Genomic DNA, 72,089 nt, shown 5'->3' with positions numbered 1-72,089 from the left:
TTTAATTTTTTCTCGCCCTGTCTCTCTCTAACACACACGTAGCATAGCCGGCTTTGCTTAGAGTAAAACATTAGCGCCTAGATCTCATAGACTATAAAAGCTAGAGCAACCAAATTTGGTATCCACACTCCTAATATATCGGACCGAGACGAGTTTGTTTCAAAATTTCGCCACACCCCCTTCCGCCCCCGCAAAGGACGAAAATCTGGGGATGTTCAAAAATCTCAGAGAATATTAACGCTAGAGTAACCAAATTTAGTATCCGCACTCCTATTAGATCTCACTATAAAACGTATATCTCAGAATTTCGCCTCACCCCCTTCCGCCCCACAAAGGACGAAAATGAAGGACGAAATGAAGTCCTCAATCGACATACCAGCCTTTCCCGTAAACCGCAGTTTCCAATTAGACATTATCTGGCTAACACGATCTGCCCGAAGGGATGAAGCGGAGGAACCTGTGGAAACTCCTGAGCCAACATTACGGGCTTGCCCCAAATTCGAGGGTGACGAACTATTTCCCGATTGATTAATCCCCGGCACTGGTACCTGTTCACTAGTGGACAGCCGAAAAAGTTGCTCGATCGTTTGCTGTTCTAGTTCTGCTACCGGTTGCATCCGAGCTGTATTTATGTTCGGGGAGGGTACAGATGCCGTACTTTGAAGTCCATCGGAAATGGCTCGAACTAGCCGGTTAGTTTGATCAGCCATGCTGGTCGCCAAAATTCGGGTTTGCTCTACCATAGCTACTCTAATCGCGTCCACTATGGACTGCTGTATAGTTTTCGCCATAGTGGCCTGATTCTGTTGAGCGTCGACGGAGATTAGAGACCTGTTGGCATTCTCTGAGTTAGCCATCTCAAGAGGGCTTAACGCTTTAACTCTTTTGCTTTGACTTCTAGTCTGAAGGGACTGAGTAACAGATGGCATTCGTGCTCTAGACGTAGTCGGACCAATGGGACTAAGATTCTCATCTGAGGCCGATGTGATGTTCAGGTCTTGCTGACAAGTGGGACACTTCCGTTTGTTACCACTTTTAGCGGTGAAGCACACTCTGTTGAAGGTGTGCCCACAACTGGCCGACAATAGTTGTACCTGGTAAACGATTACTTCGGAGCAAATTTGGCAATGTTTCCCCGTATCTTCTGAGAGGGCTAAATTCTCCGCACTACGAGACACCACCATTTCGGTTTGGGCACCACCAAGTATGAATATATTAGATATATATAGCAAATGCAAAAAAAATAATACAAAAAAAGTCACAGTCAATAGATATAGATATATGTAGATATCAAAACAGTTTAGGAGCCCAATCGTTTTTTGGGTAGGAATAGAGTAAAGCGGATTGCATTGTTTTCGGGTAGGGAAGGGAGAGGAATGGGTAATCTACTTATAACTGAAATCTGCCTCACAAGTTAGGTCCGTGGCAGGATAAATAATCCCTCATCCAGCGAAATCTAAAAGGTCAGATCAGAAGTATTGGGGCTGAGAAAGGTGCTGGATTAGTTCCACTAATCATCAGGTAGTATGGGAGTCCGATGTCACCTAGGCTTACCGAGGCTTGCAACCTCAGTAATCTTCTCAGGGGTTCCTCGGGACAGCCAAAACCCAGTTAATTAGGGGCAATCTTCGTAGAATTTCATCCTAAACGATTTGGAATGCGCTCTCCTTTCCAGCAGTAGTGTTCTCGCTTAGCTCCTATAACAATCTTCGACTAGTTGATAGGCTTAGCTCGACCCACGGAGTTATACCCAATATCAGTTATAACACTTCCAGTGTATCGGACCTACTGCACGCCAATATACCCTGCACGATACTAGGCCCTGTAGGCCATGATGAGCTTACACGGATCCACAGTATCCACTGGATAAGTTGCAAAAAAAAAAACGGTCTAGCAAGGATAAAAATCAGGTGTTACTTTTGACCAAGTTATTTCTTTAAATGGGGCAAGCCGGATCTGGCCCCACGTTGGGCGCCAAAATAAGATAAATGTAGCATATCACATGCAACGATTGTTGTGTGTGGCGGTGCCACTCGAGCTGGTCGGTGGTGTATCGGGCAGGACTGGTGCACGCGCTGGCTCCGGCTGTATGATCGGTAGTATGGGGGGGGGGGGGGGGGGGTTCCTATACTGGTCCTTTCCTATACGTGCTCGCGTCGATGCCTTATCTTATTATTTTTGTTCGCGTGCAATACCCTGCGTATGACCGTATGACTAGTGTTAGGGGTTGGGGAAGGAGGATGAGGAGGCTTGGGGAATTAGAAGGGACAAAGGAATTAAGGGGACAGGGAAGTGGGCTTCCGCGTTGCATATCCGAACCGACGGGTAGCTGTGCTGGTGTTGGATGCAACAGCCATGGCCCTCCCAACCTTGATCATCCTAATTCCGAAGAAAATATGGCTTATGGATGATCGCTTTTCTCGCCGGGGGTCATACCTCACTCTCCCTCATCGATCCCTGCATGGCTCCTAAACAAAAATCTTCTAACAAATCATTTCCAAATCATTAACAATATTTATTTTTAACGATAGTGCCTAAAGCTAAATACATGGGTAGAAAGAAAATGATATATAGTTATGGGTTGAGTATAAGCTAGGGCAATAAGAGAATTAAAACTATAGGAATAATAATTTTAAATAATAGGAATAAAATATATGATCTCAAAAACAGATGGTAAGGTACTGGGAATAATTTCATGAATATTTAACTAGGAACTTTTGTAATTTAAGATTTCTTCATTTTCGTTATTTTCGTATTAATGCAAAAGTAAGGGTAACTAATCACCGTCGCATAGGTGTGAAGCACCTGCTGCCGCTGATCTGCGCTAAAGCTGAAAGCTTCCAAAGCTCTTGAGCTTTTCGTGGGCTTAAGGCCTCGTTACAACAAAAAAAAGCTCCAACATAATTTAGGGAAAAATCAAAGAATACGGGCGACCGGGCTCATGAATGGGTTTTTTTATACCCGATACTCAAAATGAGTATTGGGGTATATTAGATTTGTGGTAAAAGTGGATGTGTGTAACGTCCAGAAGGAATCGTTTCCGACCCCATAAAGTATATATATTCTTGATCAGCATCAATAGCCGAGTCGATTGAGCCCTGTCTGTCTGTCCGTCTGTCCGTCTGTCCGTCCGTCCGTCTGTCCGTCCCCTTCAGCGCCTAGTGCTCAAAGACTATAAGAGCTAGAGCAACGATGTTTTGGATCCAGACTTCTGTGATATGTCACTGCTACAAAAATATTTCAAAACTTCGCCCCGCCCTATTCCGCCCCCACAAAGGACGAAAATCCGTGGCATCCACATTTTTAAAGATACGATAAAACTAAAAACGCAGAATCGTAGAAGATGGCTATATGTTTTAGAATGTAAGATCTCAACCAGATCGTATAATTATTATAGCCAGAATCAAGAAAACAATTTCATTCTTTCTCGCTCTGTCCCTCTCTAACACACAGGTTTCATGGTCGGTTTTGCCAATTGCAAAATATGAGTTCAAGGATCTCAGAACCTATAAGAGCCAGAGCAACCAAATTTGGTATCCACACTCCTGTGATATCGGACCTTGACCGTTTCGTGTCCAAATTTCGCCACACCCCCTTCCGCCACCGCAAAGGACGAAAAACTGGGGCATCCACAAATCTCAGAGACTATTAAGGCTAGAGTAACCAAATTTGGTATCCGCACTTCTGTTAGATCTCACTATAAAACGTATATCTCAGAATTTCGCCCCCCCCCCTTCCGCCTCCACAAAGGACGAAAATCTGTTGCATCCACAATGTGCGCTTGTTAGGCCGTTGACCCCTTTGTGCCCGTGAAACGAAACCAGCTGCTTGGAGCTTTTTCCGTGCACCCACACCTCGGTCAAGGTCCGATATCACAGGAGTGTGGATACCAAATTTGGTTGCTCTAGCTCTTATGGGTTCTGAGATCCTTGAACTCATATTTTGCAATTGGCCAAACCGACCATGAAACCTGTGTGTTAGAGAGAGACAGAGCGAGAAAGAATGAAATTGTTTTCTTGATTCTGGCTATAATAATTATACGATCTGGTTCAGATTTTGCACTCTAGAACATATAGTCATCATCTACGATTCTGGTCCTCTTTTTGGTTTTCTCGTATCTTTAAAATTGTGGATGCCACAGATTTTCGTCCTTTGTGGGGGCGGAAGTGGGCGGGGCGAAGTTTTGAAATATTCTTGTAGCAGTGACATATCACAGAAGTCTGGATATCAATAATGTCGTTGGACTCCCTTTCCTTTGTGACACACTTTATTCCCAAATTCCAGAGTGATACGAGTACTTTTTTTTTTTTACCAGTGTTATAGTATTATATACATATGTGAGCTCCAAGAGAAGGGGGAATAAAATTCCACTCCAGACTCCGTATACTCTGTTATTTCGACTGGTTTCCGTAGATGAAGCAAATGTTTAAGAGTTTAAGGGAAATTTGTGTTTTCCGAAGCTTTTCGCAATAAGTATAGATTACCTTGACTACATCAATATTTCTGAAAGTAGTGCTCTTAATTGCTAGGGTCAGATGCGACTGAGAGAGGAGTTGCTCACTTTTGAAATCGTTTGCTGTTAAGTTTTCTGTTAATTATTGTGATATTACGCCATTCTGTCAACCGATGTCTTAATAAGACTTTGGGTCGAGCTTCAGCTTGGACAAACAATGAAGTTGTTTGTCAATTGCTTGGGCAAATACTCGTACTCAGGTGGAAAAACAAATACCAGAATGGGGAAGAGGTTAAGATGGGAGACAAGAAAATATCAAATAAAGGGCCAATTAAGGAAGGTGATTGTGCGATTCTGTTTATCTTATCAACGACAAATTTTGACCCCAGGGGCGTCATTTACAATCCTCAATTTGTTTGCATACTAAAACAACATTAGCCGAAGAGCTACCTACAAAAGAGAAGACGATGTTTCCTGATTCCCAATTCGTAGGCTATTGATAAGCAAACCTGTGTGTTAGAGAGAGACAGAGCGAGAAAGAATGAAATTGTTTTCTTGATTCTGGCTATAATAATTATACGATCTGGTTCAGATTTTGCACTCTAGAACATATAGTCATCATCTACGATTCTGGTCCTCTTTTTGGTTTTCTCGTATCTTTAAAATTGTGGATGCCACAGATTTTCGTCCTTTGTGGGGGCGGAAGTGGGCGGGGCGAAGTTTTGAAATATTCTTGTAGCAGTGACATATCACAGAAGTCTGGATCCAAACCATCGTTGCCCTAGCTCCTTTAGTCTTTGAGCATTAGGCGCTGAAGGGGACGGACAGACGGACGGACGGACAGACAGACAGGGCTCAATCGACTCGGCTATTGATGCTGATCAAGAATATATACTTTATGGGGTCGGAAACGATTCCTTCTGGACGTTACACACATCCACTTTTACCAGAAATCTAATATACCCCAATACTCATTTTGAGTATCGGGTATAATAATGCCATAAATTGGATAAACAATCCAAGCACAGTTTGCCAAAGAGCTTTCGATCTTTCGATCTGATCACTTCACGTATTCGGGAAGGGTATGGTAAAATATCATGTAAGAATGTTATAGCAGTGTAAGACAGTACGTATATAGTATAAATTATTGACAGACGATCGGAGAAACGCGGCTGATCCTGTGCAGCTGGACATATACATATTCAGTTTATCGCGTTAAAAACTTTACATTAATCACGTCTGTCCCTCTTCTACTTACTCTTTCCGAAGTGTTGTCATTTGCTGATTTCACTTTTGCAGCTGCACCAACACAAAGAACATTAGTAGAGGATTCGGTGTGCAGCTCAGATCCAATTTTGTTGGGCAATTTCCTAGGCTCCAGCTCTCTCAGTCTCCAAATTCCAGATGTTCCCACAGACAGAAAGAAGAACAGGGCTGAAAGGTTTATAAATATAAATTCACTCAAAGAAAAAATGAGTAGTCGAAACAGTTTTCGAATCGCGAATGAAGATAATCTCATTATTATTTTTCTTTTAAAACTAGTAATAATGTCGTTGGACTCCCTTTCCTTTGTGACACACTTTATTCCCAAATTCCAGAGTGATACGAGTACTTTTTTTTTTTTTTACCAGTGTTATAGTATATACATATGTGAGCTCCAAGAGAAGGGGGAATAAAATTCCACTCCAGACTCCGTATACTCTGTGATTTCGACTGGTTTCTGTAGATGAAGCAAATGTTTAAGAGTTTAAGGGAAATTTGTGTTTTCCGAAGCTTTTCGCAATAAGTATAGATTACCTTGACTACATCAATATTTCTGAAAGTAGTGCTCTTAATTGCTAGGGTCAGATGCGACTGAGAGAGGAGTTGCTCACTTTTGATATCGTTTGCTGTTAAGTTTTCTGTTAATTATTGTGATATTACGCCATTCTGTCAACCGATGTCTTAGTAAGACTTTGGGTCGAGCTTCAGCTTGAACAAACAATGAAGTTGTTTGTCAATTGCTTGGGCAAATACTCGTACTCAGGTGGAAAAACAAATACCAGAATGGGGAAGAGGTTAAGATGGGAGACAAGAAAATATCAAATAAAGGGCCAATTAAGGAAGGTGATTGTGCGATTCTGTTTATCTTATCAACGACAAATTTTGACCCCAGGGGCGTCATTTACAATCCTCAATTTGTTTGCATACTAAAGCAACATTAGCCGAAGAGCTACCTACAAAAGAGAAGACGATGTTTCCTGATTCCCAATTCGTAGGCTATTGATAAACAATCAGTGGGGGAATATTCAAATTAGCCAGGTCTCATGTGTGATTAGCCGATGTCTCACACATTTCAAGCATCAAAGCAGACAGCAGACAGAACGGAACAGAACAGAACAGAACACAACAGAGCGGAGAAGACGTTGAGCTGACGGCTGGAGGGATCAGATCCCACAGAAGAAGCCGCCTTGAAATTTACGAAAAGAGCCGCCTATAAATCGCAAGATTTCAGCACTGCCCAGGGCTTTATCTAAAGCTCCATTCGGAACAGTATTCGAAGCATAAAGCGTAACCAATTGATTGATAATTGACATTGATGTGTCGATTATTTTATGATTATTCTTTATGATCGTTAAATTTTGATATACCAAAAGGCGAGCGAGATCGAACACCAAACTTGATTCAAATTTGTAGATCACTTTGAACAATCAAGCCACTCCCTGAGTACTTCTCAGGCCTTATCTTACCTTGTCTTCAGTTGGATTGTTATAATTTAATAACTACACGGGAGGGCAAATTAAGTCTGTAGTTCGGGTACCACAAAAACCACTTAAAGACGCTTTCTTTAATTGCCCCCAAAACGAAGATTTGGTTTTTGTTTTTCGAGAAACCTGTGGGGTAGCTTTCGGCTGCGGATGTGGCTGTGACTGTGGCTCTGACTGTGGCTCTGCCTCCAGCTGCTGGCCAGCTCCATGGACAGACAGTCATTTGTGTGAAAATCATCGTAGCATGAAGCGTTGTCAAATACCGTTTGTTGCGGGGGTCGGTCCACTCTCATGCTTTTGTTTCGGCCATTTCAAGGTCTGTACAGAAACCGTCTGTTGGGTCAGACCTCCCTCCATTGACCAGAGCAGAGCTCTAACAATGCGGGTTCTGGCATCATTTTCATAGAAACGGCATTAGAAGTTACTCATACGCAGCGTGATTAACGAAAGCCCACATAGACATAGCTCATCCTCCCCATTCTCACTTGACTCTTTGCAGACAGCAGAATGAGCTCTAACAACTGCGGTTTCATCGATCCGCAGGGCCAGTTGAGCGCAGCCCTCGCTAATCGGGACATACGGGAATTCCACACTGCCCTGGACGATCGAATGCCTCTCAGGTGGGCTCCTGCATTCAGCTGCTGCTCGAGTACGGAGCCTCTCCGAATTTGGTGGATCAGGGCGAGTTCACGCCCCTCCACCATGTGCTGAAGAATAGAAAGATTGAGGCAGGCACTAAGCTGGAGCTGATCCGACTTTTCCTGAAACAACCACAGTTGGACATTGACAGCTATCGGAACGGGCAGGTACGCCAGATGCTGAGGGGTCAGTATCCGGAACTGCCGTTGCCGGAGCTGCGCGAGGCCGGAGCAGAGATCGACTGCGAGCGACTCCTCCGCACGCTGCGGGACGGAGACGAGAACCAGTTCGAGCAACAGTTCGCGGAGTACCACCAGAACGTCAGCGGAAACGCAGACAACCAATGCAATGCCAACCAGGAGGAGTATCAGTCCCTGCTGGCGGAGAGTATCAAGCGGGGCAAGCAGCGAGCCTTTGAGGCCATCCTCGAGACGGGCATCAACATTAATCCTTCAAAATTGAGCGACATCAGCCCCGTGGAGTTGGCCGTAATCTGGGGCAACCACAGGGCGCTAGAGAAGCTGTTGAAGCAACCGCAGCTGAGGCTGACATCGAGTTCCAAGCTGCTGAACGCGATTATCAGTCGCCTGGGTGAGCAGCCGCTGGACGACTTCTGTGACCACCAGCGCTGCTTCCAGCTGCTGCTCGAGAGCGATCGTGTGGACATCAATGAGGCGGACAAGGCTGGCCTGGTGCCACTCTCCTATGCGGTCAAGTATCGCAACACAAAGGTGGCACAGGAGCTTTTACGGCAGGGAGCGAACATCGGGGCGAGAAGCGCGTTCGGAGATCTTCCCATACAGGAGATGGACCCGAAAGTGCTGGAGGAGCACTTCGATTCCTGCATCACCACCAACGGGGAGAAGCCCGTTGACCAGAGTTTCGAGATCATCATCAACTACAAGAATCTGATGAGACGCCAGCGAGAGCCCGGGCAGTCGGACAAGCGGAGCATTGGCCATCCTCACCAATTGGAGGACGAGATGACTCCAATCGCATACATCGCCGATTCCAAGGAGCTGCGTTACCTGCTGCAGTACCCGCTAATCTCGAGTTTCCTCTTCCTCAAGTGGCACCGCCTCTCGGTGATCTTCTATCTGAACTTTCTACTTTACTCTCTCTTTACTGCCTCCATTATCACGCATACGCTCCTTAAGTTCCACGAAAGCGACCACACGGGCCTGACTGCCCTCTTCGGCCTGTTCTCTTGGATAGGGATTGTGTATCTCATGATCCGAGAGGTCATACAACTTGCCATGTCGCCGCTGCTGTACTTCAGGTCCATCACGAACCTGATGGAGGTGGCTCTCATTGTCTTGTCGATCCTAACCTGCATGGAAGCCAGCTACGACAAGGAGACGCAGCGCATACTTGCCGTCTTCACCATTCTGCTGGTGTCCGTGGAGTTCTGCCTGCTTGTTGGCTCCCTGCCAGTACTCTCAATTTCGACGCACATGCTCATGCTGCGCGCCGTCTCCAGCAGCTTTATCAAGAGCTTTGCTCTCTACTCGATCTTTGTGCTTACGTTTAGTCTGTGCTTCTACATACTGTTTGGCAAGCCCCAGGTGGATTCCTCCTCTACGAAGGACAGCACGCCAGAGCCAGCAAAGGAGGGAGAAGATGATGGTCACTTCAACACATTCTCCGTGCCCATCGAGGCGCTCATCAAGACGATTGTGATGCTCACGGGAGAATTTGATGCCGGTGACATAAAGTTTGACAGCGTCTACACTTACCTGATCTTCCTGCTCTTTGTGTTCTTCATGACCATTGTGCTGTTCAATCTCCTGAATGGTCTGTCAGCGATACTCAGGTGGGTTTATATTTCCTTTTCTTCCTCGGCTTTATCCAACTGTTTTCTCTCCTCTCTTTTCCCACAGGCCATCAAGGCCCAGGCGGAACTGAACGGCGCCATTGTCCGCACCAATCTGCTGACCCGCTACGAGCAAGTTCTCACTGGCCGAGATGGACACGCTCAGACCTCATCGTCCCAGTTGAACAAAGGCAGTCGGTTCGCTCGAGGAAGACCATGAGCTAGTCACCGGTTCAATCGTAATTTTCTTCATGCTTTTCTTGAGTTTCACGCCCTCGTGGCTTTTCCCACACTTGGGACCCCACTAGGCAGAAAAGCGAAAGGAGAGAAAATCTTCACTGATGAATCGCCTGATCGGATCGGATGGGCTGTTATATACTCACAACACATACTCATTGGCCGCATTTGCGAATCGCTGGGCTGTGAACAAGCTTGAATTGAAAGAGTGTCGGCACTTCGGTGTGCCAAAGATACATATCTTTACCCCTTGAATCAGCTCGTGTTGATTTTTCTGCCGTGCATTGCACTTTTGAGCTCAGGTCCTAAACGAGAGTCACACACCACACACATGCACATTATTATCATTATCATCATCATTATGATAAAGACTGTGAGCGAACGAATGCTGATGAAGCCTCATTGTCAATGTCGAAAGTTATGGGATTGGTTAAGGAAACCCAAGGTGGGATATGAAAAGTATTGCGTTCTGCTCTGGCATAGGATCCCAGCTTTAATGTGTAACTTGTCACCTACGCACGTCTGTGTATATAAATCCTGCCAGGATAGCTGTTATTCAGCGAAGGGAAGCACACGCTTTGGGTTTCCGGCCTCTGCTCGTCGGCTATTGGAGTGATGTTCTTGCCCCCCTCCTGCTGGTGGCCTATACGCATTATACCGCGAATGAAGTAGCGTGCCACGACGAAAATGCTTAACCGAGAGACACTGTTTATCCCTGAATAGAATTGTGGATGTGTGCTGGAAAGGTATCTCAACTCCGCCTCTGGTGTTGTCGAGGTCGTGTCGCCCACCCTACCATGGCCATTCCAAACCGTTCGATTTAATGACGGAATGGCCCCTTTGTCCGGGGCGTCCTACATGGGGAATTTGCCAGCGAAAGCAAAGCGCTAGATTAATACATTATAAAGTTTATTCACTTACTGGCTAAAACAATAACATTACCCGCAAATACCATAATATAATCACCCACATTAAAAGAATAGCTAAATGAAATATATGTATAAAATTCCTACAAATACTTGGCTATGTGTCATACAAACGATACACTAAACAAGTCCGAAATGGACAAACTAACTTGCTTGCTGACTCCGTAATGTTACGAAACCAATTCGAGTGGGCACTTCTCCCTCTCACTCACCGACCGGCCCTAGTTCCCTTGTTTCAAGTTGTAATTTATCAATAACAGAATTTAAGTCCACTCATACCTTTTCTCCAGTTTATGGCTCCATCGGCGAAAGCGCTTTCCTCGATGAATACCTAAAGCTGCTGTGGTGGAAGAACACTTAAATGGGCACAAGGTTGGGGGAAATCATATTTGCAGATCGGCGAGAGTCACGAGAAGCCACTACCGGAATCAAATCTAATTCTCTCCTAATTAACTCCGCACAGAAATCATAATTAATTACACATTTACAAACACGAATATAATTACTCCGTCAATCCGTTGCTTCCTCTTTTTTTTTCTTTTCTCTTTCTCCCGACTGTTATCTATGTTTCCTTTCCACCTCCTGGGCGAAAGGGAACAGCACAAATTCTTTCCCCTGCTTCTGCAGGTGAAAGGTACGCGAAAGCAAAGAGAAGGCCAAACGGCCAATCTCCGACGGTGCTAGATTAACACTTTCTCTCCGCCGATCTGCTCGCGACCAAGGGACGGGCCCTCCTTATCTGCCGCGTCGCGCTCGACTACTAAAGTGCCGACGCCAACGCCTCGGGAAGCTAGCCGCTTGGGGGGACCGAGCGTTCCTCAAATGTCTTCTCCCTCTGCTTCCACGCTCGCTTCTCCGATGGCTGAGCGCTTTCCAGACAGTCCCAAAGGTTTAAACGCCACTTTGTTAGGCTTGCGGCTGCTGTTGTTTGCTGGCTGGCTTCCTTGGACGATCGAATCCGCACTGATTTACTCGATATACTAAGCGCCAAGACTACAAATGGGACAACTCTTTATTCTCCTTTAGCCCTTCTCTTCTCTTCCCGCAGCACTTACCCCAACTGGACTCAGCGCTATACGGCTTCTGACGACTGAATAGCCCACTCGCCTTCAACCAAGAATCTCGCAGTCGAATCTTGGATTTAGATATTTAGATTCCCTAGAGTTTTTCTCTTCACTAAATTCTTGGTTTTTCCTTTCCGTCGGACCGATACGCAACCGACTCAATTGACTTTCACGAGGGAATAGCCGATAGGGACGCCAACGTTCTGGCGGTAAATCCTCTAACAGGTCCCAGGATGCATTTTCAACAGAGATAGCCTGACGTTTTGACCTGTTACCGTCTTTTTGGTTTTCCCTTGACCTGTCGTTCGCCTGCCACTCTGAGCACTAGATGGCGCCACAGAAAAACTCAGCATTTCCTGCTACAAGCGCTACAAAAGCACCCCCGAAAGATCAGGCTTGGGGGTCACACTCCCATGAATGATAACAGGACAGCTTGAATCAGTTGGTTTACTGACGAAGATCTTTCGCGTGAAACCGTCCTACGTAACGATCCTGCAAATCCTCTAACTCATAGTAGGCCTGCCCTATCTTCTTTTTGAACCTGGCCTTCAGAAAGGCCGGACCCAACTTCGCGCTGTACCCTGACTGAAAATTGCTCTGCCTGAAATTTCTTCGGAGCACCTCCTGGCCGACATTGTAGGATATGTCTCTCGACCGTAAGTTATACTGCCGTTCATTCTTATCGTTCTGTTTTTTCATGACTTCTAGAGCCTTGCTTCGAACCAAGTCTAATGAATCCTCCCGCGAGAAAACTGCTGACCTGTCGTCCATCACCCGCAATGCTCTCAGAAGCTTGTATGTTGCCCCGGACGTGATGAAATACTGTCCGAACACCATATAATAAGGAGTTGCATTCAGACTTGCATGCACCGCCGAACGCAATGCGCAGCAAATGCTGCTGAGGTGCTCGTCCCAGTCGGATTGTTGCAATCACCGAGCGATTTACACGTTCGGAAGCATTAGCTTGGGGTGCGTACAAGGCCGTGAGAATGTGCGAAACTTTATATTCCCGGAGTAGCTTTTGGAATGCCTCAGACTTAAATTGTGTGCCATTGTCGGATACTATTGTCTCCGGAACCCCGAAAGCATGAAAAAGATCTTGCTGCATGTATTTGACTACCACGTCCGCGGTCAACTTCTTCACTGCCTTAAGAAACACATATTTAGAATAGTGATCGAGGACGATAAAGATGCCTATATGTCCACTTCTTGAACGGGGATATGGCCCCAGGAAATCTACATATAATTTCTGGAAGAAACGTTGTGACTCGGGCGCAATTCCAATCTTCGGTCTCTGGATTGTATTGGGGCCTTGGTAGTCTTGCAGACATCACAAGCCTGGATATACTTCTTCACATCGGCAACCAAACCAGGCCAGTAATAATACCGCCGTATCCTTTCTAGGGTTTTGTGAATGCCTCCATGGGAAGCCAGTGGATTGTCGTGCGCGTTACGCAAAACGTCAACCACTAACTCTTGAGGAATCCAGAGTTTCCAAATCATGTAGCACCTCTCCTGTTGCGTGATCTGACCTACGATACAACAAGTTATCTACAATTTTGAGATCTGGCAACTTATCAATATTGCCCCTAACCCTTTCTCCGATCTCCACGTAATCTTCTGCCTTGAATTCTGGCGATTCCAAATCCACCAACAACCCATGGCTCGCGTCTAGAGTCGCCACTTCCTCCTCATTTACGCGAGAAAGAGCATCCGGAACCACATTAAGCCTGCCGCTACGATGCTCGATTTTAAACGAGAAACTCTGCAGCTTTAATGCCCATCGGGCTAGACGTGAGTGTAAGTCAGTTTGTGACATGAGCCACTTTAAATCAGGACTACGCAAAACTGGTGCTGAGCAAAGCATCTCCTTCAACTTTTCAAAAGCCTCCTGACCCTCTGGAGTCATTGAAAATTTCTGTCTGGGTTTGAGCAAGTTCGTGAGAGGCGCGGCTACCGATGCGAAGTTGCTTATAAACTTCCTGTACCAGCCTACCATACCTAGGAAGCGACGCAGAGACTTTAGGGATTTTGGCAAAGGAAAATCGGACATAGCCGAAATCTTATCCGGATCTGTACGAATCACCCCTTCGCCTACTATATGCCCCAAATACCGCTCTGACTTCATGCAAAACTTGCTTTTCTCCACATTCAGCGTTAACCCTGCCGCTTTTATGTAACTTGCCACTTCACTCAACACCCTCCGATGTGACTCAAAACTGTCCGACACAATCAAAAGGTCGTCCAGGTACACAAAAACTTCATTTCTTAAACTGGCCGGAATTACCTTGTCCATCAGCCTTGTCATGGTCTGCGAAGCATTAGTGAGACCAAAAGGCATTACCTTATACTGGTAGAGAGGTTTCCCCGGAACCGTGAACGCTGTTTTATCGCGTGAGCTCGGCTCTAAGGGAACTTGCCAATAGGCATCCTTAAGATCCAGGCTCGAAATAAACAACGCCTTAGGAAGACGTCCTTGAATCCCATCAATTTGTGGTAACGGATACGCGTCTTTTTTGGTCACCGCGTTAACTTTCCTACTATCTAAACATAGCCTCACCTTTCCTGGCTTCTGCACCAATACTACTGGTGATGACCACGCACTATCGGATTCCTCTATCAACCCTAAGCTGAGCATCAAATCTATCTCCGCATATAACAATTTTTCTACCGCAGGAGATACAGGGAAGTGTCTCTGCTTCACGGCTTTTGCATCACCTACATCAATTGAATGCGAAAGCAGAGCCGACTTTCCTAGACCGGAAACGGAAAACGAAGGAAATAAATTGATAGTCGCTTGCAACTGGTCCATTTCCGCTCGGCTGAGGTTCTGCGGTTCATGAACTATCTCTGCCAGCGACATGCTGGGTGGTAATAAATCGAAACTTGACCAAAAATCGATCCCTAAATACAAGTCCTGGCTGAGCGTTGGAATAATGTGCAGCTCAAGGTTCTTCACTGCACCCTTATACTGCACCGGTGTCCGCAGTCGTCCCACTACCTCTTGCCTCCGTCCATCCGCAGTGGAAGCATTTACAACTCCTCTCTTAAAAGGAATTCGGCTTTGGATTACGCGTTCTGCTAACTTTCCGCCAATAACACTCATAGCTGCTCCGGTGTCCAATAGACCAAGGACCGTTTGATCCAACAGGCGAACTTCCGCATATGGACGCTTGTCCTTCTGCTTGTAACGAATGCAATTAATCGCTTTCGCCGCCTGCCGGAACGCTCTCATCCTTCTTGCACTCCTTGTGAGGGACCTATTACTGGGTTGGTCGTTGGTGAAAAGCGAATGGGATCTGGCATGGACTCGTTGTGGCCAGACTAAAGCTTGGTGTATGTCGGATTCTGATTTCTCAGACGGAAGCTGGGCGGTAGTTTTAAGTATCCCCACTGGGATTTCGCCTCTGCACTCGACTGCTTGCGCTGAACACTGACCGGCTGGCGAGGCTGGGTGTTCACTTTGCCGTTTTTTTGGCATTTGCTACACGACGGCTTATATTTATTAGGTGCTCCGCACCCAAAGCAAAAAATTTTCCTTTTGCTATCGCAATCGTGGTAGCGATGCCCCTCCTTTCGGCAGTTCCAGCAAATCAGTGCCATGGCTGCCACCTCGTCCTCTTCTTCTACATCCGAGAATTCGGAGGCCTCCTCTAATTGGGCTTCCTCTACCAATTCCGCAACCTGTTTCCGGAAAGGAATCAATTTCTGGTACCCATGACTCCGCCTAACTTCGTCGAGAAAACCCTCCCTTCTACGACAGACTTCTCTCAAACGTTCTACGGAGTCGATTTGGACATTCAGGAGCTCATGTCTAATTTCAGGTCGCAAATTGCGCCGCAAAGTTTCCACAATCGCTTTCTCTGACATGGGAGTTTCAAATCATCCATCAGCTGTACCAGGGCGTCGTGGAAGGAATCGAAATTTTCTTTTTCTTTTTGCTTCCTGTCCCTTATCGCTTCTCTGATATCCACATCGGTTCGAGAATCCCTAAACTGCTTTCTTAGGGCTTGGCATAACCGGTCCCATCTCATCGATCCGGAAGTCTTGTGGTAACGCCAATAAAAATCTCTGGCCTTTCCGTCAAAAAGCAGACTGGCGTTACTGCACAGAACTGGAAAATTTCCCTCGAGAGTCTGATGCGTCAAAGCCTCTACCCTATAGAGAAAATTATCAATGCTCAATCCTTCTTGGGTCCCATTGAAACGTAATTTCCAACTATTAAGGATATGGGCGACTTTGTCCGGTCGCTGACTCAGATCTGAGACTGCACTGCTTGGACGGTCGTAGCTCGGAAACTGTGCTGAATACTGACTATTCAGTCCCTGTCGGAATGTTTCCTCCACTTCTCTGTCCCTATTTTGTTGGACGGGTTATCCGCTTCCCCACGTCTATTCCCTTGAGGAATGCTATTGCCAGTCTCTTGGAAATGTGCTGCTATGCTGGACTGAATGATTTGAGCCATTTTGTCCGTGAGCTGGGCTACCACCTCGTTTTGCAGCGTGCTGATGGCCTGTGTAACCAAGCTAGTAACTCTTTCAGCGGTTATGGCTGCTCGTTTTGCTTGGCCTGGGACCTGGTATTATGAGGAGTACTTCTATCGACGCATAGCGTCTTGCATGTGGGACAGGTAGTATGGGTCTTGACATGTGACTCAATACAAGTTTTGTGAAACTCGTTGCTGCACTTTGTTTTCAATGTAGGAGCCGAAGCCAAGTTTTCCCACACAACTGGCATTTTGGCGCCGGAGCCGGTTCAGGCTCGTTATCGGGGTTCTCCATTGTACAAAAAAATAAATCAAACTTAATTCCTAACTGTCCTGACAAAAATATATCCCACAAAAACTACACGACAAAACCTAAACACTTACTTATCAAACGCAGACAAAACCAAAGTTAAAAATGTATTAATAGTAAAACTAAATTAAGTATTCTAGTTAAAAGTCAGATAACTTATGCTAGCAAACCTAAGATGACCTAAGAATTCAAAAATAATAAGTAATTGTACGTGAACTCAAATTGCAAAGAGAACTGATTCCTCGTGTTATAATTCATAGCTTCCTACGTTGCCAACTTAGGGTCAATGGCCCAGCAACCGCCACAGCTGTTCTCAAGTCTCGCTTCCCTTGTACAGCGAGAGAGCTAGCAAATCAACAGCCCTACCAAATAACACACATGGAATGTAAACCACAAGAATAGAACGCAAAGAATATGATACGATAAAATAAAGTCATAAAAATTTTTGCCTTACGCATAGCTAATCCCCATGCGAAACGGACCCTATGCTAATTGAGACCCCAATTCCTAAGCACAAAAGAAAATGAAAAGAATGTGTACGCGCGCAGACGCCTTGCACTTGTCGCTGTCTAATCAAAACCAACAACAACTGCATGCGCGAGCATTGGCCAGCTGCTGCTTTGATTCGCGCCGCTGTCGTCCAAAAATCTCGGCTCGGCACTCTATACTTGAAATGAGCATGCTGCTTCTGATTTCACTCGTGGCCAACGGAATTCTATAATCAAGATTAATCCGAGTATGTCCAACGCGCTAAAACTCATCAGCAGCAATTGCTAAGCCTTCCGCAACGAGATTCCCTCTGCAGTCCTATGCGCCCGAAAGCCCATGTTTAAGCCCCCTGCCTCAGAAAAAGTAGGGTATTATTAAGATCGATGCACTTTTCGAAACGCTCCTCAGACGTGGCCAGAAGACGCTCCAGAAGTCAAAACTTCTACTTCCGTTTTCCGAATCGTCTGACGGACCCTCTACTTGGTGTTGAGAAAAGAAGATATTCTTGAGCAATGACCACTTCCAGAGAAACAATTTTGGTCAATGCCGTCTATGCTGAATCGGGAAGTTTTAAAAACAACAAAAAGGATGTCACAGTGTTGATGGTGTCACACCTGAATAGGTGTGGCCCCACGTTGGGCGCCAATTTTTAGTTATAATACTATATCTATGATTCATAAATGTAACGTGTCACCTACGCGCGTCTGTGTATATAAATCCTGCCAGGCTAGCTGGTATTCAGCGAAGGGAAGCACACGCTTTGGGTTTCCGGCCTCTGCTCGTCGGCTATTGGAGTGATGTTCTTGCCCCCCTCCTGCTGGTGGCCTATACGCATTATACCGCGAATGAAGTAGCGTGTCACGACGAAAATGCTTAACCGGGAGACACTGTTTATCCCTGAATAGAATGGTGGATGTGTGCTGGAAAGGTATCTCACCTCCGCCTCTGGGGTTGTCGAGGTCGTGTCGCGCACCCTACCATGGCCATTCCAAACCGTTCGGTTTAATGACGGAATGGCCCCTTTGTCCGGGGCGTCCTACATGGGGAATTTGCCAGCGAAAGCAAAGCGCTAGATTAATACATTATAAAGTTTATTCACTTACTGGCTAAAACAATAACATTACCCGCAAATACCATAATATAATCACCCACATTAAAAGAATAGCTAAATGAAATATATGTATAAAAGTCCTACAAATACTTGGCTATGTGCCATACAAATGATATACAAAACAAGTCCGAAATGGACAAACTAACTTGCTTGCTGATTCCGTAATGTTACGAAACCAATGCGAGTGGGCTCTTCTCCCTCTCACTCACCGACCGGCCCTAGTTCCCTTGTTTCAAGTTGTAATTTATTAATAACAGAATTTAAGTCCACTCATACCTTTTCTCCAGTTTATGGCTCCATCGGCGAAAGCGCTTTCCTCGATGAATACCTAAGGCTGCTGTGGCGGAAGAACACTTAAATGGGCACAAGGTTGGGGGAAATCATATTTGCTGATCGGCGAGAGTCACGAGAAGCCACTACCGGAATCAAATCTAATTCTCTCCTAATTAACTCCGCACAGAAATCATAATTAGTTACAAACACGAATATAATTACTCCGTCAATCCGTTGCTTCCTCTTTTTTTTCTTTTCTCTTTCTCCCGACTGTTACCTATGTTTCCTTTCCACCTCCTGGGCGAAAGGGAACAGCACAAATTCTTTCCCCTGCTTCTGCAGGTGAAAGGTACGCGAAAGCAAAGAGAAGGCCAAACGGCCAATCTCCGACGGTGCTAGATTAACACTTTCTCTCCGCCGATCTGCTCGCGACCAAGGGACGGGCCCTCCTTATCTGCCGCGTCGCGCTCGACTACTAAAGTGCCGACGCCAACGCCTCGGGAAGCTAGCCGCTTGGGGGGACCGAGCGTTCCTCAAATGTCTTCTCCCTCTGCTTCCACGCTCGCTTCTCCGATGGCTGAGCGCTTTCCAGACAGTCCCAAAGGTTTAAACGCCACTTTGTTAGGCTTGCGGCTGCTGTTGTTTGCTGGCTGGCTTCCTTGGACGATCGAATCCGCACTGATTAACTCGATATACTTAGCGCCAAGACTACAAATGGGACAACTCTTTATTCTCCTTTAGCCCTTCTCTTCTCTTCCCGCAGCACTTACCCCAACTGGACTCAGCGCTATACGGCTTCTGACGACTGAATAGCCCACTCGCCTTCAACCAAGAATCTCGCAGTCGAATCTTGGATTTAGATATTTAGATTCCCTAGAGTTTTTCTCTTCACTAAATTCTTGGTTTTTCCTTTCCGTCGGACCGATACGCAACCGACTCAATTGACTTTCACGAGGGAATAGCCGATAGGGACGCCAACGTTCTGGCGGTAAATCCTCTAACAGGTCCCAGGATGCATTTTCAACAGAGATAGCCTGACGTTTTGACCTGTTACCGTCTTTTTGGTTTTCCCTTGACCTGTCGTTCGCCTGCCACTCTGAGCACTAGATGGCGCCACAGAAAAACTCAGCATTTCCTGCTACAAGCGCTACAAAAGCACCCCGAAAGATCAGGCTTGGGGGTCACACTCCCATGAATGATAACAGGACAGCTTGAATCAGTTGGTTTACTGACGAAGATCTTTCGCGTGAAACCGTCCTACGTAACGATCCTGCAAATCCTCTAACTCATAGTAGGCCTGCCCTATCTTCTTTTTGAACCTGGCCTTCAGAAAGGCCGGACCCAACTTCGCGCTGTACCCTGACTGAAAATTGCTCTGCCTGAAATTTCTTCGGAGCACCTCCTGGCCGACATTGTAGGATATGTCTCTCGACCGTAAGTTATACTGCCGTTCATTCTTATCGTTCTGTTTTTTCATGACTTCTAGAGCCTTGCTTCGAACCAAGTCTAATGAATCCTCCCGCGAGAAAACTGCTGACCTGTCGTCCATCACCCGCAATGCTCTCAGAAGCTTGTATGTTGCCCCGGACGTGATGAAATACTGTCCGAACACCATATAATAAGGAGTTGCATTCAGACTTGCATGCACCGCCGAACGCAATGCGCAGCAAATGCTGCTGAGGTGCTCGTCCCAGTCGGATTGTTGCAATCACCGAGCGACTTACACGTTCGGAAGCATTAGCTTGGGGTGCGTACAAGGCCGTGAGAATGTGCGAAACTTTATATTCCCGGAGTAGCTTTTGGAATGCCTCAGACTTAAATTGTGTGCCATTGTCGGATACTATTGTCTCCGGAACCCCGAAAGCATGAAAAAGATCTTGCTGCATGTATTTGACTACCACGTCCGCGGTCAACTTCTTCACTGCCTTAAGAAACACATATTTAGAATAGTGATCGAGGACGATAAAGATGCCTATATGTCCACTTCTTGAACGGGGATATGGCCCCAGGAAATCTACATATAATTTCTGGAAGAAACGTTGTGACTCGGGCGCAATTCCAATCTTCGGTCTCTGGATTGTATTGGGGCCTTGGTAGTCTTGCAGACATCACAAGCCTGGATATACTTCTTCACATCGGCAACCAAACCAGGCCAGTAATAATACCGCCGTATCCTTTCTAGGGTTTTGTGAATGCCTCCATGGGAAGCCAGTGGATTGTCGTGCGCGTTACGCAAAACGTCAACCACTAACTCTTGAGGAATCCAGAGTTTCCAAATCATGTAGCACCTCTCCTGTTGCGTGATCTGACCTACGATACAACAAGTTATCTACAATTTTGAGATCTGGCAACTTATCAATATTGCCCCTAACCCTTTCTCCGATCTCCACGTAATCTTCTGCCTTGAATTCTGGCGATTCCAAATCCACCAACAACCCATGGCTCGCGTCTAGAGTCGCCACTTCCTCCTCATTTACGCGAGAAAGAGCATCCGGAACCACATTAAGCCTGCCGCTACGATGCTCGATTTTAAACGAGAAACTCTGCAGCTTTAATGCCCATCGGGCTAGACGTGAGTGTAAGTCAGTTTGTGACATGAGCCACTTTAAATCAGGACTACGCAAAACTGGTGCTGAGCAAAGCATCTCCTTCAACTTTTCAAAAGCCTCCTGACCCTCTGGAGTCATTGAAAATTTCTGTCTGGGTTTGAGCAAGTTCGTGAGAGGCGCGGCTACCGATGCGAAGTTGCTTATAAACTTCCTGTACCAGCCTACCATACCTAGGAAGCGACGCAGAGACTTTAGGGATTTTGGCAAAGGAAAATCGGACATAACCGAAATCTTATCCGGATCTGTACGAATCACCCCTTCGCCTACTATATGCCCCAAATACCGCTCTGACTTCATGCAAAACTTGCTTTTCTCCACATTCAGCGTTAACCCTGCCGCTTTTATGTAACTTGCCACTTCACTCAACACCCTCCGATGTGACTCAAAACTGTCCGACACAATCAAAAGGTCGTCCAGGTACGCAAAAACTTCATTTCTTAAACTGGCCGGAATTACCTTGTCCATCAGCCTTGTCATGGTCTGCGAAGCATTAGTGAGACCAAAAGGCATTACCTTATACTGGTAGAGAGGTTTCCCCGGAACCGTGAACGCTGTTTTATCGCGTGAGCTCGGCTCTAAGGGAACTTGCCAATAGGCATCCTTAAGATCCAGGCTCGAAATAAACAACGCCTTAGGAAGACGTCCTTGAATCCCATCAATTTGTGGTAACGGATACGCGTCTTTTTTGGTCACCGCGTTAACTTTCCTACTATCTAAACATAGCCTCACCTTTCCTGGCTTCTGCACCAATACTACTGGTGATGACCACGCACTATCGGATTCCTCTATCAACCCTAAGCTGAGCATCAAATCTATCTCCGCATATAACAATTTTTCTACCGCAGGAGATACAGGGAAGTGTCTCTGCTTCACGGCTTTTGCATCACCTACATCAATTGAATGCGAAAGCAGAGCCGACTTTCCTAGACCGGAAACGGAAAACGAAGGAAATAAATTGATGGTCGCTTGCAACTGGTCCATTTCCGCTCGGCTGAGGTTCTGCGGTTCATGAACTATCTCTGCCAGCGACATGCTGGGTGGTAATAAATCGAAACTTGACCAAAAATCGATCCCTAAATACAAGTCCTGGCTGAGCGTTGGAATAATGTGCAGCTCAAGGTTCTTCACTGCACCCTTATACTGCACCGGTGTCCGCAGTCGTCCCACTACCTCTTGCCTCCGTCCATCCGCAGTGGAAGCATTTACAACTCCTCTCTTAAAAGGAATTCGGCTTTGGATTACGCGTTCTGCTAACTTTCCGCCAATAACACTCATAGCTGCTCCGGTGTCCAATAGACCAAGGACCGTTTGATCCAACAGGCGAACTTCCGCATATGGACGCTTGTCCTTCTGCTTGTAACGAATGCAATTAATCGCTTTCGCCGCCTGCCGGAACGCTCTCATCCTTCTTGCACTCCTTGTGAGGGACCTATTACTGGGTTGGTCGTTGGTGAAAAGCGAATGGGATCTGGCATGGACTCGTTGTGGCCAGACTAAAGCTTGGTGTATGTCGGATTCTGATTTCTCAGACGGAAGCTGGGCGGTAGTTTTAAGTATCCCTACTGGGATTTCGCCTCTGCACTCGACTGCTTGCGCTGAACACTGACTGGCTGGCGAGGCTTGGTGTTCACTTTGCCGTTTTTTTGGCATTTGCTACACGACGGCTTATATTTATTAGGTGCTCCGCACCCAAAGCAAAACATTTTCCTTTTGCTATCGCAATCGTGGTAGCGATGCCCCTCCTTTCGGCAGTTCCAGCAAATCAGTGCCATGGCTGCCACCTCGTCGTCTTCTTCTACATCCGAGAATTCGGAGGCCTCCTCTAATTGGGCTTCCTCTACCAATTCCGCAACCTGTTTCCGGAAAGGAATCAATTTCTGGTACCCATGACTCCGCCCAATGTCGTCGAGAAAACCCTCCCTTCTACGACAGACTTCTCTCAAACGTTCTACGGAGTCGATTTGCGCATTCAGGAGCTCATGTCTAATTTCAGGTCGCAAATTGCGCCGTAAAGTTTCCACAATCGCTTTCTCTGACATGGGAGTTTCAAATCATCCATCAGCTGTACCAGGGCGTCGTGGAAGGAATCGAAATTTTCTTTTTCTTTTTGCTTCCTGTCCCTTATCGCTTCTCTGATATCCACATCGGTTCGAGAATCCCTAAACTGCTTTCTTAGGGCTTGGCATAACCGGTCCCATCTCATCGATCCGGAAGTCTTGTGGTAACGCCAATAAAAATCTCTGGCCTTTCCGTCAAAAAGCAGACTGGCGTTACTGCACAGAACTGGAAAATTTCCCTCGAGAGTCTGATGCGTCAAAGCCTCTACCCTATAGAGAAAATTATCAATGCTCAATCCTTCTTGGGTCCCATTGAAACGTAATTTCCAACTATTGAGGATATGGGCGACTTTGTCCGGTCGCTGACTCAGATCTGAGACTGCACTGCTTGGACGGTCGTAGCTCGGAAACTGTGCTGAATACTGACTATTCAGTCCCTGTCGGAATGTTTCCTCCACTTCTCTGTCCCTATTTTGTTGGACGGGTTATCCGCTTCCCCACGTCTATTGCCTTGAGGAATGCTATTGCCAGTCTCTTGGAAATGTGCTGCTATGCTGGACTGAATGATTTGAGCCATTTTGTCCGTGTGCTGGGCTACCACCTCGTTTTGCATCGTGCTGATGGCCTGTGTAACCATGCTACTAACTCTTTCAGCGGTTATGGCTGCTCGTTTTGCTTGGCCTGGGACCTGGTATTATGAGGAGTACTTCTATCGACGCATAGCGTCTTGCATGTGGGACAGGTAGTATGGGTCTTGACATGTGACTCAATACAAGTTTTGTGAAACTCGTGGCTGCACTTTGTTTCAATGTAGGAGCCGAAGCCAAAGTTTTCCCACACAACTGGCATTTTGGCGCCGGAGCCGGTTCAGGCTCGTTATCGGGGTTCTCCATTGTACAAAAAAATAAATCAAACTTAATTCCTAACTGTCCTGACAAAAATATATCCCACAAAAACTACACGACAAAACCTAAACACTTACTTATCAAACGCAGACAAAACCAAAGTTAAAAATGTATTAATAGTAAAACTAAATTAAGTATTCTAGTTAAAAGTCAGATAACTTATGCTAGCAAACCTAAGATGACCTAAAAATTCAAAAATAATAAGTAATTGTACGTGAACTCAAATTGCAAAGAGAACTGATTCCTCGTGTTATAATTCATAGCTTCCTACGTTGCCAACTTAGGGTCAGTGGCCCAGCAACCGCCACAGCTGTTCTCAAGTCTCGCTTCCCTTGTACAGCGAGAGAGCTAGCAAATCAACAGCCCTACCAAATAACACACATGGAATGTAAACCACAAGAATAGAACGCAAAGAATATGATACGATAAAATAAAGTCATAAAAATTTTTGCCTTACGCATAGCTAATCCCCATGCGAAACGGACCCTATGCTAATTGAGACCCCAATTCCTAAGCACAAAAGAAAATGAAAAGAATGTGTACGCGCGCAGACGCCTTGCACTTGTCGCTGTCTAATCAAAACCAACAACAACTGCATGCGCGAGCCTTGGCCAGCTGCTGCTTTGATTCGCGCCGCTGTCGTCCAAAAATCTCGGCTCGGCACTCTATACTTGAAATGAGCATGCTGCTTCTGAATAGGTGTGGCCCCACGTTGGGCGCCAATTTTTAGTTATAATACTATATCTATGATTCATAAATGTAACGTGTCACCTACGCACGTCTGTGTATATAAATCCTGCCAGGCTAGCTGTTATTCAGCGAAGGGAAGCACACGCTTTGGGTTTCCGGCCTCTGCTCGTCGGCTATTGGAGTGATGTTCTTGCCCCCTCCTGCTGGTGGCCTATACGCATTATACCGCGAATGAAGTAGCGTGTCACGACGAAAATGCTTAACCGGGAGACACTGTTTATCCCTGAATAGAATGGTGGATGTGTGCTGGAAAGGTATCTCACCTCCGCCTCTGGGGTTGTCGAGGTCGTGTCGCGCACCCTACCATGGCCATTCCAAACCGTTCGATTTAATGACGGAATGGCCCCTTTGTCCGGGGCGTCCTACATGGGGAATTTGCCAGCGAAAGCAAAGCGCTAGATTAATACATTATAAAGTTTATTCACTTACTGGCTAAAACAATAACATTACCCGCAAATACCATAATATAATCACCCACATTAAAAGTGGACGGTTTTCTAAGGGTTAAACTACAAAGAGAGTGAGAGCGCTCTAACTGCGATTGCCCACTCGGAGAACGGCGTCGTTTCATGCTAGGGCGGCGTAACCTCGTTTCCGATCACCATGAAGAGTCTTCGTTTGCGTTTCGACGAAATCACAACGACAATTAGCAGTTGCAGCCGGCCGCGCTTAAACCCGTATTACCCATTACATTGTACTCTATACGCGATTAAGATTAAAGTCTAAGTTGATTGAAGTCCAAATGAATAAATCTCGAATTGTCTATATCGTGTAGTACATTATTAAACGCAAAGATTCCCCAGAGCATTTCTGCTCAACATTGAAATCTCGTATCGAGGATTTCACAACATTTTTGGTGGCCCATGGGGGGAACCGCGTTTAATTCGTACTATACGCATATGATTCTACCTCGTTCCGCGTTCAGTTAAATGTACATACAAATAAAATCATATTTTACCGGCTGCAACTGTAAACGGCAAACACAACGCAAACCAACGGTTTATCCAACAGCCGCTATCTCTCGCACGAAGCAGGGACAAAGAAGACCAGACGATAGCTCTGCGCCTGGACAGTAGCACACAACAACAACACAAGCCGACGGTTAGACAGCAGCCTCTCTCTCGTGCAAAGCAGAGACCAAGAGACCAACGAGCGTTCTGTTGCTGCACATCATCTCTAGACACAAGGCCTCAACTCAACGCTCACAGTAGCACAGTTTCTGCTCTCCGCTCGGACAACACCAACAACAACGACTCGCAAGTTCTCTTAAGCTACGCTTTAAGCAAAGAGAAGCACTCCCGAGTACCAGAGTAAGTGTTTCGTTGTGGGTATTTTGTACAAGGTCAAAGAGAGTGCAACTAAGGGTGAGAAAGGTACATACACATATAACAGCAACATGTCAACAGCCGAGTCCCACGACCTCGAAGCCGATCCTCAGGTGGAGATCGACAATCTCAGTGTTATTCAGACAAATCTCATTGCGAGGGTTAATCAAACGGTGCGTAATTTCAGAAAGGATGGCGCAGATCGGAAAACAAAAGCTTATTTTCAAACGCGCTTACAAACTTTGCAACGGTTCTTAGGTGAATTTGAGCAAAATCATCAACGTTTGCTAATACTTCGATGTCCAAGTACGCATAGTTATGTGTCCAGCGAAGTGGCCTTTCGCTTTGATGAAGACTATACAACGGCATTCAGCATCATATCAGAGGCCTACGAAAATGTATGTCCAAGAGCACCACCGGTACAGCAGAATCCGGAGCCAGCAAATCCATCCGTATCATCAGTGCAATTGCCCAAGCTACCTGTACCGACATTTACAGGCAAGTTTGTGGATTGGCCGGCATTTCACGATGCATTTGTTCAACTCATCCATAACAACCAGAAACTGTCCGACGTCCAAAGGTTTCATTTCCTGAAGCAAGCTCTTCCCTCGGATCGCGACGAGGATATTCAGCAGATGGCGCTTGCGGGAAATAACTATGCAACAGCTTGGAGTCTCGTCCTCAAGCGATACGACAACAAACGGCTGCAGTTTATGTACCATATGAACGGTTTGTATGACTTGCCACAGTTGACAAAGGAGCAGTCTGCTGATATAAAACATATGCTTAATGTTGCGACGGTTTGTCTCAATGCTTTCAAGAATCTAGATGTTCAGCATTGGATGGCTCATCATCTCACTTCCAGACTGCCAAGCACGACACTGCAAGCTTGGGAGCTCCATCTCGGTAGCTCTGCCGAACTTGCCACATTTTCTCAGCTACAATCATTTCTCAACGACCGTCTCGTCAGCATCGATGTGTTCGAAAATCGAGGCCACTCCACGACGCGGACACCTGTGCCGCAGCCTGTCAATCAAAGGCACCCTAAGAAGTCAGTTGGCAACGTAACATACAAGGGCAACAGTTTCCACGCCAAGACTGCGGTTGCCGAACACACTCGCTGCCCTCACTGTAGCGACAGTCACAATCTTCCTTTTGTCCAAGGACTGCTTTGCAAGGAAAGCCATCGTCGATCATGCAAAGGCATGCCTCAACTGTCTGAGCCGTTCCCATGCACTTTCAAAATGTACCAGTAAAAGGAACTGCACGCAGTGTGGTCAAGGACACCATACACTGCTGCACTTCCCAACTCCTGCTCAGGTGGCAACACAGCCTCACGCAGCCTCCCATAGCGCTCGTTCCGGTAACTCCTGGCAGTATACAACGAGCGACTCATCTGGCAGGGCTACACCTACGCAACTCTACGCTAGGACCCCACTTCCTACTCAGAGCACTGCACAGCCTCTCCCAGTTGTTCCCAACACTAGTTCCGGTGGTCATCCACAGTCTGCAGCGACCGACTCGTCTGTGAGAACACACTCTGCGCAACTAGTCTCCGCTACGGCAACGCATCACGGACCCAGCACTGTCCTTCTGGCCACTGCCCTGGTCACAATCCACAACCCCCACACTGGTCAATCAGCGGTGGTACGTGCGTTAGTGGATTCAGGCTCGGAGGGAACCCTCATTACAAAGCACACAGTGCAGGCTCTCAACCTCAAGCGGCATCCAATTTCGGCAGAAATTGCTGGAGTTGGGACCACCTCCAAGAACAGGTGTACCTACACTACAGAATTGGCATTAAGTTCTTGTACTTCGCAGTTTTGTACTACCATTGATACTGCGTTTATACTTAAAACGCTTACATCGCAATTACCTTCAAAATCCATCAAATTGCAGCAATGTCCTCATTTGAACGGAATAGAACTCGCCGATCCCAGGTTCTACAAATCACAACGGATTGATCTTCTGCTGGGAGCGGACGTAATCCCACAGATCCTGCTTTCAGATATCCGCAGAGGAAAGGAGAACCAACCAATTGCACAGCACACCCAGCTGGGCTGGATAGTCTTTGGTCGAGCCACTTCCACACGCTCACACGCTGTCACCATTAGATGTCACCACAACAGGCTAGAGAATCTCGTCCAGAAATTCTTCGAAATGGAGCATCTCGGTTCTGCAAAACAGCTCACACCAGAAGAGCGATGGTGCGAGGAGCATTTTAAACGAACTCACATTCGTCAACGAAACGGCAAGTATTTGGTACGGTTACCACTTAAGCGTTTGTTTGACCCTTCGCAGGTGCTAGGCAAATCACGTCAAATCGCGATTAATCGATTCCAAATGCTTCAACGAAGATTCCAAAGGCAGCCGGAGCTGCAAGCCAAATATTCGGAAGTCATGAAGGAGTACTTTCAACTAGGCCAGGTGACCAAAGTAACAACCAAGGAGCAGCAGCATTGCATCATTAGCAAGGAGAATGGAATCGAGTCCACATGTTGCACCTTGCCTCATCACGCAGTATTTAAAGAGGAAAGTGTCACTACTAAGGTTAGAGTAGTATATGACGCCTCCTGTAAGACGTCAAACGGAAAATCGCTCAATGACGTCCTATGCACCGGACCAGCGCTCCAAAACGATCTAGCCGGCGTGGTCCTGAATTGGCGTTTCCATCGTTTTGTTTTTGCTGCCGACATTCAGAAGATGTATAGATGCATTGACATGAATGCAGAGGATTCGCAATATCAACGCATCTTTTGGCATGACGAACACAACCAAGTAGCTGAGTATTATCTCAACACAGTTACGTTTGGAACCGCTTCAGCTCCTTACACAGCCATTCGCGTCATACATCAACTGGCGCAGGATGAACGAGACCGATACCCACTCGCGGAAAGGGTCCTTCGACACGAAATATACGTGGACGACGTACAAAGCGGAGCTTCCACTCGCGAAGGAGCATTAGAAATTCAAAATCAATTGATCGGAGCCTTACGATCAGCAGGAATGGAGCTTCGAAAGTGGTCTGCGAATGACGCTTCTCTGCTACAAGAAATACCTCCAGACCATTTATCTCATAAGACATTATTAGAGTTTGAGTACCAAGATCCCGTTAAAACCTTAGGCCTCTATTGGCATCCACATCAAGACTATTTTGGGTTCAAGATAAATTTTGAAATCAGTCACGCACATACTAAACGTTCTTTACTTTCCACAGTCGCCCGACTGTACGACCCATTAGGCTTCATCACGCCCTGTGTCATGACCGCGAAGGCGATACTCAAGGACTCATGGATGGCCCGCATCAAACGCAACGATGGCAGCCTAGCACAACTGAACTGGGATGAACCGCTGCCAACCGAACTGCTTGATAGATGGCAGGGATTCATACAGAACTTGCCATATGTCGAGCAAATTCAAGTACCACGATGGCTGCGCTTCAACATCCACGAGCTTGCGTCATTACAGCTACATGTTTTCTGCGATGGATCATCACTGGCGTATGCAGCATGTGCATATATTCGTGTAGAGCTACCAAACGGAATGATTCAAACTCATTTGCTAGCTGCACGCAGTCGAGTCACACCCACGAAACCGATCACAATTCCACGAGTCGAACTTTCGGGTGCGCTGCTGGCAGTTAAACTGGCAAAATGGATCCGGGACCAACTTCGCACTGCAGGACCACCTATGGCAACCTTCTATTGGTCAGATGCTACTATCGTTTTGTTTTGGATAAATGGAGATCCCCACCGATGGCAAACCTTTGTGTCAAATCGCGTTGGACAGATTTTGGAGCATAGTACATCAACTCAGTGGAGACATGTACCTACTGCGGTAAACCCAGCGGACTGCGCAACTCGTGGCTTAACACCACAAGAGTTAGCAGTACATCCATTATGGTGGTCTGGACCATCATGGCTACAGCAGCCGGAAAGCCAATGGCCGGCAAACGGAGTTCCCAGTCAGGACATCGACAGGACTATAATCGAGGAGAAATCGTCAGTTTTGTTCCAAAATGCTGTGCAAGTCTCGGAGGCTCCAGAAGCCTTCATCCAAAACTCGTCCTCATACGACAGGTTAATATCAGTCATGGCATATGTTCTACGGTTTATACATAACATTCAAGCCAAAGGGGACAAGCTGTCTGGACCACTGAGTGTGCAGGAGCTCGACAACGCTTTAATTCATCTCGTTCGCAGCATTCAACAGGAGGTCTACGCGACAGAGATATTGAGGTTGAAGGGAAACAAGGCACTATCGGGCACACACAAGCTGTGTCAATTATCCCCATTTCTAGAGGACCAACAAATTCTACGAGTCAGAGGTCGACTGCGAAATGCAATGCACCTTCCGATAAGCCAGCGACAACCAATGATCATTCCCAATCATCATCATTTTACCGATCTCGTCGTGCGTAATGCCCACCGTCTCGCACTCCACGGCGGCACCGAATTAACGCTGGCCACTATTCGACACAAATTCTGGATAGTCAACGGAAAACAAACTGTCAAACGCATTCTTCGACAATGCGTCCGATGTTTTCGTCACCGACCGAAACCAGCAGCACAATTGATGGCCGATCTTCCCCTACATAGAGTCAATCCGCCAACTCGTGCATTCATCGCCACCGGAGTGGACTATACAGGCGCGTTCGAAATTCAAGCATCCAGATTCCGTGGACACACAAACTACAAGGCGTATATCGCAGTTTTCATCTGTTTGGCTACAAAGGCAATTCATCTTGAAGCGGTCACGGGCTTAACCACCGAACACTTTCTCATGGCCCTACAACGTTTCATCGCGCGTCGGGGCTACTGTCAACACATGTATAGCGACTGTGGCACGAACTTCATTGGTGCCGACCGGGCTCTTCAAACCTGGCAAATACATTTGAAACGAGAGCTACCCACAACTGTAATACCTGCTTTAGCGGCCCGAAACGTCCAATGGCATTTTAATCCACCGCATAGTCCTAATTTCGGAGGCCTTTGGGAGGCAAATGTAAAGTCTGTCAAAACACATCTCTATCGAGCCTTTTCAGGATGTAAAATGACCTACGAACAACTTGCTACCGTGCTAACACAAATTGAAGCCTGTTTAAATTCCAGGCCATTATGTCCACTAAGCGCGGAGCCGGAGGACCTAGCTGTCCTCACCCCGGCACATTTTCTTATTGGAGATTCATTATTAGCACCGCCGGATGTAACGACAAGGGATGTTCCACTCACAGTCCAATTTCTGGAAGGACAGAAAATGATCCGGCAATTTTGGAAACGTTGGAGTTCGGATTGGCTATCACATCTTCAAGCCCGTCCAAAGTGGCGACATGAAACCGACAATCTACAAGTCAGCGATCTAGTAATTGTCAAGGATGACCGACTGTCACCCAACGAGTGGAAACTGGGAAGGATAATAGAAGTTCACCCTGGAGCTGACAGTTTAGTCAGAGTCGCAACTGTTAAAACAGCATCAGGCGTATACAAACGATCGGTCTCTAAACTATGTCGGCTACCGTTGCCACAGACCTCAGAATAATCCTACCACCGTTGCTAGCTCTATTCGACCATACATGTACCATAACGAACACTTTATTTATTCACAGAGCATTCACATGTGACATCCTTTGGTTTCTAATACTGGTCCCAGTATTGGGGGCGGCATGGACGGTTTTCTAAGGGTTAAACTACAAAGAGAGTGAGAGCGCTCTAACTGCGATTGCCCACTCGGAGAACGGCGTCGTTTCATGCTAGGGCGGCGTAACCTCGTTTCCGATCACCATGAAGAGTCTTCGTTTGCGTTTCGACGAAATCACAACGACAATTAGCAGTTGCAGCCGGCCGCGCTTAAACCCGTATTACATTGTACTCTATACGCGATTAAGATTAAAGTTTAAGTTGATTGAAGTCCAAATGAATAGATCTCGAATTGTCTATATCGTGTAGTACATTATTAAACGCAAAGATTCCCCAGAGCATTTCTGCTCAACATTGAAATCTCGTATCGAGGATTTCACAACAAAAAGAATAGCTAAATGAAATATATGTATAAAAGTCCTACAAATACTTGGCTATGCGCCATACAAATGATATACAAAACACGTCCGAAATGGACAAACTAACTTGCTTGCTGATTCCGTAATGTTACGAAAGCAATGCGAGTGGGCTCTTCTCCCTCTCACTCACCGACCGTTCCCTTGTTTCAAGTTGTAATTTATTAATAACAGAATTTAAGTCCACTCATACCTTTTCTCCAGTTTATGGCTCCATCGGCGAAAGCGCTTTCCTCGATGAATACCTAAAGCTGCTGTGGCGGAAGAACACTTAAATGGGCACAAGGTTGTGGGAAATCATATTTGCAGATCGGCGAGAGTCACGAGAAGCCACTACCGGAATCAAATCTAACTCTCTCCTAATTAACTCCGCACAGAAATCATAATTAATTACACATTTACAAACACGAATACAATTACTCCGTCAATCCGTTGCTTCCTCTTTTTATACCCGATACTCAAAATGAGTATTGGGGTATATTAGATTTGTGGTAAAAGTGGATGTGTGTAACGTCCAGAAGGAATCGTTTCCGACCCCATAAAGTATATATATTCTTGATCAGCATCAATAGCCGAGTCGATTGGGCCCTGTCTGTCTGTCTGTCTGTCCGTCTGTCCGTCTGTCCGTCCGTCTGTCCGTCCCCTTCAGCGCCTAGTGCTCAAATACTATAAGAGCTAGAGCAACGATGTTTTGGACCCAGACTTCTGTGATATGTCACTGCTACAAAAATATTTCAAAATTTTGCCCCGCCCACTTCCGCTCCCACAAAGGGCGAAAATCTGTGGCATCTACAATTTCGACGATACGAGAAAACTAAAAACGCAGAATCGTAGAAGATGACTATATCTTCTAGAGTGCAAAATCTGAACCAGATCGTATAATTATTATAGCCAGCATCAAGAAAACAATTTCATTTTTTCTCGCCCTGTCCCTCTCTAACACACGTAGCATAGGCGGCTTTGCTTAGAGTAAAACATTAGCGCCTAGATCTCAGAGACTACAAAAGCTAGAGCAACCAAATTTGGTATCCACACTCCTAATATATCGGACCGAGACGAGTTTGTTTCAAAATTTCGCCACACCCCCTTCCGCCCCCGCAAAGGACGAAAATCTGGGGATATTCAAAAATCTCAGAGACTATTAAGGCTAGAGTAACCAAATTTAGTATCCGCACTCCTGTTAGATCTTACTATAAAACGTGTATCTTAAAATTTCGCCCCACCCCCTTCCGCCCACACAAAGGACGAAAATCTGATGCATCCACAATATTGCACATTCGAGAAAACTAAAAAAGCAGAATCATAGATAATGACCATATCTATCACATTGCTGAATCTGGATCAGATCAGATCATTTTTATAGCCAATAGGAACAAATCAATTTGCAGTGGCTACGCAGCACCCGACGTCACGCTCAGACTGATTTTCTGTCTCTCTCGCACGCACTCTTTGTCGTGTCGTTCAATATTAGCGGCGTCTGCCGGAGGAGAGCCATACTGACTAAGTATCGGGTATTACTGTAGAGTTGCGGTGTCCGCAGCAACTCACAACGTTCCCCCTCGTTTTTTCTATTCTCTTTCTCCCGACTGTTATCTATGTTTCCTTTCCACCTCCTGAGCGAAAGGGAACAGCACAAATTCTTTTCCCCTGCTTCTGCAGGTGAAAGGTACGCGAAAGCAAAGAAAAGGCCAAACGGCCAATCTCCGACGGTGCTAGATCGACACTTTCTCTCCGCCGATCTGCTCGCGACCAAGGGACGGGCCCTCCTTATCTGCCGCGTCGCGCTCGACTACTAAAGTGCCGACGCCAACGCCTCGGGAAGCTAGCCGCTTGGGGGACCAAGCGCTCCTCAAATGTCTTCTCCCTCTGCTTCCACGCTCGCTTCTCCGATGGCTGAGCGCTTTCCTGACAATCCCAAAGGTTTAAACGCCACTTTGTTAGGCTTGCGGCTGCTGTTGTTTGCTGGCTGGCTTCCTTGGACGATCGAATCCGCACTGCTTAACTCGATTTACTAAGCGCCAAGACTACAAATGGGACAACTCTTTATTCTCCTTTAGCCCTTCTCTTCTCTTCCCGCAGCACTTACCCCAACTGGACTCAGCGCTATACGGCTTCTGACGACTGAATAGCCCACTCGCCTTCAACCAAGAATCTCGCAGTCGAATCTTGGATTTAGATATTTAGATTCCCTAGAGTTTTTCTCTTCACTAAATTCTTGGTGTTTCCTTTTCGTCGGACCGATACGCAACCGACTCAATGGACTTTCACGAGGGAATAGCCGATAGGGACGCCAACGTTCTGGCGGTAAATCGTCTAACAGGTCCCTGGATGCATTTTCAACAGAGATAGCCTGACGTTTTGACCTGTTACCGTCTTTTTGGTTTTCCCTTGACCTGTCGTTCGCCTGCCACTCTGAGCACTAGATGGCGCCACAAAAACTCAGCATTCCCTGCTACAAGCGCTACACCCCGTAGATGTTGTGCCGCTGCTGGCGAGGCTGTGCCGCAATCTGCTGCTGGCGGCGATTGCGTCCTCCACTGCTGCGGTAGCCAAACTCCCTATCATCGTAGCCGCCGCCGACGCCCCGCCCCATGATGCGCAGCTCCGGATCGGAATGGGCATGCCCCATGGAGGGACCGAACCCGGAGTCATTGCCCGATCGCTGTGTCATCTTCATGGATCGCCGGAGCGAGGGTGGCGGCTGGGAGCGGGCATACCGCTGTCCCCTCACCGACCGCTACCTGGAGCGGGCATTCCTCGGCCGCTTGGCCGTCCGCGTGCACACATAGCAGCAGATGCGCCAGTAGAGAAAACTATGAAAGAGAGAAGTGGTGTGGAGTGGAGTCATTAGCGGCGGAGTCACGCAGCTGTGGAAATGTCAGCGCGCAGAGGCTCACCGGAATGACGTGGCCATCACATCCCCAATGTTGGATAGGCATCAGCGGGATGCCGACGATGGCATAGAAATCGTTGTCACCTTGCCCCAGTCGGATTTTAAGGTCTTTTAAGGCTTTATTTAGCTGTCACAAAGTTGAAAAGAGTAAACGTGTACATTTCCAAGTGCTGGAAACAAAAGTTTCACACCATATTTTGGGTGGCATCATTTTTACGCGCTAAAAAGTGAATTTTGAGTTTTGTGCTGTAAAATGGACACATCGAACAACGTACGCCTGCAACTTCAGCAGCAGCAGGCACGCAAATCGAATCAAAACATTCAGGTCTATGTGCGCGTTAGGTGAGTGCCCCATCTACGGGTAGTAGATCGCCCAATAAGTACGATTTCCATCCCTGCAGGCCGCTGAATGCACGCAAGCGATGCATACGCTCCGCAGAGGTTGTGGATGTGCTCAACCCACGCGAGATCCTCACACGCCACACACTCGACTCGAAGTTGACGAAGAAGTTTACGTTTGATCGGAGCTTCGGCCCCGAGTCCAAGCAATGCGATGTCTATGCGGTGGTGGTGTCGCCCCTGATCGAAGAGGTGCTAAGCGGCTACAATTGCACGGTGTTCGCGTACGGACAGACGGGTACTGAACAGAACAGAACAGATATAAGGTTAAAACTGGCACAGGGAGAGCTTTTGGTCGTGGCTCACCCAATTCCTGGCTCAGATGCTGCTTGGAGATTGCTGCTCCAGATTGTCCTGCATGCGATCCTTGAACTGATCGCAGGCACTGCGTATCTTTTCATCGGTGTCCCTTCGCCGTTCGATGGTGCCATGAAGCTGCTCCGTTTCATTGGTGGCCAAATCTGCCACGGTCAGGATTTTGTGCGCCTGCGTCGTGAGCGTCTCCTCCGTTTTCATGTGCGAGGCCACCAGCTGTTTCTTCTCCTTGTAGTAGACTCCCCTTGGTGTCGGTTAGGTGCTGCTCCGTTTTCTTCAGCTCCTGGGTCTTCTCCACGAGACTCAGGCTCACCTCGTTGAAGGTCTTCTCCTTCGACTGCAGCTCATCTTTGAGGGCCTTCAGCAGCAACATCTTCTCGTTGAGCTCTAGATGCCATTCTTGTCTCGCGCTGCGAGGAGATCTCGCTTCAGTTTGTCAATCTCCTCGGTGTACTCCTTGAGGACCGTTTTCTTGGTTAGCTTCTGATTGACTTCTGGCTTATTCTGAATATTCTTCGCCCGATGCGCGTACTCCAGCGTGCTGAGTGTCTCGTCAATGTCCTTGTGCCCTGGCGAGATGGTGGCATTGATCGAGGTCTTTGTCCGGCCGCCCAGCGACTCCTGCAGCAGGCGCGTCAGCTTCGATTCGCGGTACGGGACATGGGGGGCCCGATCCACCAGAGCGGTAATCACACGGCCCAGCGTCAGGAGGCTCTGGTTGATTTTGACCGTCTCGCGCACGCGTATCCCCTTCTCGTTGCCCGCCTTGGAGACGTTCTCGCTGCCCGCCAGATCCACCAGATTGAGTTTTCCGATCTTCAGCATATCCTCGCCATCGATGCCGTTCTCACGAATGTGCACCACTATGGAGAAGACGGTGTGGCTGCGCGAGGACTGCGCGTTCATCAGGGTGGTCGCGGTCTTGCGTCGCTCCTTGCCCTTCTCCAGGAGCTTGTAGACATCGTCCTTGCTCTAGACAGTGATCTCCTCGAGGCCCTGGATGATCACCGAACCCTTCTTTGTGCTGTCGTCGAAGATGCATATCTTTGTGGAGTCATCGGTGGAGAGGAGGTCGCACAGCTCCTCGTTGTACAGCTCCAGGTAGGAGATGCGCCTCGTAAACTCAACTTCCATCATGCGGAGTTCGTCGAAAAGGTGACTCAAGGCACGCGGTATGATGCCCACATCAGAGTCCTACAAAAGGGCCAAAGACAAAAGACAGGTAGAGCAGCAATTAACGTTTGAACCGCCTCCCTCGTCCGTTTCTAGGAATTAGAAAACTGGTTCCCCTCTACTCACATCTTCCCAAGAGGACTTCAACTCCGCGGTCTCATTCCCCACCATCGTGTGCGTCTTGCCAGTACCCGTCTGTCCGTACGCGAACACCGTGCAATTGTAGCCGCTTAGCACCTCTTCGATCAGGGGCGACACCACCACCGCATAGACATCGCATTGCTTGGACTCGGGGCCGAAGCTCCGATCAAACGTAAACTTCTTCGTCAACTTCGAGTCGAGGGTGTGGCGTGTGAGGATCTCGCGTGGATTGAGCACATCCACAACCTCTGCATAGCGTATGCATCGCTCGCGTGCATTCAGCGGCCTGCAGGGATGGAAATCGTACTTATTGGGCGATCTACTACCCGTAGATGGGGCACTCACCTAACGCGCACATAGACCTGAATGTTTTGATTCGATTTGCGTGCCTGCTGCTGCTGAAGTTGCAGGCGTACGTTGTTCGATGTGTCCATTTTACAGCACAAAACTCAAAATTCACTTTTTAGCGCGTAAAAATGATGCCACTTTTGTTTCCAGCACTTGGAAATGTACACGATTACTCTTTTCAACTTTGTGACAGCTAAATAAAGCCTTAAAAGACCTTAAAATCCGACTGGGGCAAGGTGACAACGATTTCTATGCCATCGTCGGCATCCCGCTGCTGCTCATCTGCCTGTCCAACATTCGGGATGTGATTTCTTGATTTGTAAACTTGCTCAGGGCACTTAGTGTGACCCTGAAGCGTACTTTATTAATGTTCTTATTACTAGGTGCAACATATAACATTATTTATGGAAACATTACAATTTTTTTAACATTTAGGTATTTTTTTTTTACTTTACGGTAACATTGATAATAACAGACAGAAAAATACTAGACAGTTATCGATTATTGCTCTTGTAAACAAAAGTTAAGTTAAGTCTAAGTCTAAGCTAAGTCTTTTTTCTGACTTAGGCATAAAAATTTTGTGACGCCGCTCCTGGAACCCTCATCCGGTGCGAAACGGAGGCTTGGACGACAGGGAGACCTCCAAGCATCGGCAACGCAAGCGCGGCATCGTCTCGTCCCTCCCTTCCTGGCCGAATCCAGCCGATGCCACTCTAAGACGAACGGCGACGCATATGCTTCTTTCTGTGAATGATATGAAACTCCTGGCTGATTTTAATATTGTTTTATTTTCAGGTTTATGTTTTGTAGGTTTGGCGATCAAGCGTCAGGAATCCAGTTAGGTAATTTGTGTTGTTATATATATTGGATTTTTAACCTTTGTTTTGACTGATTTTAATTATTTTCTATTTACAGGTTCGATTGGTCCATTGGGAGGTTTGCGTTGAGTTTGGTAAGTAAGTCTATATGTGCTTTTCCTTTGGTTAATTTTAGCTACATTTTATTTGAAGGCTAAATTAATTTATTTAGAGGTTTGTGTTGAATTTGGTAAGTCAGTTTATTTCTGTTTTGGCTGTTTTTGATTGTATTTTATTTGCAGGTTTTGATTGGTTTGTTTGAAAGGTAGCGTAGTAAGTGAATTAATTTGTGTTTTGACTGATTATTGAATGTATTCTATTTGCAGGTTCAATTGGTTTATTTGGAGGTTTGCGTTGTGTTTGGTAAGCGAGTCTATTTCTGTTTTGGCTGATTTTGATTGTATTCCATTTGCAGGTTTTGGTTGGTTTGTTTGGAAGCTAGCGTGGTAAGTAAATTAATTTGTGTTTTGACTGATTTTAATTGTATTTTATTTGCAGGTTCAATTGGTTTATTTGGAGGTTTGCGTTGTGTTTGGTAAGCGAGTCTATTTCTGTTTTGGCTGATTTTGATTGTATTCCATTTGCAGGTTTTGATTGGTTTGTTTGGAAGCTAGCGTGGTAAGTAAATTAATTTGTGTTTTAACTATGCGGTCGACTCTTCGGAGCGTCACGCGCCCGGATCGTAACATCCGGAAGTTGAAAGTATCCGGGTGGTTATACGGGAGCAGGCAAATTTCCCCCTTCCCTTTCCATCCCATCCCCCAACAACAGAGCAGCCAATACACAGAGCCAAAGAACATAAGACACTAGCCATTAACCAACGACAACACAGACAGCCACTATAACAAACGGCCATTCCAATTCTCCATTGCCTACTTATCGGTGCTGCTGCCCTCGGACTACTTTCATCTCACTCAGTATTGGGGTGAGTGAAAGTGGAACCGGGGGTGAGAGCACCGGTAAATGACGATCGGCGACCGGGTCTCCCGAGTGGGGGGGAGAGTGTGAGAGTTGGTGGACATGTGAGAGTTCCACCATGAACCTCGTCCGCCACTCTCATCTCGTCCACCCGCTCGAGAGGTCGCGATCGTCGGACGTGCTATAACCGTTTCGTGCCGTTTCGTGTCGCATTTTCGTTGTTCTTTGCCGTGTCGCCATTGACGTTTTTCTGTGTTGCCCTGTTCTTTTGTGGTGTCTGTCGTGTGCCGTGCCGTGCCGTGCCGCCCTTCCTCCACCACACCCATTACTATCCTTGACAAACTTTTGTTCCCTTGCACATCACAAACCAAAAAAGAGAAGACTAGTGAGGAGGGCAGTTAGGGCCACAAGATACACAAGAAACGACAGGAGGTTTACGAGAAAGCTAGCGGCTAACTCACTCGTGGATCACTCAAACTCCGAAGTGGCCAGACTGCTGACCAACCCCCATGTCCCTAATAGATTGAAATCTAGCCGCCACAGATATGACAATCAACTCCGGAAGTTTATCCTCCCGCGTAGTAATGGACAACGTCAGGAACAACCAAATCCAGATCTGGATCCGACTCGATACTATTCCGAAGCTGAGCGCAAAGTTATAGTAGAGAAGTATGTACCAATCCTGAGGAAAGGACTTCCTACTCTGCTGAGGTTAGAAAATGAAGAACAGGAAAGACTGGAAAAGGCTAAAACACGTACAGATTCTGCGAAAAATGTATGCTAAGGGGAAATACACTAGGGAAACAATACTTGAAAGAATCAGGGGCCAACCATTGGGTATACAAAGAATTATAGTGCCAGACCACAGAGGGGATGAAGAGGAAGGCGTCTTCCAGCCGAATGGTTAAGACTTGGTCCAATGGCACAGCAAAAATGGACACATTATCACCAAATCCAGAAAATATAAGCCTACAAATAAAACTTATTAAAAGCAGCCAAAACATAACTTAAACCGCTTACCAAATCACCTCCAAGCAAACCAATCAAAACCTGCAAATAAAATACAATCAAAATTAGCCAAAACAGAAATAAACTCGCTCACCAAATTCAACGCACACCTCCAAATAAACCAATTGAACCTGCAAATAAAATACAATTGAAATCAGTCAAAACACAAATTAATTTACTTACCACGCTAGCTTCCAAACAAACCAATCAAAACCTGCAAATGGAATACAATCAAAATCAGCCAAAACAGAAATAGACTCGCTTACCAAACACAACGCAAACCTCCAAATAAACCAATTGAACCTGCAAATAAAATACAATTAAAATCAGTCAAAACACAAATTAATTTACTTACCACGCTAGCTTCCAAACAAACCAACCAAAACCTGCAAATGGAATACAATAAAAATCAGCCAAAACAGAAATAGACTCGCTTACCAAACACAACGCTAACCTCCAAATAAACCAATTGAACCTGCAAATAGAATACATTCAATAATCAGTCAAAACACAAATTAATTCACTTACTACGCTACCTTCCAAACAAACCAATCAAAACCTGCAAATAAAATACAATCAAAAACAGCCAAAACAGAAATAAACTGACTTACCAAATTCAACACAAACCTCTAAATAAATTAATTTAGCCTTCAAATAAAATGTAGCTAAAATTAACCAAAGGAAAAGCACATATAGACTTACTTACCAAACTCAACGCAAACCTCCCAATGGACCAATCGAACCTGTAAATAGAAAATAATTAAAATCAGTCAAAACAAAGGTTAAAAATCCAATATATATAACAACACAAATTACCTAACTGGATTCCTGACGCTTGATCGCCAAACCTACAAAACATAAACCTGAAAATAAAATAATATTAAAATCAGCCAGGAGTTTCATATCATTCACAGAAAGAAGCATATGCGTCGCCGTTCGTCTTAGAGTGGCATCGGCTGGATTCGGCCAGGAAGGGAGGGACGAGACGATGCCGCGCTTGCGTTGCCGATGCTTGGAGGTCTCCCTGTCGTCCAAGCCTCCGTTTCGCACCGGATGAGGGTTCCAGGAGCGGCGTCACAAAATTTTTATGCCTAAGTCAGAAAAAAGACTTAGCTTAGACTTAGACTTAACTTAACTTTTGTTTACAAGAGCAATAATCGATAACTGTCTAGTATTTTTCTGTCTGTTATTATCAATGTTACCGTAAAGTAAAAAAAAAAATACCTAAATGTTAAAAAAATTGTAATGTTTCCATAAATAATGTTATATGTTGCACCTAGTAATAAGAACATTAATAAAGTACACTTCAGGGTCACACTAAGTGCCCTGAGCAAGTTTACAAATCAAGAAATCACATCCCCAATGTTGGACAGGCAGATGAGCAGCAGCGGGATGCTGACGATGGCATAGAAATCGTTGTCACCTTGCCCCAGTCGGATTTTAAGGTCTTTTAAGGCTTTATTTAGCTGTCACAAAGTTGAAAAGAGTAATCGTGTACATTTCCAAGTGCTGGAAACAAAAGTTTCACACCATATTTTAGGTGGCATCATTTTTACGCGCTAAAAAGTGAATTTTGAGTTTTGTGCTGTAAAATGGACACATCGAACAACGTACGCCTGCAACTTCAGCAGCAGCAGGCACGCAAATCGAATCAAAACATTCAGGTCTATGTGCGCGTTAGGTGAGTGCCCCATCTACGGGTAGTAGATCGCCCAATAAGTACGATTTCCATCCCTGCAGGCCGCTAAATGCACGCGAGCGATGCATACGCTATGCAGAGGTTGTGGATGTGCTCAATCCACGCGAGATCCTCACACGCCACACCCTCGACTCGAAGTTGACGAAGAAGTTTACGTTTGATCGGAGCTTCGGCCCCGAGTCCAAGCAATGCGATGTCTATGCGGTGGTGGTGTCGCCCCTGATCGAAGAGGTGTTAAGCGGCTACAATTGCACGGTGTTCGCGTACGGACAGACGGGTACTGGCAAGCCGCACACGATGGTGGGGAATGAGACCGCGGAGTTGAAGTCCTCTTGGGAAGATGTGAGTAGAGGGGAACCAGTTTTCTAATTCCTAGAATCGGACGAGGGAGGCGGTTCAAACGTTAATTGCTGCTCTACCTGTCTTTTGTCTTTGGCCCTTTTGTAGGACTCTGATGTGGGCATCACCTTTTCGACGAACTCCGCATGATGGAAGTTGAGTTTACGATGCGCATCTCCTACCTGGAGCTGTACAACGAGGAGCTGTGCGACCTCCTCTCCACCGATGACTCCACAAAGATACGCATCTTCGACGACAGCACAAAGAAGTGTTCGGTGATCATCCAGGGCCTCGAGGAGATCACTGTCCAGAGCAAGGACGATGTCTACAAGCTCCTGGAGAAGGGCAAGGAGCGACGCAAGACCGCGACCACCCTGATGAACGCGCAGTCCTCGCGCAGCCACACCGTCTTCTCCATAGTGGTGCACATTCGTGAGAACGGCATCGATGGCGAGGATATGCTGAAGATCGGAAAACTCAATCTGGTGGATCTGGCGGGCAGCGAGAACGTCTCCAAGGCGGGCAACGAGAAGGGGATACGCGTGCGCGAGACGGTCAAAATCAACCAGAGCCTCCTGACGCTGGGCCGTGTGATTACCGCTCTGGTGGATCGGGCCCCCCATGTCCCGTACCGCGAATCGAAGCTGACGCGCCTGCTGCAGGAGTCGCTGGGCGGCCGGACAAAGACCTCGATCAATGCCACAATGCCTCGCCAGGGCACAAGGACATTGACGAGACACTCAGCACGCTGGAGTACGCGCATCGGGCGAAGAATATTCAGAATAAGCCAGAAGTCAATCAGAAGCTAACCAAAAAACGGTCCTCAAGGAGTACACCGAGGAGATTGACAAACTGAAGCGAGATCTCCTCGCAGCGCGAGACAAGAATGGCATCTATCTGGCGGAGGAGACCTACGGGGAGATGACCATGAAAATAGACTCGCAGAATCGAGAGCTCAACGAGAAGATGTTGCTGCTGAAGGCCCTCAAAGATGAGCTGCAGTCGAAGGAGAAGACCTTCAACGAGGTGAGCCTGAGTCTCGTGGAGAAGACCCAGGAGCTGAAGAAAACGGAGCAGCACCTAACCGACACCAAGGGGAGTCTACTACAAGGAGAAGAAACAGCTGGTGGCCTCGCACATGAAAACGGAGGAGACGCTCACGACGCAGGCGCACAAAATCCTGACCGTGGCAGATTTGGCCACCAATGAAACGGAGCAGCTTCATGGCACCATCGAACGGCGAAGGGACACCGATGAAAAGATACGCAGTGCCTGCGATCAGTTCAAGGATCGCATGCAGGACAATCTGGAGCAGCAATCTCCAAGCAGCATCTGAGCCAGGAATTGGGTGAGCCACGACCAAAAGCTCTCCCTGTGCCAGTTTTAACCTTATATCTGTTCTGTTCTGTTCAGTACCCGTCTGTCCGTACGCGAACACCGTGCAATTGTAGCCGCTTAGCACCTCTTCGATCAGGGGCGACACCACCACCGCATAGACATCGCATTGCTTGGACTCGGGGCCGAAGCTCCGATCAAACGTAAACTTCTTCGTCAACTTCGAGTCGAGGGTGTGGCGTGTGAGGATCTCGCGTGGGTTGAGCACATCCACAACCTCTGCGGAGCGTATGCATCGCTTGCGTGCATTCAGCGGCCTGCAGGGATGGAAATCGTACTTATTGGGCGATCTACTACCCGTAGATGGGGCACTCACCTAACGCGCACATAGACCTGAATGTTTTGATTCGATTTGCGTGCCTGCTGCTGCTGAAGTTGCAGGCGTACGTTGTTCGATGTGTCCATTTTACAGCACAAAACTCAAAATTCACTTTTTAGCGCGTAAAAATGATGCCACCCAAAATATGGTGTGAAACTTTTGTTTCCAGCACTTGGAAATGTACACGTTTACTCTTTTCAACTTTGTGACAGCTAAATAAAGCCTTAAAAGACCTTAAAATCCGACTGGGCAAGGTGACAACGATTTCTATGCCATCGTCGGCATCCCGCTGATGCCTATCCAACATTGGGGATGTGATGGCCACGTCATTCCGGTGAGCCTCTGCGCGCTGACATTTCCACAGCTGCGTGACTCCGCCGCTAATGACTCCACTCCACACCACTTCTCTCTTTCATAGTTTTCTCTACTGGCGCATCTGCTGCTATGTGTGCACGCGGACGGCCAAGCGGCCGAGGAATGCCCGCTCCAGGTAGCGGTCGGTGAGGGGACAGCGGTATGCCCGCTCCCAGCCGCCACCCTCGCTCCGGCGATCCATGAAGATGACACAGCGATCGGGCAATGACTCCGGGTTCGGTCCCTCCATGGGGCATGCCCATTCCGATCCGGAGCTGCGCATCATGGGGCGGGGCGTCGGCGGCGGCTACGATGATAGGGAGTTTGGCTACCGCAGCAGTGGAGGACGCAATCGCCGCCAGCAGCAGATTGCGGCACAGCCTCGCCAGCAGCGGCACAACATCTACGGGGTGTAGCGCTTGTAGCAGGGAATGCTGAGTTTTTGTGGCGCCATCTAGTGCTCAGAGTGGCAGGCGAACGACAGGTCAAGGGAAAACCAAAAAGACGGTAACAGGTCAAAACGTCAGGCTATCTCTGTTGAAAATGCATCCAGGGACCTGTTAGACGATTTACCGCCAGAACGTTGGCGTCCCTATCGGCTATTCCCTCGTGAAAGTCCATTGAGTCGGTTGCGTATCGGTCCGACGAAAAGGAAACACCAAGAATTTAGTGAAGAGAAAAACTCTAGGGAATCTAAATATCTAAATCCAAGATTCGACTGCGAGATTCTTGGTTGAAGGCGAGTGGGCTATTCAGTCGTCAGAAGCCGTATAGCGCTGAGTCCAGTTGGGGTAAGTGCTGCGGGAAGAGAAGAGAAGGGCTAAAGGAGAATAAAGAGTTGTCCCATTTGTAGTCTTGGTGCTTAGTAAATCGAGTTAATCAGTGCGGATTCGATCGTCCAAGGAAGCCAGCCAGCAAACAACAGCAGCCGCAAGCCTAACAAAGTGGCGTTTAAACCTTTGGGATTGTCAGGAAAGCGCTCAGCCATCGGAGAAGCGAGCGTGGAAGCAGAGGGAGAAGACATTTGAGGAGCGCTTGGTCCCCCAAGCGGCTAGCTTCCCGAGGCGTTGGCGTCGGCACTTTAGTAGTCGAGCGCGACGCGGCAGATAAGGAGGGCCCGTCCCTTGGTCGCGAGCAGATCGGCGGAGAGAAAGTGTCGATCTAGCACCGTCGGAGATTGGCCGTTTGGCCTTTTCTTTGCTTTCGCGTACCTTTCACCTGCAGAAGCAGGGGAAAAGAATTTGTGCTGTTCCCTTTCGCTCAGGAGGTGGAAAGGAAACATAGATAACAGTCGGGAGAAAGAGAATAGAAAAAACGAGGGGGAACGCTGTGAGTTGCTGCGGACACCGCAACTCTACAGTAATACCCGATACTTAGTCAGTATGGCTCTGCGCTGCGTAGCCACTGCAAATTGATTTCTTGCTTTTGGCTACAAAAATTATCCGATCTGATCCAGATTCAGCAATCTGATAGATATGGTCATTATCTATGATTCTGCGTTTTTAGTTTTCTCGAATGTGCAATATTGTGGATGCAACAGATTTTCGTCCTTTGTGTGGGCGGAAGGCGGTGGGGCGAAATTTTGAGATACACGTTTTATAGTTAGATCTAACAGAAGTGCGGATACCAAATTTTGTTACTCTAGCCTTAATAGTCTCTGAGATTTTTGAATATCCCCAGATTTTCGTCCTTTGCGGGGGCGGAAGGGGGTGTGGCGAAATTTTGAAACAAACTCGTCTCGGTCCGATATATTAGGAGTGTGGATACCAAATTTGGTTGCTCCAGCAAAATTTTGAAATATTTTTGTAGCAGTGACATATCACAGAAGTCTGGGTCCAAAACATCGTTGCTCTAGCTCTTATAGTCTTTGAGCACTAGGCGCTGAAGGGGACGGACAGACGGACGGACAGACGGACAGACGGACAGACAGACAGACAGACAGGGCCCAATCGACTCGGCTATTGATGCTGATCAAGAATATATATACTTTATGGGGTCGGAAACGATTCCTTCTGGACGTTACACACATCCACTTTTACCACAAATCTAATATCCCCCAATACTCATTTTGAGTATCGGGTATAAAAAGAGGAAGCAACGGATTGACGGAGTAATTGTATTCGTGTTTGTAAATGTGTAATTAATTATGATTTCTGTGCGGAGTTAATTAGGAGAGAGTTAGATTTGATTCCGGTAGTGGCTTCTCGTGACTCTCGCCGATCTGCAAATATGATTTCCCACAACCTTGTGCCCATTTAAGTGTTCTTCCGCCACAGCAGCTTTAGGTATTCATCGAGGAAAGCGCTTTCGCCGATGGAGCCATAAACTGGAGAAAAGGTATGAGTGGACTTAAATTCTGTTATTAATAAATTACAACTTGAAACAAGGGAACGGTCGGTGAGTGAGAGGGAGAAGAGCCCACTCGCATTGCTTTCGTAACATTACGGAATCAGCAAGCAAGTTAGTTTGTCCATTTCGGACGTGTTTTGTATATCATTTGTATGGCGCATAGCCAAGTATTTGTAGGACTTTTATACATATATTTCATTTAGCTATTCTTTTTGTTGTGAAATCCTCGATACGAGATTTCAATGTTGAGCAGAAATGCTCTGGGGAATCTTTGCGTTTAATAATGTACTACACGATATAGACAATTCGAGATCTATTCATTTGGACTTCAATCAACTTAAACTTTAATCTTAATCGCGTATAGAGTACAATGTAATACGGGTTTAAGCGCGGCCGGCTGCAACTGCTAATTGTCGTTGTGATTTCGTCGAAACGCAAACGAAGACTCTTCATGGTGATCGGAAACGAGGTTACGCCGCCCTAGCATGAAACGACGCCGTTCTCCGAGTGGGCAATCGCAGTTAGAGCGCTCTCACTCTCTTTGTAGTTTAACCCTTAGAAAACCGTCCATGCCGCCCCCAATACTGGGACCAGTATTAGAAACCAAAGGATGTCACATGTGAATGCTCTGTGAATAAATAAAGTGTTCGTTATGGTACATGTATGGTCGAATAGAGCTAGCAACGGTGGTAGGATTATTCTGAGGTCTGTGGCAACGGTAGCCGACATAGTTTAGAGACCGATCGTTTGTATACGCCTGATGCTGTTTTAACAGTTGTGACTCTGACTAAACTGTCAGCTCCAGGGTGAACTTCTATTATCCTTCCCAGTTTCCACTCGTTGGGTGACAGTCGGTCATCCTTGACAATTACTAGATCGCTGACTTGTAGATTGTCGGTTTCATGTCGCCACTTTGGACGGGCTTGAAGATGTGATAGCCAATCCGAACTCCAACGTTTCCAAAATTGCCGGATCATTTTCTGTCCTTCCAGAAATTGGACTGTGAGTGGAACATCCCTTGTCGTTACATCCGGCGGTGCTAATAATGAATCTCCAATAAGAAAATGTGCCGGGGTGAGGACAGCTAGGTCCTCCGGCTCCGCGCTTAGTGGACATAATGGCCTGGAATTTAAACAGGCTTCAATTTGTGTTAGCACGGTAGCAAGTTGTTCGTAGGTCATTTTACATCCTGAAAAGGCTCGATAGAGATGTGTTTTGACAGACTTTACATTTGCCTCCCAAAGGCCTCCGAAATTAGGACTATGCGGTGGATTAAAATGCCATTGGACGTTTCGGGCCGCTAAAGCAGGTATTACAGTTGTGGGTAGCTCTCGTTTCAAATGTATTTGCCAGGTTTGAAGAGCCCGGTCGGCACCAATGAAGTTCGTGCCACAGTCGCTATACATGTGTTGACAGTAGCCCCGACGCGCGATGAAACGTTGTAGGGCCATGAGAAAGTGTTCGGTGGTTAAGCCCGTGACCGCTTCAAGATGAATTGCCTTTGTAGCCAAACAGATGAAAACTGCGATATACGCCTTGTAGTTTGTGTGTCCACGGAATCTGGATGCTTGAATTTCGAACGCGCCTGTATAGTCCACTCCGGTGGCGATGAATGCACGAGTTGGCGGATTGACTCTATGTAGGGGAAGATCGGCCATCAATTGTGCTGCTGGTTTCGGTCGGTGACGAAAACATCGGACGCATTGTCGAAGAATGCGTTTGACAGTTTGTTTTCCGTTGACTATCCAGAATTTGTGTCGAATAGTGGCCAGCGTTAATTCGGTGCCGCCGTGGAGTGCGAGACGGTGGGCATTACGCACGACGAGATCGGTAAAATGATGATGATTGGGAATGATCATTGGTTGTCGCTGGCTTATCGGAAGGTGCATTGCATTTCGCAGTCGACCTCTGACTCGTAGAATTTGTTGGTCCTCTAGAAATGGGGATAATTGACACAGCTTGTGTGTGCCCGATAGTGCCTTGTTTCCCTTCAACCTCAATATCTCTGTCGCGTAGACCTCCTGTTGAATGCTGCGAACGAGATGAATTAAAGCGTTGTCGAGCTCCTGCACACTCAGTGGTCCAGACAGCTTGTCCCCTTTGGCTTGAATGTTATGTATAAACCGTAGAACATATGCCATGACTGATATTAACCTGTCGTATGAGGACGAGTTTTGGATGAAGGCTTCTGGAGCCTCCGAGACTTGCACAGCATTTTGGAACAAAACTGACGATTTCTCCTCGATTATAGTCCTGTCGATGTCCTGACTGGGAACTCCGTTTGCCGGCCATTGGCTTTCCGGCTGCTGTAGCCATGATGGTCCAGACCACCATAATGGATGTACTGCTAACTCTTGTGGTGTTAAGCCACGAGTTGCGCAGTCCGCTGGGTTTACCGCAGTAGGTACATGTCTCCACTGAGTTGATGTACTATGCTCCAAAATCTGTCCAACGCGATTTGACACAAAGGTTTGCCATCGGTGGGGATCTCCATTTATCCAAAACAAAACGATAGTAGCATCTGACCAATAGAAGGTTGCCATAGGTGGTCCTGCAGTGCGAAGTTGGTCCCGGATCCATTTTGCCAGTTTAACTGCCAGCAGCGCACCCGAAAGTTCGACTCGTGGAATTGTGATCGGTTTCGTGGGTGTGACTCGACTGCGTGCAGCTAGCAAATGAGTTTGAATCATTCCGTTTGGTAGCTCTACACGAATATATGCACATGCTGCATACGCCAGTGATGATCCATCGCAGAAAACATGTAGCTGTAATGACGCAAGCTCGTGGATGTTGAAGCGCAGCCATCGTGGTACTTGAATTTGCTCGACATATGGCAAGTTCTGTATGAATCCCTGCCATCTATCAAGCAGTTCGGTTGGCAGCGGTTCATCCCAGTTCAGTTGTGCTAGGCTGCCATCGTTGCGTTTGATGCGGGCCATCCATGAGTCCTTGAGTATCGCCTTCGCGGTCATGACACAGGGCGTGATGAAGCCTAATGGGTCGTACAGTCGGGCGACTGTGGAAAGTAAAGAACGTTTAGTATGTGCGTGACTGATTTCAAAATTTATCTTGAACCCAAAATAGTCTTGATGTGGATGCCAATAGAGGCCTAAGGTTTTAACGGGATCTTGGTACTCAAACTCTAATAATGTCTTATGAGATAAATGGTCTGGAGGTATTTCTTGTAGCAGAGAAGCGTCATTCGCAGACCACTTTCGAAGCTCCATTCCTGCTGATCGTAAGGCTCCGATCAATTGATTTTGAATTTCTAATGCTCCTTCGCGAGTGGAAGCTCCGCTTTGTACGTCGTCCACGTATATTTCGTGTCGAAGGACCCTTTCCGCGAGTGGGTATCGGTCTCGTTCATCCTGCGCCAGTTGATGTATGACGCGAATGGCTGTGTAAGGAGCTGAAGCGGTTCCAAACGTAACTGTGTTGAGATAATACTCAGCTACTTGGTTGTGTTCGTCATGCCAAAAGATGCGTTGATATTGCGAATCCTCTGCATTCATGTCAATGCATCTATACATCTTCTGAATGTCGGCAGCAAAAACAAAACGATGGAAACGCCAATTCAGGACCACGCCGGCTAGATCGTTTTGGAGCGCTGGTCCGGTGCATAGGACGTCATTGAGCGATTTTCCGTTTGACGTCTTACAGGAGGCGTCATATACTACTCTAACCTTAGTAGTGACACTTTCCTCTTTAAATACTGCGTGATGAGGCAAGGTGCAACATGTGGACTCGATTCCATTCTCCTTGCTAATGATGCAATGCTGCTGCTCCTTGGTTGTTACTTTGGTCACCTGGCCTAGTTGAAAGTACTCCTTCATGACTTCCGAATATTTGGCTTGCAGCTCCGGCTGCCTTTGGAATCTTCGTTGAAGCATTTGGAATCGATTAATCGCGATTTGACGTGATTTGCCTAGCACCTGCGAAGGGTCAAACAAACGCTTAAGTGGTAACCGTACCAAATACTTGCCGTTTCGTTGACGAATGTGAGTTCGTTTAAAATGCTCCTCGCACCATCGCTCTTCTGGTGTGAGCTGTTTTGCAGAACCGAGATGCTCCATTTCGAAGAATTTCTGGACGAGATTCTCTAGCCTGTTGTGGTGACATCTAATGGTGACAGCGTGTGAGCGTGTGGAAGTGGCTCGACCAAAGACTATCCAGCCCAGCTGGGTGTGCTGTGCAATTGGTTGGTTCTCCTTTCCTCTGCGGATATCTGAAAGCAGGATCTGTGGGATTACGTCCGCTCCCAGCAGAAGATCAATCCGTTGTGATTTGTAGAACCTGGGATCGGCGAGTTCTATTCCGTTCAAATGAGGACATTGCTGCAATTTGATGGATTTTGAAGGTAATTGCGATGTAAGCGTTTTAAGTATAAACGCAGTATCAATGGTAGTACAAAACTGCGAAGTACAAGAACTTAATGCCAATTCTGTAGTGTAGGTACACCTGTTCTTGGAGGTGGTCCCAACTCCAGCAATTTCTGCCGAAATTGGATGCCGCTTGAGGTTGAGAGCCTGCACTGTGTGCTTTGTAATGAGGGTTCCCTCCGAGCCTGAATCCACTAACGCACGTACCACCGCTGATTGACCAGTGTGGGGGTTGTGGATTGTGACCAGGGCAGTGGCCAGAAGGACAGTGCTGGGTCCGTGATGCGTTGCCGTAGCGGAGACTAGTTGCGCAGAGTGTGTTCTCACAGACGAGTCGGTCGCTGCAGACTGTGGATGACCACCGGAACTAGTGTTGGGAACAACTGGGAGAGGCTGTGCAGTGCTCTGAGTAGGAAGTGGGGTCCTAGCGTAGAGTTGCGTAGGTGTAGCCCTGCCAGATGAGTCGCTCGTTGTATACTGCCAGGAGTTACCGGAACGAGCGCTATGGGAGGCTGCGTGAGGCTGTGTTGCCACCTGAGCAGGAGTTGGGAAGTGCAGCAGTGTATGGTGTCCTTGACCACACTGCGTGCAGTTCCTTTTACTGGTACATTTTGAAAGTGCATGGGAACGGCTCAGACAGTTGAGGCATGCCTTTGCATGATCGACGATGGCTTTCCTTGCAAAGCAGTCCTTGGACAAAAGGAAGATTGTGACTGTCGCTACAGTGAGGGCAGCGAGTGTGTTCGGCAACCGCAGTCTTGGCGTGGAAACTGTTGCCCTTGTATGTTACGTTGCCAACTGACTTCTTAGGGTGCCTTTGATTGACAGGCTGCGGCACAGGTGTCCGCGTCGTGGAGTGGCCTCGATTTTCGAACACATCGATGCTGACGAGACGGTCGTTGAGAAATGATTGTAGCTGAGAAAATGTGGCAAGTTCGGCAGAGCTACCGAGATGGAGCTCCCAAGCTTGCAGTGTCGTGCTTGGCAGTCTGGAAGTGAGATGATGAGCCATCCAATGCTGAACATCTAGATTCTTGAAAGCATTGAGACAAACCGTCGCAACATTAAGCATATGTTTTATATCAGCAGACTGCTCCTTTGTCAACTGTGGCAAGTCATACAAACCGTTCATATGGTACATAAACTGCAGCCGTTTGTTGTCGTATCGCTTGAGGACGAGACTCCAAGCTGTTGCATAGTTATTTCCCGCAAGCGCCATCTGCTGAATATCCTCGTCGCGATCCGAGGGAAGAGCTTGCTTCAGGAAATGAAACCTTTGGACGTCGGACAGTTTCTGGTTGTTATGGATGAGTTGAACAAATGCATCGTGAAATGCCGGCCAATCCACAAACTTGCCTGTAAATGTCGGTACAGGTAGCTTGGGCAATTGCACTGATGATACGGATGGATTTGCTGGCTCCGGATTCTGCTGTACCGGTGGTGCTCTTGGACATACATTTTCGTAGGCCTCTGATATGATGCTGAATGCCGTTGTATAGTCTTCATCAAAGCGAAAGGCCACTTCGCTGGACACATAACTATGCGTACTTGGACATCGAAGTATTAGCAAACGTTGATGATTTTGCTCAAATTCACCTAAGAACCGTTGCAAAGTTTGTAAGCGCGTTTGAAAATAAGCTTTTGTTTTCCGATCTGCGCCATCCTTTCTGAAATTACGCACCGTTTGATTAACCCTCGCAATGAGATTTGTCTGAATAACACTGAGATTGTCGATCTCCACCTGAGGATCGGCTTCGAGGTCGTGGGACTCGGCTGTTGACATGTTGCTGTTATATGTGTATGTACCTTTCTCACCCTTAGTTGCACTCTCTTTGACCTTGTACAAAATACCCACAACGAAACACTTACTCTGGTACTCGGGAGTGCTTCTCTTTGCTTAAAGCGTAGCTTAAGAGAACTTGCGAGTCGTTGTTGTTGGTGTTGTCCGAGCGGAGAGCAGAAACTGTGCTACTGTGAGCGTTGAGTTGAGGCCTTGTGTCTAGAGATGATGTGCAGCAACAGAACGCTCGTTGGTCTCTTGGTCTCTGCTTTGCACGAGAGAGAGGCTGCTGTCTAACCGTCGGCTTGTGTTGTTGTTGTGTGCTACTGTCCAGGCGCAGAGCTATCGTCTGGTCTTCTTTGTCCCTGCTTCGTGCGAGAGATAGCGGCTGTTGGATAAACCGTTGGTTTGCGTTGTGTTTGCCGTTTACAGTTGCAGCCGGTAAAATATGATTTTATTTGTATGTACATTTAACTGAACGCGGAACGAGGTAGAATCATATGCGTATAGTACGAATTAAACGCGGTTCCCCCCATGGGCCACCAAAAATGTTGTGAAATCCTCGATACGAGATTTCAATGTTGAGCAGAAATGCTCTGGGGAATCTTTGCGTTTAATAATGTACTACACGATATAGACAATTCGAGATTTATTCATTTGGACTTCAATCAACTTAGACTTTAATCTTAATCGCGTATAGAGTACAATGTAATGGGTAATACGGGTTTAAGCGCGGCCGGCTGCAACTGCTAATTGTCGTTGTGATTTCGTCGAAACGCAAACGAAGACTCTTCATGGTGATCGGAAACGAGGTTACGCCGCCCTAGCATGAAACGACGCCGTTCTCCGAGTGGGCAATCGCAGTTAGAGCGCTCTCACTCTCTTTGTAGTTTAACCCTTAGAAAACCGTCCACTTTTAATGTGGGTGATTATATTATGGTATTTGCGGGTAATGTTATTGTTTTAGCCAGTAAGTGAATAAACTTTATAATGTATTAATCTAGCGCTTTGCTTTCGCTGGCAAATTCCCCATGTAGGACGCCCCGGACAAAGGGGCCATTCCGTCATTAAATCGAACGGTTTGGAATGGCCATGGTAGGGTGCGCGACACGACCTCGACAACCCCAGAGGCGGAGGTGAGATACCTTTCCAGCACACATCCACCATTCTATTCAGGGATAAACAGTGTCTCCCGGTTAAGCATTTTCGTCGTGACACGCTACTTCATTCGCGGTATAATGCGTATAGGCCACCAGCAGGAGGGGGGCAAGAACATCACTCCAATAGCCGACGAGCAGAGGCCGGAAACCCAAAGCGTGTGCTTCCCTTCGCTGAATAACAGCTAGCCTGGCAGGATTTATATACACAGACGTGCGTAGGTGACACGTTACATTTATGAATCATAGATATAGTATTATAACTAAAAATTGGCGCCCAACGTGGGGCCACACCTATTCAGAAGCAGCATGCTCATTTCAAGTATAGAGTGCCGAGCCGAGATTTTTGGACGACAGCGGCGCGAATCAAAGCAGCAGCTGGCCAAGGCTCGCGCATGCAGTTGTTGTTGGTTTTGATTAGACAGCGACAAGTGCAAGGCGTCTGCGCGCGTACACATTCTTTTCATTTTCTTTTGTGCTTAGGAATTGGGGTCTCAATTAGCATAGGGTCCGTTTCGCATGGGGATTAGCTATGCGTAAGGCAAAAATTTTTATGACTTTATTTTATCGTATCATATTCTTTGCGTTCTATTCTTGTGGTTTACATTCCATGTGTGTTATTTGGTAGGGCTGTTGATTTGCTAGCTCTCTCGCTGTACAAGGGAAGCGAGACTTGAGAACAGCTGTGGCGGTTGCTGGGCCACTGACCCTAAGTTGGCAACGTAGGAAGCTATGAATTATAACACGAGGAATCAGTTCTCTTTGCAATTTGAGTTCACGTACAATTACTTATTATTTTTGAATTTTTAGGTCATCTTAGGTTTGCTAGCATAAGTTATCTGACTTTTAACTAGAATACTTAATTTAGTTTTACTATTAATACATTTTTAACTTTGGTTTTGTCTGCGTTTGATAAGTAAGTGTTTAGGTTTTGTCGTGTAGTTTTTGTGGGATATATTTTTGTCAGGACAGTTAGGAATTAAGTTTGATTTATTTTTTTGTACAATGGAGAACCCCGATAACGAGCCTGAACCGGCTCCGGCGCCAAAATGCCAGTTGTGTGGGAAAACTTTGGCTTCGGCTCCTACATTGAAACAAAGTGCAGCCACGAGTTTCACAAAACTTGTATTGAGTCACATGTCAAGACCCATACTACCTGTCCCACATGCAAGACGCTATGCGTCGATAGAAGTACTCCTCATAATACCAGGTCCCAGGCCAAGCAAAACGAGCAGCCATAACCGCTGAAAGAGTTAGTAGCATGGTTACACAGGCCATCAGCACGATGCAAAACGAGGTGGTAGCCCAGCACACGGACAAAATGGCTCAAATCATTCAGTCCAGCATAGCAGCACATTTCCAAGAGACTGGCAATAGCATTCCTCAAGGCAATAGACGTGGGGAAGCGGATAACCCGTCCAACAAAATAGGGACAGAGAAGTGGAGGAAACATTCCGACAGGGACTGAATAGTCAGTATTCAGCACAGTTTCCGAGCTACGACCGTCCAAGCAGTGCAGTCTCAGATCTGAGTCAGCGACCGGACAAAGTCGCCCATATCCTCAATAGTTGGAAATTACGTTTCAATGGGACCCAAGAAGGATTGAGCATTGATAATTTTCTCTATAGGGTAGAGGCTTTGACGCATCAGACTCTCGAGGGAAATTTTCCAGTTCTGTGCAGTAACGCCAGTCTGCTTTTTGACGGAAAGGCCAGAGATTTTTATTGGCGTTACCACAAGACTTCCGGATCGATGAGATGGGACCGGTTATGCCAAGCCCTAAGAAAGCAGTTTAGGGATTCTCGAACCGATGTGGATATCAGAGAAGCGATAAGGGACAGGAAGCAAAAAGAAAAAGAAAATTTCGATTCCTTCCACGACGCCCTGGTACAGCTGATGGATGATTTGAAACTCCCATGTCAGAGAAAGCGATTGTGGAAACTTTACGGCGCAATTTGCGACCTGAAATTAGACATGAGCTCCTGAATGCGCAAATCGACTCCGTAGAACGTTTGAGAGAAGTCTGTCGTAGAAGGGAGGGTTTTCTCGACGACATTGGGCGGAGTCATGGGTACCAGAAATTGATTCCTTTCCGGAAACAGGTTGCGGAATTGGTAGAGGAAGCCCAATTAGAGGAGGCCTCCGAATTCTCGGATGTAGAAGAAGACGACGAGGTGGCAGCCATGGCACTGATTTGCTGGAACTGCCGAAAGGAGGGGCATCGCTACCACGATTGCGATAGCAAAAGGAAAATGTTTTGCTTTGGGTGCGGAGCACCTAATAAATATAAGCCGTCGTGTAGCAAATGCCAAAAAAACGGCAAAGTGAACACCAAGCCTCGCCAGCCAGTCAGTGTTCAGCGCAAGCAGTCGAGTGCAGAGGCGAAATCCCAGTAGGGATACTTAAAACTACCGCCCAGCTTCCGTCTGAGAAATCAGAATCCGACATACACCAAGCTTTAGTCTGGCCACAACTAGTCCATGCCAGATCCCATTCGCTTTTCACCAACGACCAACCCAGTAATAAGTCCCTCACAAGGAGTGCAAGAAGGATGAGAGCGTTCCGGCAGGCGGCGAAAGCGATTAATTGCATTCGTTACAAGCAGAAGGACAAGCGTCCATATGCGGAAGTTCGCCTGTTGGATCAAACGGTCCTTGGTCTATTGGACACCGGAGCAGCTATGAGTGTTATTGGCGGAAAGTTAGCAGAACGCGTAATCCAAAGCCGAATTCCTTTTAAGAGAGGAGTTGTAAATGCTTCCACTGCGGATGGACGGAGGCAAGAGGTAGTGGGACGACTGCGGACACCGGTGCAGTATAAGGGTGCAGTGAAGAACCTTGAGCTGCACATTATTCCAACGCTCAGCCAGGACTTGTATTTAGGGATCGATTTTTGGTCAAGTTTCGATTTATTACCACCCAGCATGTCGCTGGCAGAGATAGTTCATGAACCGCAGAACCTCAGCCGAGCGGAAATGGACCAGTTGCAAGCGACCATCAATTTATTTCCTTCGTTTTCCGTTTCCGGTCTAGGAAAGACGGCTCTGCTTTCGCATTCAATTGATGTAGGTGTTGCAAAAGCCGTGAAGCAGAGACACTTCCCTGTATCTCCTGCGGTAGAGAAATTGTTATATGCGGAGATAGATCGGATGCTCAGCTTAGGGGTGATAGAGGAATCCGATAGTGCGTGGTCATCACCAGTAGTATTGGTGCAGAAGCCAGGAAAGGTGAGGCTATGTTTAGATAGTAGGAAAGTTAACGCGGTGACCAAAAAAGACGCGTATCCGTTACCACAAATTGATGGGATTCTAGGACGTCTTCCTAAGGCGTTGTTTATTTCGAGCCTGGATCTTAAGGATGCCTATTGGCAAATTCCCTTAGAGCCGAGCTCACGCGATAAAACAGCGTTCACGGTTCCGGGGAAACCTCTCTACCAGTATAAGGTAATGCCTTTTGGTCTCACTAATGCTTCGCAGACCGTGACAAGGCTGATGGACAAGGTAATTCCGGCCAGTTTAAGAAATGAAGTTTTTGTGTACCTGGACGACCTTTTGATTGTGTCGGACAGTTTTGAGTCACATCGGAGGGTGTTGAGTGAAGTGGCAAGTTACATAAAAGCGGCAGGGTTAACGCTGAATGTGGAGAAAAGCAAGTTTTGCATGAAGTCAGAGCGGTATTTGGGGCATATAGTAGGCGAAGGGGTGATTCGTACAGATCCGGATAAGATTTCGGCTATGTCCGATTTTCCTTTGCCAAAATCCCTAAAGTCTCTGCGTCGCTTCCTAGGTATGGTAGGCTGGTACAGGAAGTTTATAAGCAACTTCGCATCGGTAGCCGCGCCTCTCACGAACTTGCTCAAACCCAGACAGAAATTTTCAATGACTCCAGAGGGTCAGGAGGCTTTTGAAAAGTTGAAGGAGATGCTTTGCTCAGCACCAGTTTTGCGTAGTCCTGATTTTAGCAAACCATTCTATGTTCACTGTGACGCTAGCAAGACAGGCGTTGGGGGAGTGCTGGTGCAGAAGACGCCGGAGGGGGACGAATATCCGATTGCGTTTGTATCGAAAAAACTCAACAAAGCCCAAAAGAATTATTCGGTCACCGAACAAGAATGTCTGGCCGCAATAGTTTGCATAAATAGGTTCAGAGCTTACATCGAGGGGCATGAATTTACTGTAATCACTGATCACGCCTTTTTAAAGTGGCTCATGTCACAAACTGACTTACACTCACGTCTAGCCCGATGGGCATTAAAGCTGCAGAGTTTCTCGTTTAAAATCGAGCATCGTAGCGGCAGGCTTAATGTGGTTCCGGATGCTCTTTCTCGCGTAAATGAGGAGGAATGGCGACTCTAGACGCGAGCAATGGGTTGTTGGTGGATTTGGAATCGCCAGAATTCAAGGCAGAAGATTACGTGGAGATCGGAGAAAGGGTTAGGGGCAATATTGATAAGTTGCCAGATCTCAAAATTGTAGATAACTTGTTGTATCGTAGGTCAGATCACGCAACAGGAGAGGTGCTACATGATTTGGAAACTCTGGATTCCTCAAGAGTTAGTGGTTGACGTTTTGCGTAACGCGCACGACAATCCACTGGCTTCCCATGGAGGCATTCACAAAACCCTAGAAAGGATACGGCGGTATTATTACTGGCCTGGTTTGGTTGCCGATGTGAAGAAGTATATCCAGGCTTGTGATGTCTGCAAGACTACCAAGGCCCCAATACAATCCAGAGACCGAAGATTGGAATTGCGCCCGAGTCACAACGTTTCTTCCAGAAATTATATGTAGATTTCCTGGGGCCATATCCCCGTTCAAGAAGTGGACATATAGGCATCTTTATCGTCCTCGATCACTATTCTAAATATGTGTTTCTTAAGGCAGTGAAGAAGTTGACCGCGGACGTGGTAGTCAAATACATGCAGCAAGATCTTTTTCATGCTTTCGGGGTTCCGGAGACAATAGTATCCGACAATGGCACACAATTTAAGTCTGAGGCATTCCAAAAGCTACTCCGGGAATATAAAGTTTCGCACATTCTCACGGCCCTGTACGCACCCCAAGCTAATGCTTCCGAACGTGTAAATCGCTCGGTGATTGCAACAATCCGACTGGGACGAGCACCTCAGCAGCATTTGCTGCGCATTGCGTTCGGCGGTGCATGCAAGTCTGAATGCAACTCCTTATTATATGGTGTTCGGACAGCATTTCATCACGTCCGGGGCAACATACAAGCTTCTGAGAGCATTGCGGGTGATGGACGACAGGTCAGCAGTTTTCTCGCGGGAGGATTCATTAGACTTGGTTCGAAGCAAGGCTCTAGAAGTCATGAAAAAACAGAACGATAAGAATGAACGGCAGTATAACTTACGGTCGAGAGACATATCCTACAATGTCGGCCAGGAGGTGTTCCGAAGAAATTTCAGGCAGAGCAATTTTCAGTCAGGGTACAGCGCGAAGTTGGGTCCGGCCTTTCTGAAGGCCAGGGTCAAAAAGAAGATAGGGCAGGCCTACTATGAGTTAGAGGATTTGCAGGATCGTTACGTAGGACGGTCTCACGCGAAAGATCTTCGTCAGTAAACCAACTGATTCAAGCTGTCCTGTTATCATTCTTGGGAGTGTGACCCCCAAGCCTGATCTTTCGGGGGTGCTTTTGTAGCGCTTGTAGCAGGAAATGCTGAGTTTTTTTGTGGCGCCATCTAGTGCTCAGAGTGGCAGGCGAACGACAGGTCAAGGGAAAACCAAAAAGACGGTAACAGGTCAAAACGTCAGGCTATCTCTGTTGAAAATGCATCCTGGGACCTGTTAGAGGATTTGCCGCCAGAACGTTGGCGTCACTATCGGCTATTCCCTCGTGAAAGTCAATTGAGTCGGTTGCGTATCGGTCCGACGGAAAGGAAAAACCAAGAATTTAGTGAAGAGAAAAACTCTAGGGAATCTAAATATCTAAATCCAAGATTCGACTGCGAGATTCTTGGTTGAAGGCGAGTGGGCTATTCAGTCGTCAGAAGCCGTATAGCGCTGAGTCCGGTTGGGGTGAGTGCTGCGGGAAGAGAAGGGCTAAAGGAGAATAAAGAGTTGTCCCATTTGTAGTCTTGGCGCTAAGTATTTCGAGTTAATCAGTGCGGATTCGTTCGTCCAAGGAAGCCAGCCAGCAAACAACAGCAGCCGCAAGCCTAACAAAGTGGCGTTTAAACCTTTGGGACTGTCTGGAAAGCGCTCAGCCATCGGAGAAGCGAGCGTGGAAGCAGAGGGAGAAGAAATTTGAGGAACGCTCGGTCCCCCCAAGCGGCTAGCTTCCCGAGGCGTTGGCGTCGGCACTTTAGTAGTCGAGCGCGACGCGGCAGATAAGGAGGGCCCGTCCCTTGGTCGCGAGCAGATCGGCGGAGAGAAAGTGTTAATCTAGCACCGTCGGAGATTGGCCGTTTGGCCTTCTCTTTGCTTTCGCGTACCTTTCACCTGCAGAAGCAGGGGAAAGAATTTGTGCTGTTCCCTTTCGCCCAGGAGGTGGAAAGGAAACATAGATAACTGTCGGGAGAAAGAGAAAAGAAAAAAAAGAGGAAGCAACGGATTGACGGAGAAATTATATTCGTGTTTGTAACTAATTATGAGTTCTGTGCGGAGTTAATTAGGAGAGAATTAGATTTGATTCCGGTAGTGGCTTCTCGTGACTCTCGCCGATCTGCAAATATGATTTCCCCCAACCTTGTGCCCATTTAAGTGTTCTTCCGCCACAGCAGCCTTAGGTATTCATCGAGGAAAGCGCTTTCGCCGATGGAGCCATAAACTGGAGAAAAGGTATGAGTGGACTTAAATTCTGTTATTGATAAATTACAACTTGAAACAAGGGAACTAGGGCCGGTCGGTGAGTGAGAGGGAGAAGTGCCCACTCGAATTGGTTTCGTAACATTACGGAGTCAGCAAGCAAGTTAGTTTGTCCATTTCGGACTTGTTTAGTGTATCGTTTGTATGACACATAGCCAAGTATTTGTAGGAATTTTAATGTGGGTGATTATATTATGGTATTTGCGGGTAATGTTATTGTTTTAGCCAGTAAGTGAATAAACTTTATAATGTATTAATCTAGCGCTTTGCTTTCGCTGGCAAATTCCCCATGTAGGACGCCCCGGACAAAGGGGCCATTCCGTCATTAAATCGAACGGTTTGGAATGGCCATGGTAGGGTGGGCGACACGACCTCGACAACACCAGAGGCGGAGTTGAGATACCTTTCCAGCACACATCCACAATTCTATTCAGGGATAAACAGTGTCTCCCGGTTCGTCGTGACACGCTACTTCATTCGCGGTATAATGCGTATAGGCCACCAGCAGGAAGGGGGGCAAGAACATCACTCCAATAGCCGACGAGCAGAGGCCGGAAACCCAAAGCGTGTGCTTCCCTTCGCTGAATAACAGCTAGCCTGGCAGGATTTATATACACAGACGTGCGTAGGTGACACGTTACACATTAAAGCTGGGATCCTATGCCAGAGCAGAACGCAATACTTTTCATATCCCACCTTTGGTTTCCTTAACCAATCCCATAACTTTCGACATTGACAATGAGGCTTCATCAGCATTCGTTCGCTCACAGTCTTTATCATAATGATGATGATAATGATAATCATGTGCATGTGTGTGGTGTGTGACTCTCGTTTAGGACCTGAGCTCAAAAGTGCAATGCACGGCAGAAAAATCAACACGAGCTGATTCAAGGGGTAAAGATATGTATCTTTGGCACACCGAAGTGCCGACACTCTTTCAATTCAAGCTTGTTCACAGCCCAGCGATTCGCAAATGCGGCCAATGAGTATGTGTTGTGAGTATATAACAGCCCATCCGATCCGATCAGTGAAGATTTTCTCTCCTTTCGCTTTTCTGCTTAGTGGGGTCCCAAGTGTGGGAAAAGCCACGAGGGCGTGAAACTCAAGAAAAGCATGAAGAAAATTACGATTGAACCGGTGACTAGCTTATGGTCTTCCTCAAGCGAACCGACTGCCTTTGTTCAACTGGGACGATAAGGTCTGAGCGTGTCCATCTCGGCCAGTGAGAACTTGCTCGTAGCGGGTCAGCAGATTGGTGCGGACAATGGCGCCGTTCAGTTCCGCCTGGGCCTTGATGGCCTGTGGGAAAAGAGAGGAGAGAAAACAGTTGGATAAAGCCGAGGAAGAAAAGGAAATATAAACCCACCTGAGTATCGCTGACAGCCAGACCATTCAGGAGATTGAACAGCACAATGGTCATGAAGAACACAAAGAGCAGGAAGATCAGGTAAGTGTAGACGCTGTCAAACTTTATGTCACCGGCATCAAATTCTCCCGTGAGCATCACAATCGTCTTGATGAGCGCCTCGATGGGCACGGAGAATGTGTCGAAGTGACCATCATCTTCTCCCTCCTTTGCTAGCTCTGGCGTGCTGTCCTTCGTAGAGGAGGAATCCACCTGGGGCTTGCCAAACAGTATGTAGAAGCACAGACTAAACGTAAGCACAAAGATCGAGTAGAGAGCAAAGCTCTTGATAAAAATTGAGAAATTGAGAGTACTGGCAGGGAGCCAACCAGCAGGCAGAACTCCACGAACACCAGCAGAATGGTGAAGACGGCCAGTATGCGCTGCGTCTCCTTGTCGTAGCTGGCTTCCATGCAGGTTAGGATCGACAAGACAATGAGATCCACCTCCATCAGGTTCGTGATGGACCTGAAGTACAGCAGCGGCGACATGGCAAGCTGTATGACCTCTCGGATCATGAGATACACAATCCCTATCCAAGAGAACAGGCCGAAGAGGGCAGTCAGGCCCGTGTGGTCGCTTTCGTGGAACTTAAGGAGCGTATGCGTGATAATGGAGGCAGTAAAGAGAGAGTAAAGTAGAAAGTTCAGATAGAAGATCACCGAGAGGCGGTGCCACTTGAGGAAGAGGAAACTCGAGATTAGCGGGTGCTGCAGCAGGTAACGCAGCTCCTTGGAATCGGCGATGTATGCGATTGGAGTCATCTCGTCCTCCAATTGGTGAGGATGGCCAATGCTCCGCTTGTCCGACTGCCCGGGCTCTCGCTGGCGTCTCATCAGATTCTTGTAGTTGATGATGATCTCGAAACTCTGGTCAACGGGCTTCTCCCCGTTGGTGGTGATGCAGGAATCGAAGTGCTCCTCCAGCACTTTCGGGTCCATCTCCTGTATGGGAAGATCTCCGAACGCGCTTCTCGCCCCGATGTTCGCTCCCTGCCGTAGAAGCTCCTGTGCCACCTTTGTGTTGCGATACTTGACCGCATAGGAGAGTGGCACCAGGCCAGCCTTGTCCGCCTCATTGATGTCCACACGATCGCTCTCGAGCAGCAGCTGAAGTCGTCCAGCGGCTGCTCACCCAGGCGACTGATAATCGCGTTCAGCAGCTTGGAATTCGATGTCAGCCACAGCTGCGGATGCTTCAACAGCTTCTCTAGCGCCCTGTGGTTGCCCCAGATTACGGCCAACTCCACGGGGCTGATGTCGCTCAATTTTGAAGGATTAATGTTGATGCCCGTCTCGAGGATGGCCTCAAAGGCTCGCTGCTTGCCCCGCTTGATACTCTCCGCCAGCAGGGACTGATACTCCTCCTGGTTGGCATTGCATTGGTTGTCTGCGTTTCCGCTGACGTTCTGGTGGTACTCCGCGAACTGTTGCTCGAACTGGTTCTCGTCTCCGTCCCGCAGCGTGCGGAGGAGTCGCTCGCAGTCGATCTCTGCTCCGGCCTCGCGCAGCTCCGGCAACGGCAGTTCCGGATACTGATCCCTCAGCATCTGGCGTACCTGCCCGTTCCGATAGCTGTCAATGTCCAACTGTGGTTGTTTCAGGAAAAGTCGGATCAGCTCCAGCTTAGTGCCTGCCTCAATCTTTCTATTCTTCAGCACATGGTGGAGGGGCGTGAACTCGCCCTGATCCACCAAATTTGGAGAGGCTCCGTACTCGAGCAGCAGCTGAATGCAGGAGCCCACCTGAGAGGCATTCGATCGTCCTGGCGATTGGCCTGGGCACCGCTGTCCAGGGCAGTGTGGAATTCCCGTATGTCCCGATTAGCGAGGGCTGCGCTCAACTGGCCCTGCGGATCGATGAAACCGCAGTTGTTAGAGCTCATTCTGCTGTCTGCAAAGAGTCAAGTGAGAATGGGGAGGATGAGCTATGTCTATGTGGGCTTTCGTTAATCTTATCCAACCCACGCTGCGTATGAGTAACTTCTTATGCCGTTTCTATGAAAATGATGCCAGAACCCGCATTGTTAGAGCTCTGCTCTGGTCAATGGAGGGAGGTCTGACCCAACAGACGGTTTCTGTACAGACCTTGAAATGGCCGAAACAAAAGCATGAGAGTGGACCGACCCCCGCAACAAACGGTATTTGACAACGCTTCATGCTACGATGATTTTCACACAAATGACTGTCTGTCCATGGAGCTGGCCAGCAGCTGGAGGCAGAGCCACAGTCAGAGCCACAGTCACAGCCACATCCGCAGCCGAAAGCTACCCCACAGGTTTCTCGAAAAACAAAAACCAAATCTTCGTTTTGGGGGCAATTAAAGAAAGCGTCTTTAAGTGGTTTTTGTGGTACCCGAACTACAGACTTAATTTGCCCTCCCGTGTAGTTATTAAATTATAACAATCCAACTGAAGACAAGGTAAGATAAGGCCTGAGAAGTACTCAGGGAGTGGCTTGATTGTTCAAAGTGATCTACAAATTTGAATCAAGTTTGGTGTTCGATATCGCTCGCCTTTTGGTATATCAAAATTTAACGATCATAAAGAATAATCATAAAATAATCGACACATCAATGTCAATTATCAATCAATTGGTTACGCTTTATGCTTCGAATACTGTTCCGAATGGAGCTTTAGATAAAGCCCTGGGCAGTGCTAAAATCTTGCGATTTATAGGCGGCTTCATAGGCGTAAATTTCAAGGCGGCTTCTTCTGTGGGATCTGATCCCTCCAGCCGTCAGCTCAACGTCTTCTCCGCTCTGTTGTGTTCTGTTCTGTTCTTTTCCGTTCTGTCTGCTGTCTGCTTTGATGCTTGAAATGTGTGTGACATCGGCTAATCACACATGAGACCTGGCTAATTTGAATATTCCCCCACTGATTGTTTATCAATAGCCTACGAATTGGGAATCAGGAAACATCGTCTTCTCTTTTGTAGGTAGCTCTTCGGCTAATGTTGCTTTAGTATGCAAACAAATTGAGGATTGTAAATGACGCCCCTGGGGTCAAAATTTGTCGTTGATAAGATAAACAGAATCGCACAATCACCTTCCTTAATTGGCCCTTTATTTGATATTTTCTTGTCTCCCATCTTAACCTCTTCCCCATTCTGGTATTTGTTTTTCCACCTGAGTACGAGTATTTGCCCAAGCAATTGACAAACAACTTCATTGTTTGTCCAAGCTGAAGCTCGACCCAAAGTCTTATTAAGACATCGGTTGACAGAATGGCGTAATATCACAATAATTAACAGAAAACTTAACAGCAAACGATTTCAAAAGTGAGCAACTCCTCTCTCAGTCGCATCTGACCCTAGCAATTAAGAGCACTACTTTCAGAAATATTGATGTAGTCAAGGTAATCTATACTTATTGCGAAAAGCTTCGGAAAACACAAATTTCCCTTAAACTCTTAAACATTTGCTTCATCTACGGAAACCAGTCGAAATCACAGAGTATACGGAGTCTGGAGTGGAATTTTATTCCCCCTTCTCTTGGAGCTAACATATGTATATAATACTATAACACTGGTAAAAAAAAAAAAGTACTCGTATCACTCTGGAATTTGGGAATAAAGTGTGTCACAAAGGAAAGGGAGTCCAACGACATTATTACTAGTTTTAAAAGAAAAATAATAATGAGATTATCTTCATTCGCGATTCGAAAACTGTTTCGACTACTCATTTTTTCTTTGAGTGAATTTATATTTATAAACCTTTCAGCCCTGTTCTTCTTTCTGTCTGTGGGAACATCTGGAATTTGGAGACTGAGAGAGCTGGAGCCTAGGAAATTGCCCAACAAAATTGGATCTGAGCTGCACACCGAATCCTCTACTAATGTTCTTTGTGTTGGTGCAGCTGCAAAAGTGAAATCAGCAAATGACAACACTTCGGAAAGAGTAAGTAGAAGAGGGACAGACGTGATTAATGTAAAGTTTTTAACGCGATAAACTAAATATGTATATGTCCAGCTGCACAGGATCAGCCGCGTTTTTCCGATCGTCTGTCAATAATTTATACTATATACGTACTGTCTTACACTGCTATAACATTCTCACATGATATTTTACCATACGCTTCCCGAATACGTGATGTGATCAGATCGAAAGACCCTCTAGCTGCGTGGGAGGAGGAGAGCAGAGTAAACACTAAACTAAATTGCTTGTCCATAAAGTCTGTTCTTTGGCAAACTGTGCTTGGATTGTTTATCCAATTTATGGCATTATTATACCCGATACTCAAAATGAGTATTGGGGTATATTAGATTTGTGGTAAAAGTGGATGTGTGTAACGTCCAGAAGGAATCGTTTCCGACCCCATAAAGTATATATTCTTGATCAGCATCAATAGCCGAGTCGATTGAGCCCTGTCTGTCTGTCCGTCCGTCCGTCTGTCCGTCCCCTTCAGCGCCTAATGCTCAAAGACTATAGGAGCTAGCGCAACGATGGTTTGGATCCAGACTTCTGTGATATGTCACTGCTACAAGAATATTTCAAAACTTCGCCCCGCCCACTTCCGCCCCCACAAAGGACGAAAATCTGTGGCATCCACAATTTTAAAGATACGAGAAAACCAAAAAGAGGACCAGAATCGTAGATGATGACTATATGTTCTAGAGTGCAAAATCTGAACCAGATCGTATAATTATTATAGGCAGAATCAAGAAAACAATTTCATTCTTTCTCGCTCTGTCTCTCTCTAACACACAGGTTTGTTTATCAATAGCCTACGAATTGGGAATCAGGAAACATCGTCTTCTCTTTTGTAGGTAGCTCTTCGGCTAATGTTGCTTTAGTATGCAAACAAATTGAGGATTGTAAATGACGCCCCTGGGGTCAAAATTTGTCGTTGATAAGATAAACAGAATCGCACAATCACCTTCCTTAATTGGCCCTTTATTTGATATTTTCTTGTCACCCATCTTAACCTCTTCCCCATCCTGGTATTTGTTTTTCCACCTGAGTACGAGTATTTGCCCAAGCAATTGACAAACAACTTCATTGTTTGTCCAAGCTGAAGCTCGACCCAAAGTCTTACTAAGACATCGGTTGACAGAATGGCGTAATATCACAATAATTAACAGAAAACTTAACAGCAAACGATTTCAAAAGTGAGCAACTCCTCTCTCAGTCGCATCTGACCCTAGCAATTAAGAGCACTACTTTCAGAAATATTGATGTAGTCAAGGTAATCTATACTTATTGCGAAAAGCTTCGGAAAACACAAATTTCCCTTAAACTCTTAAACATTTGCTTCATCTACGGAAACCAGTCGAAATCACAGAGTATACGGAGTCTGGAGTGGAATTTTATTCCCCCTTCTCTTGGAGCTCACATATGTATATACTATAACACTGGTAAAAAAAAAAAGTACTCGTATCACTCTGGAATTTGGGAATAAAGTGTGCCACAAAGGAAAGGGAGTCCAACGACATTATTGATATCCAGACTTCTGTGATATGTCACTGCTACAAGAATATTTCAAAACTTCGCCCCGCCCACTTCCGCCCCCACAAAGGACGAAAATCTGTGGCATCCACAATTTTAAAGATACGAGAAAACCAAAAAGAGGACCAGAATCGTAGATGATGACTATATGTTCTAGAGTGCAAAATCTGAACCAGATCGTATAATTATTATAGCCAGAATCAAGAAAACAATTTCATTCTTTCTCGCTCTGTCTCTCTCTAACACACAGGTTTCATGGTCGGTTTGGCCAATTGCAAAATATGAGTTCAAGGATCTCAGAACCCATAAGAGCTAGAGCAACCAAATTTGGTATCCACACTCCTGTGATATCGGACCTTGACCGTTTTGTTTCAAAATTTCGCCACACCCCCTTCCGCCCCCGCAAAGGACGAAAATCTGGGGCATCCACAAATCTCAGAGACTATTAACTCTAGAGTAACCAAATTTAGTATCCGCACTCCTGTTAGATCTCACTATAAAACGTATATCTCAAAATTTCGTCCCACCCCCTTCCGCTCACACAAAGGACGAAAATCTGTTGCATCCACAATGTGCGCTTGTTAGGCCGTTGACCCCTTTGTGCCCGTGAAACGAAACCAGCTGCTTGGAGCTTTTTCCGTGCGCCCACACCTTGGTCTATGTATCAAGACCTACCCCAACGAATCTGAATAAACGAATAAATATTGAATAAAGTATAATATATAGAAGTTAAAGATGGAATAATTTGATTTATGAACTATATATGCTCAAAAAAAAAAAAGGCCCTAAACAAAAAGAAAAAGAAAAGAAGATCAAGATAATCTGGTGTTAGCCGTGGTCATGCGTGTCCATGCGTGTGTGCTCTCTCTCTAAAACTTACAGGTATTCCCCTCGCCGAAAGATCTTTTGGACGTGGCCGGAACATGAAAGTACGTAAGTGAACGAACTCCCAGTTAACGTTTATAAACTTTTAACATAAAGAGACAAAACGAGGGGGAACGTTGTGAGTTGCTGCGGACACCGCAACTCTACAGTTATACCCGATACTAAGTCAGTATGGCTCTCCTCCGGCAGACGCAGCTAATGTTAAACGACACGACAAAGAGTGCGTGCGAGAGAGACAGAAAATCAGTCTGAGCGTGACGTCGGGCGCTGCGAAGCCAGTGCAAATTAATTTGTTCCTTTTGGCTATAAAAATTATCTGATCTGGTGCAGATTCAGCAATCTGATAGATATGGTCATTATATATGATTCTGCGTTTTTCGTTTTCTCAAATGTGCAATATTGTGGATGCAACAGATTTTCGTCCTTTGTGGGGGCGGAAGGGGTGGGGCGAAATTCTTAGATATACGTTTTATAGTGAGATCTAACAGAAGTGCGGATACCAAATTTGGTTACTCTAGCCTTAATAGTCTCTGAGATTTGTGGATGCCCCAGATTTTCGTCCTTTGCGGGGGCGGAAGGGGGTGTGGCGAAATTTGGACACGAAACGGTCAAGGTCCGATATCACAGGAGTGTGGATACCAAATTTGGTTGCTCTGGCTCTTATAGGTTCTGAGATCCTTGAACTCATATTTTGCAATTGGCAAAACCGACCATGAAACCTGTGTGTTAGAGAGAGACAGAGCGAGAAAGAATGAAATTGTTTTCTTGATTCTGGCTATAATAATTATACGATCTGGTTGAGATCTTACATTCTAAAACATATAGCCATCTTCTACGATTCTGCGTTTTTAGTTTTATCGTATCTTTAAAAATGTGGATGCCACAGATTTTCGTCCGTTGTGGGGGCGGAATAGGGCGGGGCGAAGTTTTGAAATATTTTTGTAGCAGTGACATATCACAGAAGTCTGGATCCAAAACATCGTTGCTCTAGCTCTTATAGTCTTTGAGCACTAGGCGCTGAAGGGGACGGACAGACGGACGGACGGACGGACGGACGGACGGACAGACGGACAGACAGACAGGGCTCAATCGACTCGGCTATTGATGCTGATCAAGAATATATATACTTTATGGGGTCGGAAACGATTCCTTCTGGACGTTACACACATCCACTTTTACCACAAATCTAATATACCCCTTACTTTTGCATTAATCTTAAATTACAAAAGTTCCTAGTTAAATATTCATGAAATTATTCCCAGTACCCTACCATCTGTTTTTGAGATCATATATTTTATTCCTATTATTTAAAATTATTATTCCTATAGTTTTAATTCTCTTATTGCCCTAGCTTATACTCAACCCATAACTATATATCATTTTCTTTCTACCCATGTATTTAGCTTTAGGCACTATCGTTAAAAATAAATATTGTTAATGATTTGGAAATGATTTGTTAGAAGATTTTTGTTTAGGAGCCATGCAGGGATCGATGAGGGAGAGTGAGGTATGACCCCCGGCGAGAAAAGCGATCATCCATAAGCCATATTTTCTTCGGAATTAGGATGATCAAGGTTGGGAGGGCCATGGCTGTTGCATCCAACACCAGCACAGCTACCCGTCGGTTCGGATATGCAACGCGGAAGCCCACTTCCCTGTCCCCTTAATTCCTTTGTCCCTTCTAATTCCCCCAGCCTCCTCATCCTCCTTCCCCAACCCCCTAACACTAGTCATACGGTCATACGCAAGGTATTGCACGCGAACAAAAATAATAAGATAAGGCATCGACGCGAGCACGTATAGGAAAGGACCAGTATAGGAACCCCCCCCCCATACTACCGATCATACAGCCGGAGCCAGCGCGTGCACCAGTCCTGCCCGATACACCCCCGACCAGCTCGAGTGGCACCGCCACACACAACAATCGTTGCATGTGATATGCTACATTTATCTTATTTTGGCGCCCAACGTGAGGCCAGATCCGGCTTGCCCCATTTAAAGAAATAACTTGGTCAAAAGTAACACCTGATTTTTATCCTTGCTAGACCGTTTTTTTTTTTGCAACTTATCCAGTGGATACTGTGGATCCGTGTAAGCTCATCATGGCCTACAGGGCCTAGTATCGTGCAGGGTATATTGGCGTGCAGTAGGTCCGATACACTGGAAGTGTTATAACTGATATTGGGTATAACTCCGTGGGTCGAGCTAAGCCTATCAACTAGTCGAAGATTGTTATAGGAGCTAAGCGAGAACACTACTGCTGGAAAGGAGAGCGCATTCCAAATCGTTTAGGATGAAATTCTACGAAGATTGCCCCTAATTAACTGGGTTTTGGCTGTCCCGAGGAACCCCTGAGAAGATTACTGAGGTTGCAAGCCTCGGTAAGCCTAGGTGACATCGGACTCCCATACTACCTGATGATTAGTGGAACTAATCCAGCACCTTTCTCAGCCCCAATACTTCTGATCTGACCTTTTAGATTTCGCTGGATGAGGGATTATTTATCCTGCCACGGACCTAACTTGTGAGGCAGATTTCAGTTATAAGTAGATTACCCCATTCCTCTCCCTTCCCTACCCGAAAACAATGCAATCCGCTTTACTCTATTCCTACCCAAAAAACGATTGGGCTCCTAAACTGTTTTGATATCTACATATATCTATATCTATTGACTGTGACTTTTTTTGTATTATTTTTTTTGCATTTGCTATATATATCTAATATATTCATACTTGGTGGTGCCCAAACCGAAATGGTGGTGTCTCGTAGTGCGGAGAATTTAGCCCTCTCAGAAGATACGGGGAAACATTGCCAAATTTGCTCCGAAGTAATCGTTTACCAGGTACAACTATTGTCGGCCAGTTGTGGGCACACCTTCCACAGAGTGTGCTTCACCGCTAAAAGTGGTAACAAACGGAAGTGTCGCACTTGTCAGCAAGACCTGAACATCACATCGGCCTCAGCTGAGAATCTTAGTCCCATTGGTCCGTCTACGTCTAGAGCACGAATGCCATCTGTTACTCAGTCCCTTCAGACTAGAAGTCAAAGCAAAAGAGTTAAAGCGTTAAGCCCTCTTGAGATGGCTAACTCAGAGAATGCCAACAGGTCTCCAATCTCCGTCGACGCTCAACAGAATCAGGCCACTATGGCGAAAACTATACAGCAGTCCATAGTGGACGCGATTAGAGTAGCTATGGTAGAGCAAACCCGAATTTTGGCGACCAGCATGGCTGATCAAACTAACCGGCTAGTTCGAGCCATTTCCGATGGACTTCAAAGTACGGCATCTGTACCCTCCCCGAACATAAATGCAGCTCGGATGCAACCGGTAGCAGAACTAGAACAGCAAACGATCGAGCAACTTTTTCGGCTGTCCACTAGTGAACAGGTACCAGTGCCGGGGATTAATCAATCGGGAAATAGTTCGTCACCCTCGAATTTGGGGCAAACCCGTAATGTTGGCTC

At 46.6% G+C, this 72,089-nt stretch overlaps 1 protein-coding gene, 3 long non-coding RNA genes and 2 pseudogenes across 4 annotated transcripts; 4 read left to right on the top strand and 2 right to left on the bottom strand.

Moving 5' to 3' along the window:
- Nucleotides 1-35,221: 35,221 nt before the first annotated feature.
- LOC117195232 (kinesin-like protein Klp61F) lies at nucleotides 35,222-35,790 on the top strand (the record flags this gene model as incomplete). Its single annotated transcript, XM_033399857.1, has 2 exons — nucleotides 35,222-35,481; nucleotides 35,541-35,790. Coding segments are annotated over exons 1-2 (339 nt in total), but the record flags the coding sequence as incomplete, so codon positions are not given.
- LOC117195215 lies at nucleotides 35,689-37,651 on the bottom strand (annotated as a pseudogene).
- A 340-nt stretch (nucleotides 37,652-37,991) lies between these two features.
- On the top strand, nucleotides 37,992-38,564 carry LOC117195225. Its single transcript, XR_004474993.1, has 3 exons — nucleotides 37,992-38,357; nucleotides 38,431-38,467; nucleotides 38,526-38,564. It is a non-coding gene; the product is annotated as an uncharacterized LOC117195225 (long non-coding RNA).
- Nucleotides 38,565-40,824: 2,260 nt separating this feature from the next.
- On the bottom strand, nucleotides 40,825-41,480 carry LOC117195224. The gene is made up of 3 exons (XR_004474992.1): nucleotides 41,115-41,480; nucleotides 41,005-41,041; nucleotides 40,825-40,946 (listed from the first exon to the last, which is right to left on the bottom strand). It is a non-coding gene; the product is annotated as an uncharacterized LOC117195224 (long non-coding RNA).
- Nucleotides 41,481-41,890: 410 nt separating this feature from the next.
- Nucleotides 41,891-43,947, top strand: LOC117195231 (annotated as a pseudogene).
- Nucleotides 43,948-46,652: 2,705 nt separating this feature from the next.
- On the top strand, nucleotides 46,653-61,536 carry LOC117195221. The gene is made up of 3 exons (XR_004474989.1): nucleotides 46,653-46,741; nucleotides 53,950-54,291; nucleotides 61,522-61,536. It is a non-coding gene; the product is annotated as an uncharacterized LOC117195221 (long non-coding RNA).
- The last annotated feature ends 10,553 nt before the right edge of the window (nucleotides 61,537-72,089 follow it).

Source organism: Drosophila miranda, assembly GCF_003369915.1.
Source record: "Drosophila miranda strain MSH22 chromosome Y unlocalized genomic scaffold, D.miranda_PacBio2.1 Contig_Y9_pilon, whole genome shotgun sequence".
Taxonomy (NCBI): Eukaryota; Metazoa; Arthropoda; class Insecta; order Diptera; family Drosophilidae; genus Drosophila; species Drosophila miranda.
This window is presented reverse-complemented; position numbering and strand designations above follow the sequence as displayed.